A 72,089-nucleotide genomic window follows, 5' to 3' on the forward strand; every position below is an offset into this window, starting at 1 on the left:
CAGTCTCAAGATCCCGTATGAATCCGTATCCTTTGGCGATGTTCGTATACACGAGCCGCCCCAAAGATCTCGTAGCCGCCATACCAGCCTCTCCCTTTGCATGGAGCAGGTTCCATATCTCCTGCTCCCGGGCCTTCTTCTTTTTAATAACCTCCGCAACCCAAATGGAGGGTACAATGCAGGCTCTGGAGTCCAGTGGGCGGGGCTCCGCCAAAGAAGGGAGCGGGGCAGAGGCGGCCGATGATGTCAGTGGCCCTGCAGCTGCTGGGGCCGGGTGGCAGGTGGAAGCAGCCGTGTTCTCAGAGGATTGGGCCACGGGGCCTTTCAAACAGGCCGCAGTCGGTTCCAGCGCTGGCATAACCGCGGCCGCAGGACAGGCCGCACCTGAAGTTTCAGCCGGAACCAGGGTAGCGGCCGACTTTGAAGATGAGGTCACTAGTGACAGAGGGGATGCAACGGTGTCTTCAATGGCCAGATTCCGCACCGGCGACACCGGGCGCGGCGGTTCAGGACCAGGAGTGGAGGCCCTGCTCAGTTCTGCATAGATGGTAGGGCCCTCCTTAGCCGGGCTCCCGGAAACACAGGTTGCCGCGTGCTGCGGCTGAATGGTAGGGGCCGCTTGCGGAGTCACTGTCAGGGCCGGGGGAACTCTCACCTTCCCCGACGCCGTCACGTCATCACGCAGCTCTTCCCGCAGTCTCCGCTCTTCACCCTGCCATCAGGCGGGGCTAGCCTCCAGGTTCAAGGGCTCCGCAGGGAGGCTCTATGCTGATAACTTCGGTGGTCGCTCCCGCTGATTCCGCACAGGCTCCGCTTCTCCACTCAACATCCATCTGCCTGCCTGTGGCTCTAAAAGGGACGTTTTCTGGCGAAGCTCGACCTCCCGCCGCCATCGCCACTCCAGGCGCCCGATGCCTCGACACCCACAGCGTCTCATACCATCCGTTGGGCAGCAGTCGAATGGCGCCAAGCAGCCGCAGCCAAGCTTTCCCTCAGTGCCACTCCCTCTGCTGGGTGGAGCGCTGGCAGGCCTCTCCACCCATCTGCCATGATCCAGTGCATGGGAGCGTCGGCCACCGGGTACATACCGCTTCTCCATGGGGTACGCTGGAGGGGGTCCCAGTCCATTCTGGACAACTGTAAACACCTGGACCTCGCCTCTGCATTGGAGCAACACTGCCATTCTGCCCAGTACCTGGCACCGCCCTGGATCCTCTGCCAGCAACGCGGGTCCTTCACAGCGTTCCCGATTTGTAATCCCCAAGTGAGTCATTTGTATTCCACAGGTGCTTATAATCCACACAGAGCAGTCTGAATCATTTTCCATCCCTTGGGGCAGGCCTGCCGCAGAAGATGACGTATTAGCGGTGGCGATCCTGCCGACTACGCCAAGTGTAGGGTTGCTGGGCCGAGCTGGGGGGTGGTCCCTCTGGGTACCGCGCAGCAACATATAGACACAAGATAAGGCAGATTTCGGGTTCAACAGGTCCAAGTTTATTCTCTCACCGTCCACTGACGGCTCTCACAGTACACCACAATTTCTCCTTCGCGGCCATCCATATCCAGGGCCGCTTCACGCACACTGTACTTTACACCGGGGACGTACATGTGCGCACCGTCCCCTCTTCACTTCTTAGATGCTCCTGTCAGATCCGTCACTGTGGCCGCCTTAGGCCCGTAAACCAACAGTACTTTTGCTGATCAGTCGTCTATCTCAATACGGTATGCTTTTCCTCTGTGCCTCCTCTATACTGCGGTACTTTTGTGTCAGGACCACCCCCCTGACTTTCTCTCTCCTCAGTCCCCCTGGTTTGGTTCTATCACAGTGCACAAACTGTCGTAGTCCTCCTGTCACTTGAGCTCCCCCTGGGGACTGGAACTTTCTGGAACCCTCCTGTCAAATTTATAACTTTCCCAGTTCCCTCTGACTCCACCCCCCATGACCAACGGTTTCTTAAGCCCTAAGCTGATGTCAAGTCCTATGCTCATACTCCTCCCTGCCCTCTAATGGTCAACCCAAGGTACTGCACGTCCACTACACTTTATTAGCTGTTTCCCTACTGTAATAACTGACACCTGTCTAAACTGTGTAAACCTTCCTTTCTCTATTTTGACAAGTCCGTCCGTCCGTCAGGTCACCTTCCCTACACTTACTCTGACCATTTTATAGCCATTTTATAGCTCTGAGGTTCGGGTTCAGGATCAAGTTTGGGTCAAATTCGCAACCTGACCCGAACTTTAAAAAAAAGTCCACCCACACCAGCTGAACACAGAAATCCAAAGCTTCGCTCATCCCTAGTTGGAAATTGTTTATTCATTTTACAAAACCTATTACAGATCCCAAAAAAAGTATAATTTTTCACTTCTAAATGAGCACAACTGCTTCTTCATTTTTTAAAAATCTTTACTATTAATGTTCCATAAAATAAAAGGGACAACCTTTGTATGGCTTGTTAAGAAACCATTAATTCTTCTCTATGTAATCAGCAAATTTGTTGCTGATTCCAAAACAGAGACCTTTTTTATGCTCCTTGAGAAAAATCCTTAGATTTTCGGTTTGCCTTTCAACAAACACCAGCAAAGCAGGCAATTGACCCTCCAAAAAAGAGTTAATTTTTTCACCATTTTTACAAATAAAAAGCATTAGTGCAGTGTGTTGTAACAGGTTCTTGGTTACTATATGCTTGCTGAAGTCAACTGGACATTTATAAGGTTGTATTTGCTCAAAAATCTCAAAAGGAATTCAATACAGTCCTGTAGACCCCAGAGCAAATTTGCTGTGTACCATTGTGGAGACACAGCATTGTATCTTAATTACTCAGAAGACTATTGTTAGCAAACCAAGAAGAATAGACTGTTATTGTCAGGACTCTAATGTCAGGATCCTGTCAGCGTCGGCAAACTGACACGCAGAGCAGGGTGACTTACCCACACTATGGGAGAGTGCGGGGTCCAACACTGTAGTGATGGTTCAAGCAGACAGGACCTGCGGCACTGAAAATAGTAAGGAGTGCCAGGACCTACGATCATGTGACTGCAGGGGGCGGGGCTTAGCGTCCTATAGCTGCAGATGATGTAATGTACCTACTGCAGGGAAACTGTAGAAGAGGAAAACGCAGGTCAGACAAGTGAGGGTTCATATACGGAGAGGGCTGTGCGGTACCAGGGGACGAGCAGAGAATAGTCAAGTCACAGGCAGAGGGTCATACACAGAGAGGTAGCACAAGAGGGACAGGCAGAACTCGTAACAGGGACAGAACCGGATCAAAACCAAACAAGCAACAAGTTATCAGGCACAAGGCACACGTACGCACAAGGTCAACTCAGCCGAGGGCAGGAGTATAACTGACACCGGACCTAGGTCCAGTGAGCATTAAATAGCCGCCCTCTGCCAGAGAGAGGCAGAAACAATTAACCCCTGTCTGACCAGGACGGGCCAAAGACAAACCCCATCCTGGATCATGACAGTTATACAGTATGTATGTTGGCTTTTGAGTTTATGTGTTGATCAAGAAAACATTCTTTTGTTTGAGTAAGCCAGTAATAATGACTTGTATTGTGACTAGTGATGTTTACTGATAAGCTAGTTAATCATTCTCTATGCCAAGTAGTTTGTTGCTGTTTATAACAGAGGAGGAAAATCTATGCAAATAGATTACATAATCAAACAATGCGACTTGGTCGTCACCATTCTTCCCCTTATCTGTGATGCTGGATTGAAGGACAATTGTTAAACCTAAAAAGAGGTGATATGCCTCTCTGACTGACAGACACTGACACAGAGAAACAGAGCGAGATAGCCAGAGGTTCTGCAAATAACACAAAACCGTTTCGCAGAGCTATAAAGTGGTGGTGCAACAAGTAGGATCCTAGTCCGTAATCATCCTAGTCCGTAATCATATGAATATGGAAACTTGGCACACACAGTATGTATGATTTCCAGTGAAAAAATGATTTTTAATATACAGTACATACAGTATAGACGTTTCGGTCACATTGACCTTCATCACAGTACTATGTATTGTACTGCTGTCATTTACATAATGCTCAAAAGAGGGAGAGCCAAAAGGTAAGTGGTCCCCCCGGGAGTAGGGACAAAAGGCAAAGCTTTGCAGAGTCAGTCCGGTCAGTATGCAGCATGTAGGGCAATGACACGGCATCCACCGCGGGTCAGAGGACAATACATAGTACTGTGATGAAGGTCAATGTGACCGAAACGTCTATACTGTATGCACTGTATATTAAAAATCATTTTTTCTCTGGAAATCATACATACTGTGTGTGCCAAGTTTCTACATTCAGAGATTCTGCAAAGACAGCCATACATCAAAATGACCATAGACAGGATAGCTGCCAATACATCATGGCTCCATCAAGAGGGACATGGATATATCATTCTACAGGAAACAATCTAGAGGTTCTCGCCCCTGGTTGGAAGAGTACAGATCTGCTCCATTGACCATCACTGAACCATGGATACATTTGGAAAAAGCCAGGATTGGGACTCACCAGTTGCCTAGCTCCATGGGGATGTTAGAATCCAGGTTGTGACCCTCGGGTCACCTGGCCTTATACCTGAATGAACTGTCATCTTCCTACGCTTATCGTTACCTCTTCTCTGTACATGCCACAGGTGGAGTAGCCCGAAGAGTCAGTGGAAGGGTGAGACTCTCTAATGTGCACCATCTTGGGGTATTTTTCTGGGACTGTTCTATGTGTCATTGCCACACTGTTTTACACTCACCCCTATGTTGTCTGAGTAGCGTTATGCCCACGTTAAAGGGAAAGCGGGCGTTAAGCGGGACGTTCTACTTGTCCATGTGGTACTGGCTAGCGGACTTGGGCCCCCACTGACCTCCCATGTCTTCAACTTTTTAGCCCTTTTTTGAACATTATTACTTTTCATTTGTTTACAGCTTGTTGAGCACCGCTGCTCGATGGCACATCATGTGCAGTGATTGCAAACTTTTTTTTTCTCAAGTTAATTTGTCTAATTTATTATTTGTGAAAAAAATATGTATTTCTTTATTATTTGTTTTTTAAAGGATCCTTAAATATCAGTGTCCTCCTGATATTACCGCATTGTTTCATGCCCAAAATTATATAACGATTCATTCATTTTTTATTGTATAAACCTCAAAACAGAGCTCATGACACAAAAAGAGGACTTTGAAATCCTCCAAAAATTTTTCAAAAAACACCAGAAAAAAGGCAGAGATGCTTACTTGCCCAGACCTCCAAACAAATTCACCATCAGAGTGCAGTGGACCCGATTAAAGATGGCGACAACACAGGTGCAGCAATACCGATGAAACAACCACTCACAACCTAACAATCCATGGAGGGGGTGGCTGTTTGGTATATTAGTGCAAATACACATGCACCCTGATAGTGCATTTGTTTGGAGGCCTGGGCAGGTAAGCATCTCTGCCATTTTCCTGGTGTTTTTTGAATTTTTTTTGAGGATTTCTAAGTCCTCTTTTTATGTCAGTGAGCTCTGTTTTGATGTTTAGTGATAGGACTTGCAAACATGGGGACCCTTGACGTGGGTTGCAAGCTTCCATATTTTGGCCATAGTATCAACTAATACCTCATATATTAGCATATTAACATAGTTAGCAAGGCTGAAAAAAGACATTTGTCCATCCAGTTCAGCCTATATTCCGTCAGAATATATGTATTTGTATGTAAATTGCAGTCGAGCACAGAAAATTCTGCATAGATGAAGCCTAGATGAACCATTGCATGATGAAGATCTGCTGTCTGGGACCATCACTAGGGGGAGTCGAGGAGCTTGCTGCATACAACCTATACATGGACCTTAATAATCAACCTGCATCCAGTGGGCTCCTGAGCGCCCCTTAGTGTAAGCACAGAGATGTAGCTCTACTTCTCTGCAGAGCATTGGGCAGGGCTCTGACGGGAATGATCACGGGCTAAGAATTTGTAACATATTTAGATAAGGTAAATGTGATCAGCGCTCATGACACGTGAATTTCTCAACTATAGAAATATGACCACTAGGGTTGTCTTCAGAGAGTCGGCTGCTGGAAATATCCGGCTACTAGTATCCACCTCTCGCTGTGGGTGTCACTGACCAGCCATCATGTAATGTCTTAGCATTGAGGAAATAGCAGAACAGACGTTCGTGGCCGGCATCATGTGATGTGACTGGTTGGTGATTTAGATTCATGATTAATTTTTGACAAATTTCGAAACCCTGCATCAGACCCCGCTAACATTCCAAATGCACTGCGACCATAGAACACACAAAACTCTTGGTATCCTCAAGTTTATTCACTCCTACAGATCCAAACTAGAATCAAGGTGTCCTAACATCACGAGGATCTGAATATCGCAAACGATCTACTACAGACTGTGGTCATGGACAAGGACACTACAGTTACAGAGAAGCGGCAAAGACGGGTCTACAGAGGGCGATCCACCAGATGGGTCTACAGAGGGCGATCCACCAGACGGGTCTACAGAGGGCGATCCACCAGACGGGTCTACAGAGGGCGATCCACCAGACGGGTCTACAGAGGGCGATCCACCAGACGGGTCTACAGAGGGCGATCCACCAGAGGGGTCTACAGAGGGCGATCCACCAGACGGGTCTACAGAGGGCGATCCACCAGACGGGTCTACAGAGGGCGATCCACCAGATGGGTCTACAGAGGGCGATCCACCAGACGGGTCTACAGAGGGCGATCCACCAGACGGGTCTACAGAGGGCGATCCACCAGACGGGTCTACAGAGGGCGATCCACCAGACGGGTCTACAGAGGGTGATCCACCAGAGGGGTCTACAGAGGGCGATCCACCAGACGGGTCTACAGAGGGCGATCCACCAGACGGGTCTACAGAGGACGATCCACCAGACGGGTCTACAGAGGGCGATCCACCAGAGGGGTCTACAGAGGGCGATCCACCAGACGGGTCTACAGAGGGCGATCCACCAGACGGGTCTACAGAGGGCGATCCACTAGACATCGCAGGATATACAGATTTGGTCTACGTCCATTGGTCTCTTCTTTCGGTAGCTGCCCGGAGTCTCCGGCCATCTTCACCTTGTCTCTATTAGAAGATCTGATGGAAGACGACACAATGAATGATGAGGATTCAGTTCTGCAAAGTATCATTACAGTTACTATTTTTTATTAATTTTTCATCTAGTTTTTGGGGGACAGATGTCACAAGTGTCAATTCACTGACTTTAATATAATATACAATTTGAAGTGAAGTAGTGCTGAAGATACATGTCGATATATTTAGTTTAGTTTTAGTTTTTCTCTTAAGAATCTCAACAAAAAAATTCAATTAAAAAAATTAAAATAAACATGTCGAGACATGTTTGAATCTGATCAAGAGTGTGAACAGAAGGATTCAGGCCGTGGTGAAAACCAAAGGTGGATTTACAAAATACTGCCAAAATAATAAAAAATGAAAATTTAGATTTTAGGAGCAAAACAGTAACAATGCAGTGACTTAAGAATCTGCATAACTAATCATATGCTAATTAGCTGCAAGTGAAATGTGTGTATGAGATAGACGAGATAATTGTCTATAAATTGGTGTTGGTCTCACGTTCCAAGCAGAAGTGAATGGTGAGATATGGAGCGTGAAAGTCAAAAGTTTGAAACCTTGTTCTCCGTCTGCTCGTCATTGTATACTCTGTCCCCCGCGGGCGTTTCCTGCTGGTGATAGATTCATTTAGATCAGGGGTCTCAAACGCAATTTACCCGGGGGCGGCTGGAGGTAGAATGTGGGGGAGGCTGGGCCGCATCAGGTTTTCCACAAGAAAAGCTCTTACAAAAACATTCCAATGTTATCAAATGTCTTTATTTTTTCATCTTATTTTGTGTTAAAAAATAAAAATAAATTAACAAAATCATAAGAAAAAAATAAATCAATCAGTATTAAAGAAATAAAATGAAAATGATAATAATACAGCAGATATAGGAGACTGAAGAAACCGCCTAGAGTTGAATTCTTATTCTTCAGATGTCCGTATTAACAGTTCTTTAACATTTACCTTTCTGAACATGAATGGAACATTGAACATAAACTGTTTTGAACATGGCTTCTTCAGACCTTTCTCTTCTGGACAGACAATACTCGCCGCCTGTAATTCGCACTTTTTCACAAATTCACCTTCTTTGAATGGCTTTCCGGCTTTAGCAATCATCTCACTAACCCCGTCGCTGGCTTCCACTGCTGCAGCCTTCTCTTTGGCTGCGTTCTTAAAGAGATCTTGTTGCCTCAGTAGATCTCTTTTAAGATTAGCAGCCCGATTGGCTCTTTCATCTCCCTGGTATTTTGCAGACTCCTCAGCATGTCTAGTTATGTAATGACGTTTCCAATTGTATTCTTTGGGCACGGCAACTTTCTCTGTGCACATAAGGCTGGTTTCACATTTGCGTTTTTTTCGCGGTAATTTAGCGCTAAATAGCGCATGCGTTTTTTTTCCCTATACTTTGCATGGGATGCGCTTATGTGCGCATACACATGCGTTTGTACGCATTTTACCGCGCATGCGTTTTTTTGCGGTATGCGCTCGGGCGCACAAAATGCAACTTGTTGCATTTTTTGTGCGTCCGATTTGCCTCAAAAAAACGCATGCGCGCGCAATGCGTTTTTTTACAGCAAGACACCCATTATAAGTCTATGGTGAGCATATGTGCGCATTGGCATGCTTATGTATGCGTTTTTTTGCACATGCGTTTTTTTTTTACCATTAGTTTAGACAATGGAATTTAGGGGTTTGGGTAAAGTTAGGGTTAGTTAAGGGGGTTTAGGGTTAGGGTTAGGGTTAAGTATGGTTTGGTTAAGGGTTAGGGTCAGGGTTAGGGTTAAGTATGGTTTGGTTAAGGGTTAGGGTCAGGGTTAGGGTTAGGGTCAGGGTTAGGGTTAAGTATGGTTTGGTTAAGGGTTAGGGTTAGGGTCAGGGTTAGGGTTAGGGTCAGGGTTAGGGTTAGGGTTAAGTATGGTTTGGTTAAGGGTTAGGGTCAGGGTTAGGGTTAGGGTCAGGGTTAGGGTTAAGTATGGTTTGGTTAAGGGTTAGGGTCAGGGTTAGGGTTAAGTATGGTTTGGTTAAGGGTTAGGTTCAGGGTTAGGGTCAGGGTTAGGGTTAAGTATGGTTTGGTTAAGGGTTAGGGTTAGGGTCAGGGTTAGGGTTAAGTATGGTTTGGTTAAGGGTTAGGGTTAGGGTCAGGGTTAGGGTCAGGGTTAGGGTTGGGGTTAGGGTCAGGGTTAGGGTTAAGTATGGTTTGGTTAAGGGTTAGGGTTAGGGTTAGGGTTAAGTATGGTTTGGTTAAGGGTTAGGGTTAGGGTTAGGGTTAAGTATGGTTTGGTTAAGGGTTAGGGTTAGGGTCAGGGTTAGGGTCAGGGTTAGGGTTAGTAAAGTCATGGTTTGGGTTAGTGTGAGTGGCCACCTAATGTTGGAATAAAACGCAAACGCGGTAAAAACGCACTAAAAACGCATACAAACGCTTAAAAACGCTGCGTTTTTTTCATGCATGCTCATAAAAATGCTTGAAAAAAACGCAGCAGTTGTATGCTTTTGTATGCGTTTTTCAATGCGTTTTTTTGCGGGAAAAACGCGCTGCAAAAAAAAGCAAGTGTGAAACAGGCCTAAGACTCGTCGGATGCCCCTGTGCTCCACAAAGAAACATTGCACTTCCCACTTTTCCTGAAATTGTCTGTGCTCATCACCAACCTCTCTCCTCACTGCTGGTTTTGAAAAAGACATGTTTGGGGCTGTGTAATCGATAATTCCACTGGGTGTCACTGTTTCAGTATTAGCTGTGTTTTCCGCTTTTTGTTCTGTCCCGCTGAGCAGCAAATTCCGCTCCCGCCTCCACTTTGGAGCAATATAGCGCACCGTCCCACCACTCATTCTGAACCGGCGCGGGCCGGTCCCTGCTCGGCTGCTCCTGCTGCATGTGTTGTGAGTGTGACTCACACACCTTGCCTGCTGACAGCAGGCTGCTGTGATTGTCTAGCTATCATCATACCTCCTCCTGCTGCAGCTCCGATGGTCCAGCGTGAACTTCTTCCTGTAAGAGGGCGCGGTCACACGTCACGTGGTACCGCCCATTAAGCTCATGAATATGGGCGCCACGCCTATGAGAGTGGAGTGGCGTCCATATTCATGACCTTAATGAGCGGTACTACCTGTGACTGGGATTTCACATGCGAGACTCGGCCGTGTTTCTCGCATGTGAGATCCCGGCCGAGGTGAGGGCCGCAAACTATTGTCCCGAGGGCCCATGCGGTGAGGGCTGTAAACTATTGTCCCGAGGGCCGCAGTTTGCCCGTGGGCCGCGAGTTTGAGACCCCTGATTTAGATGCTCTGTGATTGTATTGATGTGTGGAGCCAGTCTGTGAGCTTGGAGCTTAGGGTTTTCACTTTGCTGTTTCCTTGCCATACTTTCCACCTCTCTTCTGTTTCACTTTAGCAAGTAGGCTGTATATTTGCTAACAGTAATTGCTTTAATCTTTGTTTGGTATTTCGTTATTTACTTTACTCGCTGTAACATGTTTTTTTTGACCAGCACACTTCTCCTCTTGTAGGTAATTCACAGTCTTCTCTGCCCTCCCTTACTTTAGGAAGAACGTGAAGCAACACGAACCGAATTTAGGGAGTTTCATTCCAAGTTGCCATCTAATAGTTGTTTGGTTAGGTCTGTCTCTGCACCAGCAGGCACCGCTAGAGACTGTGGTGTCAGGATTGCTAGTCTGTACAGAAAACGTAAGGCTATGCTGCATTTTTTTAGTGTCTAACCTATTAATCTTGTTAATATTAAGTTTCTACACCGGCATAACCTAAACGCTGCCTCCTGCTAATATGGACCGTATCAGAAGGTGGTGCTGGATGTTGCGGCGTTCTGAGTAAGGATTTCCACATTTCTGCCATACTAACCCTTCCTTCCGAGGTGGTACCATTTCCACAGCTGCATGGACAACTTCCTCCTCCTCTGTGTTGTGCTTCCACTGAGCCCCCGCTGTCAGGTGAGGACGCCATCAGTAGAACATTTATGCCTTGCTTAAGTTTACAACTCACGTATTGTAAGGGAGCTTCTTTGAGCTGGATTTGGGGTGCTCAGTTGATCGGTGCAGTGTCCAATTGCAGCTGATGTATATGCTAGGGGCTGCCTATGGTGCTTTTGCACCCTGCTCTCTCCTTTGCACCCTGCTTCCTCTGCACTCTGCTCCTTCTTCTGCACCCTTCTCCCTCTTTTTGCACCCTTCTCCCTCTTTTGCACCTTGCTCCTTCTTTTGCTGTGCAGCTGGGGCTTGATGGAGACAAGTCTGCAGACAATGTGGCCATGGAAGCAGATTTAGGTCATGTAGATGGCTCACAGTGTGAAAAACGGCTCCTAGGACACTTTGGAGAAACTGCCAAAAAATTTAATCCATCACAAATCAACGTAATGCCACGCTATTAGTGCACCTGAATGCAGAGGTGTCTGATCACTGTACATTATGTCCCCCCAGGCCATATTCTTGGAGAAGAACTCATGTGAGTTTCCTCATGGAAGCCTCTTCATGGTGTTTCCCATGTGGTCTCCAGATCATTCTTCACCTATCGTTGTGTCCAAGACAAAATTGGGACAAATCCCTGAAGAGGACAGATCTCCAATCCTGCCTCCATTCTTCTAACATCCGTCTGTGCAGTTTCGCGTCTCTACACCTCTACTTGTATTTCCAATTTGTCATCGTTCTCCCAATCACAGGGAGAAACAACGCTGACCACTGCTGACATCTCAATCTACGGGCATTGTGATCTGCCAGAGTGACAACTATGATCTCTTAACTCAAGGGCTTTGGCCTTTTCAGTACGCGACAAGTGGAGATAACCGGCACGTCGATGAGCAGGAGGCATCGCACAGAAGACACATGCTGATAAAAACTGAGAAGATGAAAAGACATCCTACAATTACGCCCGATAATTGCCAAGCATACTTTCGCTATTTATCATTTTTTATGTAATACAGATTTTTGTGTTGGGGTAACAACTGTTTGTTTGTTCGATCCCTCTCATATGATCGATTGTATTACTTACAGGATGGCGGCACTCCAGCTTACAGCCCTTTTTACAGCACTTCATGGGTTCAGGGCACTGGTAGTCCCTGGCGCACAAGGTGTCATCCAGTGTTTTACAATGTATTTCTGGAGAATCGGGTTCACAACTCCCATCTCTATCTGCAAAACATCAATGAAGAGGTAGAAAGTGATAATCAGGTTTATCATCATGCCGTGCCGCCATCATCCGTGCCAATCATCCACCTCTGTCATCCAGCTTAGTAGAGTGGACACAACGTTCTCACACCTTAATCAAATGTTCTTCATAGTCTACAGGAAAACTTAGGGCCCAATTCAATAAGGTGTAAGAGGCCCATAATTCATTACCAGTGTGGTGTGCCTCTGCCGGAGATGTACGGGGACAGGAACACACTACTGGAGAATGTTGGGCCATAGACGAGACGAAATCCTTCATAAATTCACCAATTTAAGCAACGCTAAATGAAAATGCCAAAAAACACAATATTTTTGCACAACTTCTGAGTTTTACAAACATTTTGTGACTTATGAAGGTTTTTTACATTAGAAAAATAGTGGAAATACCATAGTAATGTAGGGTCGGTTTGCAGAGCTGGGCTGGGGGGTGGTCCCTCTTCTTACCGCGCAGAGACGAAACAGAGACAAGATGGAGGCAAGTTCAGGGTGCAACAGGTCCAAGTTTATTCACGCTCACCGTCCGCCTGACGGCCTCAAAAGCACACCGTACTTTCTTCACCTCACGGCCCTCCGTTTCCAGAGCCGCTTCTCACACCGTACTTTACACTTGGAACGTGTCTGTACACACCGTCCCTTCCTCACTCGTCGATGCTCCTGACAGGTCCGTCACTGTGGCCGCCTTAGGCCCGTAAACCAACAGCGCTTCCACTGATCAGTCGTCGTGTCAAATACGGTGTCTCACACCCAGTGCTTCGTCCCTTCTGCGGTTCTTCCTGTCAGGACCACCCCCCTGACGTTCTCTCTCCTCAGTCCCCCTGGTTTAGATTCTCCTCACAGCGCACAGACTGTCGCAGTCCTCCTGTCACTGGAGCTCCCCCTGGGGACTGGAACCTTCAGGAACCCTCCCTCAGTATTTATAGCTCTCCCGGTCCCCTGTCACTGTAACCCCACCCCCCATGACCAACGGTTTCTAAAGCCCTAAGCTGTTGTCAAGTCCTTTGCTCACACTCCTCCCTGCCATCTAATGGCCAACCCAAGGTACTGCACATCCACTACACTTTCCTAGCTGTTTCCCCACTGTAATAACTGACACCTACCTACACTGTGCAAACCTTTCCTTCTCTTTACTGACAAGTCCATCTGTCCGTCAGGTCACCTTCCCTACACTCCTCCTTCCTTTGTCCATTGTCGTCCTCGACAATCGTCATCCCTGCCTTCGTCGTTCTGAAGCTACACCTACACTCTGTTGTCGGACCAGCTGTTGAGCCAAACCCACTATCTGCGGGGGCCGAACCATACTGGGAGCACTATTCTCTGAGCAGCCTACTGCTACTCACCAGCGCGCATGCCACATGACAATGTCTTTCAAATTGGGCTAGGTATACCTATATTCTCTCTATGGCGTGTACCTTCCCCTACTCTCACCTTCCACTATTCGGTACGCCATGATCGAGGTCTCATACCTTCCAGATCATTACCAGCGCCCGCCTTCCTCCTTCAGGGGTGTCCGTGGTGTTGGGGACCTGACCTAGGACGGCTGTTTCTCTCACGTCTTCCAACTCATTTACCCTTCTTTCAATTACATGTCATGGTCGGCGTCTCGGTCTCCCAGACCTCCTCAACTCTTAGATCCCTACCGGATCTCACACTTTCCTTTGGTCCCGCAGACCTTCCCTTACCCGGACCTGTTGCATTTTACTTTGGCATATTATACATTAAACAACTTTATAATAGCACAAGTACCCATTTTTATATTTGTTTTTTCATTTTCCTTTGCTTTTAAAACCAACATACAACAACATAACATTGCAGATCCCCTTTCGTCCTCCACCCTTCCTTGGACCTGGACACTCCTCCGCTTTTCCGTATCCCCGTTCTGTCAGGCAAACATTTACATATACTTCCCATACAAGGAACATAGAAAGAAGAAAGAAAGAGAGAAAAATAGTTGCATCAGATAAACAACAACAAAACATTTTTTTTTTTTTAAACATTACTGTCCTTATAACCTGCACAACGCTGCTGCAAACTCCTGACAGTTCAATCCGCCTTCTAGCAGTCAGTAGTGAGGGACCCCACAGCCGTGGAGTTTTGGGAATTCTGAGGGTGTCCATTCAAGTCCTCTTTACAGGGGTTCGCTTCCTTCGGGCTCCTCTAGCACTGCCACCGCATAATATCCGCGGGGGCAGTATTCCTTATAGTAGGAGACGGAGTCCCCTTCTTTCAGGGCCCGGCCATGACATATGGAGGCTACATTCACATACACTTTTTGGCCAGACTGCTCACGAATAAAACCGTACCCCCTGTCCGTGTTGGTGTACACCAGCCGTCCCCAGGATCTTTCCACTGCCATGCCAGCCTCCCCTTTTGAGTGAAGCAGGCTCCATATCTCCCGCTCCCGGATCTTCTTCTGTTCTATCACCTCCGCAACCCAAACAGAGGGTGTCGCACCAGTCCCAGAGTCCGGTGGGCGGGACCTTGCCGAGAAAGGGCGTGGGACAGAGGCGGCCGATGGTTTCTGCGGCCCAGCAGCTGCTGGGGCCGGGTGGCGGATGGGGACAGCCGGGTCCTTGAGGGCTGGTGTCACAGGGCCTGTCAAACAGGCCGCAGCCGGTTCTAACGCTGGCATAACCGCGGCCTTAGGGTAGGCCGCATCCAAATCTTCCAGCAGAGCCGGAGTGACGGCCGGTTCTGGTGATGGAACTTTTTCTGGCCGAGGGAGCACAGCCGTGTCTTCCGCAAACGAGCTCCGGCCTGATGACTCTGGGCGGGATGGCCCAGGGGCAGGGGCCTCGCTCAACTCCGCAAATACCATAGGGCCCTCTGCAGCCAGACCTTCCGGTACGCTGGAGACTGCTTGCTGTGACAGAATGATAGAGGCCGCTTGTGAAGCCGTCGGCCGAGCCGGGGGAATTCTCACCTTCCCCGGCGCCGCTGTCTCCATCACGTCACCACGCGGCTCCTCCCGCAGTCTCCGCTCTCCAACTCGGTGTTCAGCGGGCCTAGCCTCCAGGCTCAGGAGCTCCATGGGGAAGTTCTCCGCCGGAATCAATGGCGGCCGCTCCTTCTGGCTCCGCACGGGCTCCGCTTCTTGTCCAGGGACCCGAGGATGACGTGTTCTCTCGCCGCCATCGCCACTCCAGGCGGTCGATGCCCCGACACCCGCAGCGTCTCATACCGTCCGGTGGGCAGCAATCAAATGGTGCCAAGCAGCTGCACCCCAGCTTTCCCTTGGGGTCACTCCCTCTGTGGGGTGGGGCGTCGGCAGGCCTTTCCACCCATCTGCCAGGGTCCAGTACATGGGAGCGTCGGCCTCCGGGCACATACTGCTGTCCACGGGGGTACGTTGGAGGGTGTCCCAGTCCATTCAACACGGCTGCAAACACCCGGACCTCTCCCCTGCGCTGTAGTAATGCCGCCATCTTGTGCAGCACCTGATGCCGCCCCGGATCTTCTGTCAGCACCACTGAGTCACCACAGCGCTCCCATTTTGTAATCCACAGGTAAGCCAGTTGTAATCCCCATGTATTTATAATCCAAGCAGCACAGTCCAAGTCCTTCTCCATCCTTTAAGGCAGGCCTGCCGCAGAAGATGATGTATTAGCGGCGGCGATCCTGCCGACTACGCCAAATGTAGGGTCGGTTTGCAGAGATGGGCTGGGGGGTGGTCTCTCTTCTTACCGTGCAGACACGAAACAGAGACAAGATGGAGGCAAGTTCAGGGTGCAACAGGTCCAAGTTTATTCACACTCGCCGTCCGCCTGACGGCCTCAAATGCACACCGTACTTTCTTCACCTCACGGCCCTCCGTTTCCAGAGCCGCTTCTCACACCGTACTTTACACTAAGAACGTGTCTGTACACACCGTCCCTTCCTCACTCGTCGACGCTCCTGACAGGTCCGTCACTGTGGCCGCCTTAGGCCCGTAAACCAACAGCGCTTCCACTGATCAGTCGTCGTGTCAAATACAGTGTCTCACACCCAGTGCTTCGTCCCTTCTGCGGTTCGTCCTGTCAGGATCACCCCCCTGACGTTCTCTCTCCTCAGTCCCCCTGGTTTAGATTCTCCTCACAGCGCACAGACTGTCGCAGTCCTCCTGTCACTGGAGCTCCCCCTGGGGATTGGAACCTTCTGGAACCCTTCCTCAGTATTTATAGCTCTCCCGGTCCCCTGTCACTGTAACCCCGCCCCCCATGACCAACGGTTTCTAAAGCCCTAAGCTGTTGTCAAGTCCTTTGCTCACACTCCTCCCTGCCATCTAATGGTCAACCCAAGGTACTGCACGTCCACTACACTTTCCTAGCTGTTTCCCCACTGTAATAACTGACACCTACCTACACTGTGCAAACCTTTCCTTCTCTTTACTGACAAGTCCGTCCGTCCGTCAGGTCACCTTCCCTACACTAACTCAATTCTTCATTTTTCTTTTTCACAGTCTACAACACCTTGCAGTCTCAGGAACTGGTGATGAGTGGAAATCTCTAATGAAGATAACCCAGATAGCAGCAATCAATGCCAACTGAGAACTTCCAATCACTGCCTATTCCACCTGAAAACTTCAAGTCCAAAATCACAAGTTCAAATTTAAATGAACCTCTGTTCTAAGTTTTTTTCTTAGACTTTTCTCTTTGGAAATGGCACAATCACATGTAGGACAGACATGTTTGGAGACGGACAGAGTGTAGCAGAGTGTATCTTTTGAGAATCCACTGGTACGCAGGAGAACTTCACTGAGCAAGTTATCTTGAGTAAACAGCATGTACTTCTTATGGGTAAACATGAGATAAGAATTCAGAAGCACACAGCCCGTGCTGCTGCCATAATACAGTCAAAAGCGAAAGTAAAAGGTATCAACAACAGAGACCTTCCCTCCCCACAATACAGCAAACATACAGTATAACTTCACACTATCGCCATCTGCTGTCAGGCTAGTGTAAAGTCCACCTTTACATAAACAATAAGTCCATTTTTCTGTTGCATATGCCAGCACCCTTTCTCAACAGTAAGGACTTATTCAGTCAAACCTAACTTTTTTATTAGTCTCTGGTGTTTATCAGCATTCAACACCTTCATGAAGATGTCTGCTGTCATTTCTTCAGTAGGACAATATTCTAACTTCAAGACTCCTTGTTCCTGATGATCTATCAAGAAATGATACTTCACATCAATATGCTTGGTTCTTGGATTGACTCTTTCCATCTGAGCAAGAACAAGACATCCTTAATTGTCCTCTTTCAATTTTGTTGGTTCCAACTGTGGTTGTCCTAAGTCTGTCAACAATTGTCTTAACCACAGAACTTCTTGACTTGCATGTGCTGCAGCAACATACTCTGTGTCAGAGACAGTGCACTACACTCGCTCACTGAGCCTGTGCACATGTCCTGGGTACAGAAATAGTGCTAAAAGATACCTGTGGAGCAGGGCAGCAGAGTTGACAATGCGTGCTTCAAGCTATCGGTGTCAGGGTCCAGTCAGCGCCGGAAATTAAAGATGCACAGGACCTGAAGATGCTGAAGTTAGCAAGCTGGCACAGGACCTAGGTCATGTGACTGCAAGGGGGCGGGGCTTAGCGTCCTGCTTTCAGAGATGACAGGACACCATACAACAAATCAGAGTCAGGCAAAATGGAAGTCACACACAGTCCGGGCAAAGGAGGCACAGGAGGGACAAACAGAATGGTGGTCAGACAAAGCCAAAGGTCATACACAAGAGGGTGACGTGGTACCAAGGGGACAAGCAGAAAAAAGTTGGGTCACAAGCAGAGAGTCATACACGAGAGGTAGCGCAGTACAAGAGGGACAGGCAGAACTCGAAACAGGGACAGAACCGGATCAAAACCAAACAAGCAAGCAAGATATCAAGCACAAGGCACACGTACGCACAAGGTCAACTAACTCAGCCGAGGGCAGGAGTACAACACATTGGACCTAGGTCCAGTGAGCATTAAATAGCCGCCCACTGCCAGAGAGAGGCGGAACAATTAACCCCCAATCTGATCAGGATGGGCCAAAGCGAAACCCAGTCCTGGATCATGACACTCTGCTTCTGTTGAAGACAGTGTCACAATTGACTGTTTCTTACTTGTCCAACTTATTTCTCCACCTGAGAGGAAAAAAATATGTCCACTGGTAGATCTTCTGTCAGCTGGATCTCCAGCCCAATCTGCATCAACGTATCCTGTTAAAATGCAATTATCACTTGTGTGTAGTTTGAGCTTAACGTTGCTGGTTCCTTTCAAATAATGCATTACTCTCTTTTCAGCATTCCAGTCCGCATTATTTGGTTTTGACATCTTTCTACTCAGGATTCCTACTGCTGCTGCGATGTCTGGCCTTGTAACAGTCGCTAGATACAGTAGCTTTCCTATTGCTGTTCTGTACTCTTCATTATTTGGTAACACATTTTTCTCACTATTCATCTCTTTAAGATAATTAGTTTCCATTGGAGACTTTACTGTTTTTGCATCCTTCAGTCCAAATTTTTCTGTTATGTCTTGAATCATGTGATTTTGATTCAGTAGGAAACTTCCGTTTTCTTCTCTTTCTGTCTGTATTCCTAGGTACTATTTCACATTTCCCAAGTCTTTGATTTTGAAATGTTGCTTCAGGGTTTTTAGAATATTTTCTTTATCCCTTTCTTGTTCAAAACAAATCAAAATGTCGTCTACATATATGAGTACATAAATCCATCTATTTACCAGCCTTTTTGTGTACAAGCATGGATCAGCTTTGCTTCTTTTAAAATTTTCATTTGTAAGCACTTCATTTGTAAACAGCTTTAGCTGCTTGCTTTAAACCATATATGCTTTTCTGTAATTTACAATCTTTGTTTGGGTTTTCATCTTTGAATCCTGGAGGTTGTTCCATGTAAATGTCTTTTGTTAAATCTCCAAAAATGCTGTCTTTACATCCAGATGTATCAGTTCCATCTGTTTCATTGCTGCAACTGCAAGTAAAGTTCTTATTGTAGTATGCTTGACAACTGAAGCAAATGTCTCATCATAGTCTTCTCCATATTTTTGAGAATACCCTTTAGCTACTAGTCTTGCTCGGTATCTTTCAGGCATGCCATCTGTTTGGTATTTTACTTTAAAAATCCATTTACATCCTATGGCTTTTCTTCCTTCTGGTAAATCTGTAAGTGTCCATGTATTTGAGTCATGCATGGATTTCATTTCTATTTCTGTTGCTTTTATCTATTTATTAGCTTCTTCTTTAGGGAGTTCAGATATGTTTTCCCAAGAGGTAGGTTCATAAATTTTACTTGTGCTTGTCTTGTATAAGAGACGTTTTGGTGGTTTTCCTTTGTTTTCTCTCATTGAACGTCTTGGTTCTGTGTCTGTTTGTAGTTGTATTTCTTCATTTTCAGTATTCTGTTCTTCATCAATTTCAACTACTTTCTCATCAGATACCTCTTCAGTTATGGTACTGCTGTTTTTCTCATTTTTTGTGTCAATTGAAGTCATAGTGTCTTCATTTAGCTCCTCAATGAATGTCACACTGTTACTCACCGTGACTCTGTCTGTTTTGAGATCTAGGATTCTGTATCCCTTGCATTTTTCACTATATCCAACAAATATTCCCTCCATGGATCTGTTTTGAAGTTTGGAACATTTTTCTGTTGGAATGAATATAAAAACTTTACATCCAAAAACTTTTAAATGATTGAAACTTGGTTTCATACCTTGCCCCAGTTCATATGGAGTTTTCTTTAGTTTTCTGGAAAAACGTCTGTTCTGTAGATATGTAGCTGTCATTGCTGCCTCACTCCAATATTTCTCTGGTAGATTGGAATCTGTCAGCATACATCTCCTCATTTCTGTCAGAGTTCTGTTTTTCCTTTCTGCTACTCCATTTTGTTCAGGTGTGTATGGAACAGTCTTTTGATGTTCTATACCATTTTGTCTCAAGTAGTTTTTTATTTTGTGACCTGTAAATTCACCTCCATTATCACTTCTGATGACAGTTGGCATCCATTGAAATTTGTTACTCGACCTTGTTACGTAGTCTACAAGTTTATCAAAAACTTCACTTTTGTTCTTAATTAAGTATGTGACTGTTTATCTTGAGTAGTCATCTATGAAAGTCACCATGTATCTATTTCCTCCTGATGTAGTCACTTGCATGGGTCCACATACATCAGTATGCACCAAATCAAGTGGTCTTTTGCTTTTCATCTCACTTTCTTTTGGAATAGATATTCTTGAGGCTTTAGATTTTATACAACATTCACATCTTACGGTAATTGAGCAATCTGATATCTTTAGATCTTTTGTCAATTCTTTTCTTTGTAGTTCCCTTATACTGTCAGGGTGTCTGTGTCCTAGACGTCTATGCCACACGTGAATACAGTTCTTGTGATCATGTGTACATACCTTCATCTGTTCCTTTGGTGTGTCAAGATGATATAATTGTTCATCTCCCTTGACATTGGTTATCACCTTGTTTCTTGCTAGAATTGCACACTCATTGTCTTTGAATTTTACAGTGAGTCTATTGCCTGTTAAATGCTTCACAAATAACAATCCGCCTTCCAATTTTGGAATATACAACACATCCTGTACAAGTATCTTTGATTCTTGTTCAAACTTGTTTGAACAGTTTAGCATACCTTGGCCTATACCTTCTGCGGTTATTTTGCTTCCATCTGCAAGATAAATGGCTTCTTTCTTATCTAAATCAAGATCAGTGAAGAAATTCTTGTCACTTGTCATATGACTCGTTGCTCCTGAATCAATAAACCAACCAAGTGATGATTTATTGTCTGTTACTTTAAATATGCCATTCCAATTATTCTCACATGAATCGGAAATTGTGTTTTTCACTTTCTGTGTATGCTCTTTATGTTGTAATTTTTGTTGTTCTGCTTTCCATATGGTACAGTCTCTCTTTAAATGACCTTTCTTCTTACATCTGAAACATTCTTTTGTCTCTTTATTATAGGGTTTTTTAAATTCTGTAGCTTTAAGAGCGTTTCCACTGTCCTTTTCAGTAGAAGAATCATTTGTTTGTTCTTTTCTTCTCTGATATTCATCTATTAGTCTTGTTTTCACAAAATCTAATGCAATGTCTTTTTCAGGTCTTGTCTCTAGGGCATTTATTATGGCAGAATTCGAATCTGCTAAACTGCACAATAATATTGCTGCTACATGATTTTCTTTAATGTCTTCACCCATAGACCTTAGCTCTCATATTACTTCCATCATTGAGAATATGTGCTTCTGCATATCGTCGTTTGCACTCAATCTCATACTGTAAAGCTTTCTTAATAGAAATAACTTGTGATTTAAACTGGGTCGTTCATGTAGCTTTTTCAATGTCTCCCACATTCCTTTTGCTGTATCCTCATTCCTTATGTGTATTAATTGAGCATCATCCACTAATAAGCTAATGGTGGCTCTAGCGTCTCTATTCTTTCTATCCCATGTTTGATTATCTTCATCAGGTCTATCTGCAATGATTACCTCCCATAAATCATCTTTACATAACAACATCTCTACTTTGAATTTTCATAACTGATAATTTTCACTGTTCAGCTTAGCTACTGTGAGTTTCAGCTCAGTGCTGGACATCATTTTTATATAATCTTACTTGTTTTAAGAAGATATTCTTCTTCCTTTTTGATAGTTCCTGTATATCCTGTGTGTGGTGATTCTCTGTAATTATCTCCAATGTGCGACCCTCCAGTTCCTGGGTCATAAATTCCTTTGTCCCTCTGTATCTGGATTTTTTCTTTTCAGCCTCCGTTCACTGGGTTTTATCTCCTTGTGTTAACAGAGATTATCTGCTTCTCTGGATTTATTGTTTGGAGTTATCTTCTGGGTGTCTCTGTCCTGGGTGTCTGGGTGTCTCTGTTCTATGACTATCTCCTGGGCTGGGTGTCTGGGGACATAACCTGTAGCAGAGTGTATCTTTTGAGAATCCACTGGTACACAGGAGTACTTCACTGAGGAAGTTATCTTGAGTAAACAGCATTTACTTCTTATCGGCAAACATGAGATAAGAATTCAGAAGCACACAGCCCGTGCTGCTGGCATAATACAGTCAAAAGCAAACGTAAAAGGTAACAACAACAGAGAACTTCCCTCCCCACAATACAACAAACATATAACTTCACACTATCGCCATCTGCTGTCAGGCTAGTGTAAAGTCCTCCTTTACATAAAACAATAAGTCCATTTTTCTGTTGCATATGCCAACACAGAGGACAGACATTGCTGTAGACGTCTAGACATTTATGCTGTGTATGAAAATCTGGAGACATGTCTACAATCCTCTGCATCAATCTCAGGATCCTAGAAGAGTCTCACTAATGGATGCTCGAGGTATGAAGGGTCTCAGTGCCCAGACAAGGTGACCTTTACTCCTGAGATCTGACATCCAATAAATACTTCCAAACACATTCCTATATATTATATTATGTACGATGATCAAATCATTTGTTCCACGGTGAATTTGAGCTTTATCAACACTGGAATAAATGCAAAGCTTTACACAACGCTCCTCTCCGCATTCCCCCGTACAATGCCAATGGAAAGAAGGACACAGGCAAATACTAGATGGTAGAGGTCTCTTCTCGATGAACCGCAGTTCTGAAAAAAGTTATCTCCATATGTCACTGTGGGCACAGTTACCTGTGATAATTCTCTTACCAGGCTCTGTGCATTCTGGTGCGCACCCCACGGTGCAACACTTCTTATTTCCACCGCAGTCTTTGTCTGTCTCACACTCTCCTGGGGATAATATTAAGCACCATGCTGTTGGAATTGGGCAATGTCCAGGCTTCCCTGCTGGAGGAACATCAGAAAGTCAGAATTAGGGTATGTTCCCGTGGTCAGTAATCGGTACTGCTTTGGACACGGCACATGTCCGCTGCCGACTTTTGAACACAGATGATTCCGCATGTGTTCATTGAACCATGAGGAATCACTGCGTCCAATACACATTACGAAGCTTACATCGAGGTTCTGTAAGAACGGTGGATTCTAGTGAAGCCCTCACCCCATTATTCACACATTTGATCGTCTTAGCTGAGGACTTCACCACTTGCTTCAAGAAAGGGATCGATACCAACATTGATCACTTTATCCCACGATCCCCAACACCCTTCTATATAACTAGAAAGATGTGTCCACGTAATCTGCTCCTCCACCAATACAGATCAATAATCTACACCCGACTCTCCTAATCCCACCTCACTACAGATGATCACAACGTTTGACATTCTAATTTGCCGGCTTTATCACATTTTTTCCTAGAAATTAAATTAGTTATTCCAGGCAGATCCCAGTATAACATCCCAGTAACACAGGGCAGATCTCAAGAACATCATCCTATTAATAACCTCCCATTTACACCAGGCAGATCCCAGTAATAATACACCAGTAATACCAGACAGATCCCAGTAATACCAGGTAGATCCCAGTAATAATATCCCAGTAATACCAGGCAGAACCCAGTAATAACATCCCAGTAATACCAGACAGATTCCAGTAATACCAGGCAGATCCCAGTAATACCAGACAGATTCCAGTAATACCATCCCAGTATTACCAGGCAGATCCCAGTAATACCAGGCAGATCCCAGTAATAATATCCCAGTAATACCAGACAGATCCCAGTAATACCATCCCAGTAATACCAGACAGATTCCAGTAATACCAGGCAGATCCCAGTAATAATATCCCAGTAATACCAGACAGATCCCAGTAATAATATACCAGTAATACCAGACAGATCCCAGTAATACCAGGTAGATCCCAGTAATACCAGACAGATTCCAGTAATACTATGCAGATTCCAGTAATACCAGATCCCAGTAATACCAGGCAGAACCCAGTAATAATATCCCAGTAATACCAGACAGATCCAAGTAATACTAGGTAGATCCCAGTAATACCAGACAGATTCCAGTAATACTAGGTAGATCCCAGTAATACCAGGCAGATTCCAGTAATACCAGGCAGATCCCAGTAATACCAGGCAGAACCCAGTAATAATATCCCAGTAATACCAGACAGATCCCAGTAATACCAGACAGATCCCAGTACTACCAGGCAGATCCCAGTAATAATATCCCAGTAATACCAGACAGATCCCAGTAATACCAGGTAGATCCCAGTAATACCAGACAGATTCCAGTAATAACATCCCAGTAATACCGGGCAGATCACAGTAATACCAGACAGATTCCAGTAATAACATCCCAGTAATACCAGGCAGATCCCAGTAATACCAGGCAGATCCCAGTAATACCATCCCAGTATTACCAGGCAGATCCCAGTAATACCAGGCAGATCCCAGTAATACCAGGCAGATCCCAGTAATAATATCCCAGTAATACCAGGCAGATTCCAGTAATAGCATCCCAGTAATACCAGACAGATCCCAGTAATACCAGGCAGATCCCAGTAATACCAGGCAGAACCCAGTAATAATATCCCAGTAATACCAGACAGATCCCAGTAATACCAGGCAGATCCCAGTAATAATATCCCAGTAATACCAGACAGATCCCAGTACTACCAGGCAGATCCCAGTAATAATATCCCAGTAATACCAGGTAGATCCCAGTAATATTAGGTAGATCCCAGTAATACCAGACAGATTCCAGTAATACTAGGTAGATCCCAGTAATACCAGGCAGATCCCAGTAATACCAGGCAGATCCCAGTAATAATATCCCAGTAATACCAGGCAGATTCCAGTAATAGCATCCCAGTAATACCAGACAGATCCCAGTAATACCAGGCAGATCCCAGTAATACCAGGCAGATCCCAGTAATACCAGGCAGATCCCAGTAATACCAGGCAGATCCCAGTAATAACATCCCAGTAACACCAGGCACATCCCAGTAATACCAGGCAGATCCCAGTAATAACATCCCAGTAATACCAGGCAGATCCCAGTAATAACAGCCCAGTAATACCAGGCAGATCCCAGTAATACCAGGCAGATCCCAGTAATACCAGGCAGATCCCAGTAAAAACAGCCCAGTAATACCAGGCAGATCCCAGTAATACCAGGCAGATCCCAGTAATAACATCCCAGTAACATCAGGCAGATCCCAGCCATACCAGGCAGATCCCAGTAAAACCAAGCAGATTCCACTAATACCAGGCAAATTCCATTAATACCAAACAGATCCCAGTAATACCAGGCAGATCCCAGTAATAACATCCCAGTAATACCAGGCAGATTCCCATAATACCAGGCAGATCCCAGACCTAAATAGATCTAATATTGAATTAATACTGCAAGAATTGTGAAAAAATAACAATGTTTAACAACGTGCAGAGTTTGTGAGTCAGCGGATCCGTGCACAGCAGAAGTCAGCGGATCCGTGCACAGCAGAAATCAGTGGATCCGTGCGCAGCAGAAGTCAGCGGATCCGTGTGCAGCAGAAATCAGTGGATCCGTGCACAGCAGAAATCAGCGGATCCATGTGCAGCAGAAGTCAGTGGATCCATGCACAGCAGAAATCAGCGGATCCGTGTCCAGCAGAAGTCAGCGAATCTGTGCACAGCAGAAATCAGCGGATCCGTGCACAGCAGAAATCAACGGATCCGTGCACAGCAGAAGTCAGCGGATCCGTGCACAGCAGAAATCAGCGGATCCGTGCACAGCAGAAATCAGCGGATCCGTGCACAGCAGAAATCAACGGATCCGTGCACAGCAGAAGTCAGCGGATCCGTGCACAGCAGAAGTCAGCGGATCCGTGCACAGCAGAAATCAGCAGATCCGTGCGCAGCAGAAGTCAGCGAATCTGTGCACAGCAGAAATCAGCAGATCCGGGCACAGCAGAAGTCAGCAGATCCGGGCACAGCAGAAGTCAGCAGATCCGGGCACAGCAGAAGTCAGCAGATCCATGTGCAGCAGATGTCAGCAGATCCGTGTGCGACAGAAGTCAGCGGATCCGAGCGCAGCACAAGTCAGCGGATCTGTGCGCAGCAGAAGTCAGCGGATCTGTGCGCAGCAGAAGTAAGCGGATCCACATGCAGCAGAAGTCAGCGGATCCGTGTGCAGCAGAAGTCAGCGGATCCGTGTGCAGCAGAAGTCAGCGGATCTGTGTGCAGCAGAAGTCAGCGGATCCATGTGCAGCAGAAGTCAGAGGCGGATCCGTGTGCAGCAGAAGTCAGCGGATCCATGTGCAGCAGAAGTCAGCGGATCCATGTGCAGCAGAAGTCAGCGGATCCGTGCACAGCAGATGTCAGCGGATCCATGTGCAGCAGAAGTCAACTGATCTGTCATGATCTCAGTGCGGGTTTGACTCGCACACGTGGGGTTAATGTCTGGAACCTGTGCTGATGACTGGCATTTCTGGGGTTTGTGATCCCGGTGCAGGCTTACCTGCACACCTGGGGCTATGATTGTGGCCTCTCCCTGGTTCTGGGGGAGGCTTCTTATAGCCTCAGGACGCTCCCATCCCTGCAAGTTATACTCTTGCCCTTGGCATTGTGTGGTGACCCCTGAGTGTGTTAGTGCTGTGTTCTGGTTGCTTGATTCTCTGTGTATGACTCGGTCTGTTCCCTGGATATCGCTTTGGATTCTGCCTGGTACCTTATATGTCTGTTTGGTTTTGATCTCTGCTTGGCCCTGATTATCCGCTCTGTCTCCTCCCTGGTACTGTACTGTGATCCTGTGTATGACCTTTGGCTTTGTCTGACCTCCCGTCTGTTTATCCCTCCTGTACCTCGCTGGTCTGTACCGTGCATAACCTCTGCTTTGCCATAATCTGAGTTCTCTGGCTTCTCTGACACTATTAGTTGAAGCACGCTTTGTCACCTCTGCTGCCCTGCTCCCCAGGTAACTCTTAGCACTGCTTCTGTACTCAGGACACATGCACTGGCTCTATGAGCAGGTGTAGTGCGGTGTCTCTGACATTATAACTGACCATTTCAGTTTTTTTTTTTCCTCTGAAGGAAAAAAAAAAAAAGTGTGTGTTATCCTCATGGATCCCATACAAGCCTTGGCTGATCAGGTCAAGCACCTGACCCAAATGTTCAATAAGCTCAATGTGGAACAACGCACGATGGCCCAGACCCAGCAACAGTTGGTGGTTACTGTGCAGGGGGCTGTCGATGTAGGGGCTTCTGGTTCTGGGGGTAGGGATGTGTCATTAGCGTCCCCCGAATCTCCGGTCAAATTGCCAGACCTTTTCTCAGGGGATAAAAAGGAGTTCAGGTCTTTCAGAGAAGGATGCAAGCTTTTTTTTCTCTAAGGCCCCGCTCCTCCGGGGATGAGTTCCAGAGGGTTGGGGTCATTATTTCCCTACTTCGGGGGGCTCCGCAAGCATGGGCTTTCTCTCTGTCTTCCTCTGCTCCTGAATGTATGTCAGTGAACGCATTCTTTGAGGCCCTCGGGCACATTTATGATGAACCTGACCGAGTGCGATTGGCAGAGGACATGGTGATGAGTGTCTGTCAGGGGAAACACTCAGCTGAGTGGTTTTGTTCTGAGTTCCACCGCTGGGCGGCAGAGGTCTCCTGGAGCGATGCCGCACTCCGAGGACTCTTTCGCAGAGGCTTGTCCGACCGGCTGCAGGATGCCTTGGCGTTACATCCCCCACCTAACTCTCGAGCACGCCATGACCCAGGCCATCCGGATGGACCGCAGGCTGCGGGCCAGAGGGGTGATGCAGGTGGATACTCCATTATTCCCCAGTGGAAAAGAGACTGCCCCTGAGCCCATGGATGTAGGCGCCCCTTCCCTGAAGGATACGGAGAGGAAACGCCGGAAGGACAAGCAGTTATGCTTTTACTGCGGTAAAACGGGACATTGGAAAAGGGAGTGCCCGAATTGCCCGTCTTCAAACCCGGTCGGCGGGAAACAACTAGGTCTGGGTAGTCAAAGGGGAGGCTGCTCAGACCCTCAGGTACCATTTTCCTCGTTTTCTAAAGTAGTACTGCCTGTGGAACTGTTTGTGGATGGTAGTTCTTTTTCCTCTACAGCCTTCGTGGACTGCGGATCATCTATTAATCTTATTGACTCCCAATTGGTCACACACTGCAAGATAGGGACAGTTCGGCTCAAGGTTCCGATCAAGGTGATGGCCATTGACTCATCTTCCCTCACTAAGGAGGGAATTCGCTTTATGTCTGATGTGTTTTCGCTCAGAGTGGGCGCTACTCATGTGGAAAACATAAGTTGTTTTGTTCTGGACAATCTACCTGCAGAGTTGGTGTTGGGCATGCCCTGGTTACAACGCCATAACCCAGTTATTAACTGGAAAACGGGGGAGATTGTTCAATGGGGGTTTAATGATTTTGTGTTATGTGATAAATCCGCACTGCTGGTTGAACCTGTTAAATCTGTGTCTGTATCATCTGTCGAGCTGGAAGGTATTCCGGAATGCCTGAAGGACTTCGAATATGTATTCTCCGAAAGCGAGGCCGAGACGTTACCGCCACATAGACCCTTTGACTGCGCTATTGAGCTGGTCCCGGGGGCTAAATTACCCAAAGCCCGTCTGTTTAATTTGTCCGGTCCTGAGCGCTTGGCTATGAAGGAGTACATTACTGAAAGTCTGCGCAAAGGACACATACGTCCTTCAGTCTCACCTGTGGCGGCAGGTTTCTTTTTTGTAAAGAAAAAAGATGGCGGGTTACGTCCCTGTCTCGACTTCCGGGAGCTTAATCAAATTACTGTACGGAATACGTACCCCCTTCCGTTGATTCCCGATTTATGTAACCAACTATCAGGGGCAAAGTGGTTTTCTAAACTGGACCTTCGGGGGGCATATAATTTAATAAGGGTCCGGGAGGGGGATGAATGGAAAACCACCTTCCTCACGACCGAGGGACTATTTGAAAATGTAGTCATGCCGTTTGGTCTTACCAACGCCCCTGCCATATTTCAGAATTTCATCAACGTGGTATTCTCGGATCTCATTGGTCGTTTTCTCGTTATCTACTTAGATGATCTTTTGACATATTCCCCCGACAAGTATTCTCATTTGGAACATGTACGAACTGTGCTCCAAAGGCTTAGAGAAAATCATTTGTATGCTAAATTGGAGATATGTGTATTCTGTGTACAAGAGTTGTCCTTTTTGGGGTTAATTGTATCCGGTGAGGGTTTTCGCATGGACCCCAAGAAGGTGCAGGCCATTGCGGATTGGGTGCAATCCCGATATCTTAAGGGTCTTCAGCGCTTCTTGGGGTTTGCCAATTATTACCGCAAATTTATCCGGGGGTTTTCGCAAGTAGTCAAACCTCTCACGGATCTAACATGAAAAGGTGCGGATGTGAGAAATTGGTCCTCGCTCGCAAAAGAGGCCTTTGCAACGCTGAAAAAATGTTTTATGTCTGCTCCTGTTGTGCAGCCAGATCCGTCCAAACCATTCGTCGTGGAAGTGGACGCCTCTGAGGTGGGGGTGGGGGTGGTGTTGTCCCAAGGGCCTGCCACTCTAACCAACCTCAGGCCATGCGCTTTCTTTTCCAAGAAGTTCTCTGCTGCGGAAAGAAATTACGACGTAGGCAATAGAGAGCTTCTTGCGGTCAAATTGGCGTTTGAAGAATGGAGGCACTTTTTGGAGGGGGCCAGTCACCCGGTTACGGTGATCACGGATCACAAAAATTTGTCGTACATTGAGTCTGCTAAAAGACTAACGCCCAGACAGGCCCGTTGGTCAATTTTTTTCCCGTTTTCAGTTTACGATTACATTTCGTCCAGGGTCTAAGACTGTCAAGGCTGACGCCTTATCACGCAGTTTTCAGCCGGTGTCGCCCCCTGAGCCACCGTCCTCCATTCTTCACCCTGGGGTTGTGATAGCAGAGGTCTCATCTGAATTGGAACGGGAGATTCAGGGAGCCCAGTCGCTGGCCCCGGCGGCCAAGCCGGAGGGGAAGTTGTTTGTCCCAGAGCAACTTCGCCTGAAACTCTTGCAGGAGTTCCATGAATCCAAGCTGAGTGCTCACCCTGGTATTTCGGCCACACGTCTGGCGGTGGCTAGGATCTTTTGGTGGCCTACCCTTGGTTCGGACATAAAAAAATTAATTGCTGGTTGTGTGGTCTGCGCTCATTCTAAAAGCTCTCATAGCTGGCCGGCAGGGGAGCTGATACCCTTGGCAGTGCCCGAAAGGCCATGGACTCACTTATCCATGGATTTTATTACCAATCTCCCTCCATCTAAGGGTAATACAGTGGTATGGGTAGTGGTGGACAGGTTTTCTAAGCAGGCTCATTTCGTACCCCTGTCCGCACTACCGTCAGCTGAGACGTTGTCCAGGTTGTTTGTGCAGCATGTGATCCGGTTGCATGGGGTACCCCTGAATGTGGTGTCTGATCGTGGTGTGCAGTTTGTGGCTAAGTTTTGGCGTGCTTTCTGCAAAAAATTAGGTATGTCTCTGTCCTTTTCGTCTGCATACCATCCTGAGAGCAATGGGCAGACGGAGCGCACTAACCAGTCCCTGGAACAGATCCTCAGGTGTCTAACCTCTGCTAGACAGAATGACTGGTGCGATGCACTGCCGTTGGCTGAATTTGCCTTCAATAGTCGGGTGAGTCATTCCACGGGTATGACTCCTTTTTTGATCAATTATGGGTTCAGTCCTCATTTCGGTGAGTTTTCTCGTCTGGATTCGGGGTGTCCCGGGGCTGAGGACTCTGTTCAGCGGTTAAAAGATACATGGGCAGAAGTCCAGCGGCGTATATCTAGGTCTCAAGGCAGGTATAAGTTTTTTGCGGACAGGAAACGAACACCTGGTCCAATGTTTCGGGTGGGAGAGAAAGTTTGGCTCTCCACGCGAAACATTAAGTTAAAGATTCCGTCAGCCAAGTTAGGACCCAAATTCATTGGCCCGTACAAGATTGTGGAAAAAATCAATCCAGTGGCGTATAGGCTGTGCCTTCCACCCTCTTTCAAGATCCCTAACATCTTCCACAAATCTCTACTGAAACCTTTTGAAGCAGTCCGGCGAGACTCCGAGCCTGCTGCTCCTCCTGTTTTGGTCGAGGGGCAGGTGGAGTACGAGGTTGGTCATATCGTAGATTCCAGGTTGGTACGGCGGTCGGTACAGTACCTGGTTCATTGGTAGGGGTATGGACCGGAGGACAGGTCCTGGGTACCGGCCCGGTTGATGCATGCTGATCGCCTGGTGTGGGCTTTCCATGCTAAGTACCCGGGCAAGCCTGGGGGTCCAGAGGCCCCCCGTTGAGAGGGGGGTACTGTCATGATCTCAGTGTGGGTTTGACTCGCACACGTGGGGTTAATGTATGGAACCAGTACTGATGACTGGCATTTCCGGGGTTAAAGGTTGTGATCCCGATGCAGGCTTACCTGCACACCTGGGGCTATGATTGTGGCCTCTCCCTGGTTCTGGGGGAGGCTTCTTATAGCCTCAGGACGTTCCCATCCCTGTCAGTTATACTCTTGCCCTTGGCATTGTGTGGTGACCCCTGAGTGTGTTAGTGCTGTGTTCTGGTTGCTTGATTCTCTGTGTATGACTCGGTCTGTTCCCTGGATATCGCTTTGGATTCTGCCTGGTACCTCCTATGTCTGTATGGTTTTGATCTCTGCTTGGCCCTGATTATCCGCTCTGTCTCCTCCCTGGTGCTGTACTGATATCTTGTGTATGACCTTTGGCTTTGTCTGACCTCCCGTCTGTTTATCCCTCCTGTACCTCGTTTAGCACTGCTTCTGTACTCAGGACACGTGCACTGGCTCTATGAGCAAGTGTGGTGCGGTGTCTCTGACATGATCCATGTTCAGCAGAAGTCAGCGGATCCATGTGCAGCAGAAGTCAGCGGCAGATCCATGTGGAGCAGATGTTAGCGGATCCATGTGCAGCAGAAGTTAGCGGATCCGTGCGCAGCAGAAGTCAGCGGATCCGTGCACAGCAGAAGTCAGCTGATCCACGTGCAGCAGAAGTCAGCGGATCCATGTGCAGCAGAAGTCAGCGGATCCGTGCACAGCAGAAGTCAGCTTATCCATGTGCAGCAGAAGTCAGCGGATCCGTGCACAGCAGAAGTCAACTGATCCATGTTCAGCAGAAGTCAGCGTATCCATGTGCAGCAGAAGTCAGCGGCGGATCCATGTGCAGCAGAAGTCAGCGGCGGATCCATGTGGAGCAGATGTTAGCTTATCCATGTGCAGCAGAAGTCAGCGGATCCGTGTGCAGCAGAAGTCAGCGGATCCGTGCGCAGCAGAAGTCAGCGGATCCGTGCGCAGCAGAGGTCAGCGGATCCGTGCGCAGCAGAAGTCAGCGGATCCGTGCGCAGCAGAAGTTAGCGGATCCATGTGCAGCAGAAGTTAGCGGATCCATGTGCAGCAGAAGTTAGCGGATCCATGTGCAGCAGAAGTCAGCGGATCTGTGCTCTGATCAGTGGCTTCAGAGGGTCGTCTCCTGCTCTTCTAGGCGCATCATCAATAGGAACAGTAACAACCATGCTCTCTGTCCATGTCCTCCGTCCAAGCCATCCATCTACGCCCTCTGTCCATGACCTCCATCCATGCCATCTGTCCATGCCCTCTGCCCTTCACGACGAATCATCTCCTTACGTCTCGCAGATGTTCTGAGTTATTGCAGGTCGTAGTGTGACCACAGCACCTATCATCTCTGTCCTGTCTCCACCTGCAACCTCCTGAGTTAAACTACGGCCTTCGTGTAGCTTGTAATTCAGTGAAAGGTGTAGGATGCAGCATGCGCTCCCTTCACCCAGCTGTGGGAGACGCCTCTCAGCTGACCACCTCTGTGGTACCATATGGAGAACCTCTCTCTACCACCTGCTGGACACCACAGTACGGCTTCCTTGTTGTCCTCCATTCTACACACCTGGCTAGAAACGTCTCTACTTTTTGTAGCTCAACTTCAGTCTGGTACCAAGTCTTCTGCAGACTGTCTCTCTCTTCAGGTTGTCTCTATCTCTGCAGGTTGTTACTAGAGATGAGCGAACATCCTTGGCTCCCTCCTTATTCAGCAATCTATAGCGCTTACTGAAGAAGATGCAGCGGGAACCCGGATACCTGGAGCGCTCCCGAAAATCAGCTGTTCGGTGCACACACCACTCACAGTAGACACATACCACACATCACTCACAGTAGACACATACCGCACACACCGCTCACAGTAGACACATACCGCACACACCGCTCACAGTAGACACATACCGCATACACCGCTCACAGTAGATACATACCACACATCACTCACAGTAGACACATACCGCACACACCGCTCACAGTAGACACATACCACACACCGCTCACAGTAGACACATACCGCACATCGCACACAGTAGACACATACCGCACACACCGCTCACAGTAGACACATACCGCACACACCGCTCACAGTAGACACATACCGCACACACCGCTCACAGTAGACACATACCGCATACACCGCTCACAGTAGACACATACCGCACACACCGCTCACAGTAGACACATACCGCACACACCGCTCACAGTAGATACATACCACACACACCGCTCACAGTAGATACATACCACACACCGCTCACAGTAGATACATACCACACACCGCTCACAGTAGACACATACCACACACACCGCTCACAGTAGATACATACCACACACCGCTCACAGTAGACACATACCGCACACACCGCTCACAGTAGACACATACCACACACCGCTCACAGTAGACACATACCGCACACACCGCTCACAGTAGACACATACCGCACACACCGCTCACAGTAGACACATACCGGACACACCGCTCACAGTAGACACATAACGCACACACCGCTCACAGTAGACACATACCACACACACCGCTCACAGTAGACACATACCGCACACACTGCTCACAGTAGACACATACCACACACAGTAGACACATACCGCACACACCGCTCACAGTAGACACATACCGCACACACCACTCACAGTAGACACATACCACACACACCGCTCACAGTAGACACATACCGCACACACTGCTCACAGTAGACACATACCACACACAGTAGACACATACCGCACACACCGCTCACAGTAGACACATACCGCACACACCGCTCACAGTAGACACATACCACACACACCGCTCACAGTAGACACATACCGCACACACTGCTCACAGTAGACACATACCGCACACACCACTCACAGTAGACACATACCACACACACCGCTCACAGTAGACACATACCGCACACACTGCTCACAGTAGACACATACCACACACACCGCTCACAGTAGACACATACCGCACACACTGCTCACAGTAGACACATACCACACACAGTAGACACATACCGCACACACCGCTCACAGTAGACACATACCGCACACACCGCTCACAGTAGACACATACCACACACACCGCTCACAGTAGACACATACCGCACACACCGCTCACAGTAGACACATACCGCACACAGCGCTCATAGTAGATACATACCGAACACACCGCTCACAGTAGATACATACCGCACACACCGCTCACAGTAGATACATACCGCACACACCACTCACAGTAGACACATACCACACACACCGCTCACAGTAGACACATACCGCACACACCACTCACAGTAGACACATACCGCACACACCACTCACAGTAGATACATACCGCACACACCGCTCACAGTAGATACATACCGCACACACCGCTCACAGTAGACACATACCGCACACACCGCTCACAGTAGACACATACCGCACACACCGCTCACAGTAGACACTTACCGCACACACCGCTCACAGTAGACACTTACCGCACACACCGCTCACAGTAGACACATACCGCACACACCGCTCACAGTAGACACATACCGCACACACCGCTCACAGTAGACACATACCGCACACACCGCTCACAGTAGACACTTACCGCACACACCGTTCACAGTAGACACATACCGCACACACCGCTCACAGTAGACACATACCGCACACACCGCTCACAGTAGACACATACCGCACACACCGCTCACAGTAGACACATACCGCACACACCGCTCACAGTAGACACATACCGCACACGCCGCTCACAGTAGACACATACCGCACACGCCGCTCACAGTAGACACATACCGCACACGCCGCTCACAGTAGACACATACCGCACACGCCGCTCACAGTAGACACATACCGCACACGCCGCTCACAGTAGATACATACCGCACACGCCGCTCACAGTAGACACATACCGCACATGCCGCTCACAGTAGACACATACCGCACACGCCGCTCACAGTAGACACATACCGCACACAGTAGACACATACCACACACACCGCTCACAGTAGACACATACCACACACACCGCTCACAGTACACACACCTCATAGAATTATACAACGTTAGGGTATGTTTCCACGGTCCGGAAACCCTGCGCTTTGGACGGAGCGGAAAGCCCAAAGCGCTACCCCGTTCTATGCGCGGTGATTCCGCAAGTGTTGATTGAACACATGTGGAATCACCGCATCGTATCCATAGACTGGGCTATTTATCTTGTGGAGACTGAGCGTCTCCGCAAGATAAATAGACATGCTGCAGTCTAAAGACGTGCTGCATGTCCGGTTTCGTGGGTATGTCACCCGCGTTTTACTACGCATAGTGGAGATGGGTGTAACGGGGTCTTCCAATCTCGGATACCTCTTTCAGTACCACCCCGTGTTTCCGGAGGTCCACTCTGCTTTGGCTGGAGTCTGAATGAAGGATGCTGGCTGGAATTCCTTGGTTACATGGGAGCATATAAAAGATCACTGCTTCTCCACGTATTTCCAGTCTGACAACAGTTTACTCACAGGACACAGAATATATCACACAGATACAGAGGGCAGACCAATAGAAAAGCGGCAGGCCAGACATACATTACAATAGCCACAGGTGGCCGGAGCCTGCCGATCTTTACTGTGGGAATTACAAAGGGGGGAGAGGGGGCGGACAAAAGGGGAATATCGTGTCCCCTCTGCCCAGGGGCGCAGCCTGTGGGCTGATGCATTAGGGACATGCATCTCCCATGGAACCTATTATACATACATATAACTGCACAACATATTCTGGGTGCTAAGTGGTTCCGTAACACATAACACGGCTCCCCTTTTCAGCGACGCGATCGGCATACACAGTCTGATCCTTAACGGATCGGTTTGGGGATGACACTGAAGTTTATGGGGTTGGTACAAGTTCCGTTTGTCGACTTAGTCCATCGGCGTTACCATTTTGCTTGCCGGGTCTGTGGTGGATGGTGAAGTCCAGAGGTTGTAGGGCTAAACTCCACCGCAGCAATCTGGCGTTGTCTCCGGAGACTCGATTAAGCCAGACTAGGGGATTATGGTCCGTTAGGAGGGAAAACTGTCATCCATACAAATATGGTTGCAACTTTGTGAGTGCCCATACTACCGCCAGGCACTCCTTCTCGATGGCTGCATAGCTTACTTCACGGGGCAGTAGTTTCCGACTCAGGTAAGCTACCGGGTGTTCTTGGCCGTCCGGCCCGACTTGGCTCAGCACTGCCCCCAATCCAAACATAGACGCGTCTGTGTGAACAAGGAAACGTGTAGTTGGATCGGGTGCGGCCAATACAGGGGTATTGGTGAGGGCATCCTTTAGTTGGCGGCAGGCTTCCTCACACTTCGGGGTCCAGGTTACCTGGCGGGGTTGGTTCTTACGGGTCAGATCAGTGAGGGGCTTGGCTACGCTGCTGTAATTGGGAACGAATTTCCTGTAATACCCCGCTGTCCCTAGAAACGCCATGACCTGGGTTTTAGTGTGTGGGGTGGGCCATTCGGCTATGGCCTCAATCTTGGCTGGTTTTGGTCGCTGTTTCCCACTCAATGCCCTAAACACTGAACCTCTGCTTTGCCCACGTGACACTTGTTTGGGTTCAGGGTGATTCCGGCCTGGTGGATCCTGTCCAATACTGTCTGTAGGTGATTTAGATGCTCTTCCCATGTCGCACTGTAGATGGCGATGTCGTCCAGGTAGGCACAAGCATAGTCCTGGAGACCATCCAGAAGCCGGTCAGCCAGCCTTTGGAAGGTCGCCGGAGCATTCTTCATCCTGAATGGCACAACTCGAAACTGGAATATGCCGAACGGGGTGACAAATGCCGACTTGGGAATAGCGTCAGGACTAATGTGAATCTGCCAGTAGCCTTTGCATAGAATGATGGTGGTCAAATACTTTGCCCCCGCCAGCCGGTCTAACAACTCATCCACACGCGGCATGGGATATGCATCCGTCACTGTTTTCTCATTGAGCTTACGATAGTCTACACAAAACCGTGTAGTCCCATCCTTCTTGGGCACTAACACTACGGGGGATGCCCAGGGACTATCTGACTCTTCAGTGACCCCTAAACGCAACATCTCTTGTATCTCTTGTCGCATCCCCTCTCGTACAGACTCAGGGACGCGGAAGGGGTTGTGTCACAGGGGGGTCTGAGCCTGGGTCTCAACCTTGTGTTGTGCCATGCGAGTGTACCCTGGTCTCCCCGAAAACATCCTCTGCCGCTGCCTCAACAACTCCTCCGCCTGCTGTCTCTCCCGGGGGACCTAGGTCTTCACCCAAGTGTACCTGGTCCCATGTTTTAGACTGAGTCCTTTCCCCGAAGACATCCGGCAAGGGAAGTCCGGCTAAATCCTCTGCTTCAGGTGCACAGATGGCCACTACCTCTTCAGGGCGCTCCCGGTAGGGCTGGGGTCGTCACAATCGTCGACATTATAGGTTGTGTCGGCTATTTTCCCCACTACCTGGTAGAGCCCCTGCCATGCAGCTTGGAACTTGTTCTGCTTAGTGGGCTCTAACACCAGGACCTTCTGTCCTATTTCCAAGGTGCGCTCTCTGGCCCTCCAATCGTACCATACGCGCTGGTGCCGCTGGGTCACCTGCATATTCTCACGTACAGCCTGGGTCAGCTCCTGTAGGTGGTCCCGGAATTCCAGCGCATAGGGTACAATATGTACCCCTTCTATGAGGCCCTCCCCTTCCCAGTGTTCTAGCACTAAGTCTAGGGGTCCCCTTACCCGTCTCCCGTATACCAGCTCGAACGGGGAGAACCCCGTGGATTCTTGGGGCACCTCCCGATAGGCAAACAGGAGGTGTGGCAAGAATTTCTCCCAGTCCCTGTAGGTCCTGGTAAAAGTCCCAATGAGATGTTTTAATGTCCCGTTAAAGCGTTCACACAACCTATTGGTTTGCAGGTGGTACGGGGCGCTTCTAATGGACTTTACGCCGCACAGCTTCCACAGTTGGTTGGTCACCTCTGCTGTAAACTGGGTACCCTGGTCCGAGATAATCTCCCGGGGAAATCCAACCCGTGAGAAAACCTGGAGCAGGGCGGCCGCCACCGTCTCTGCCAGTATGTTAGGTAATGCAACCGCCTCTGGATACCGTGTGGCATAATCTACCACTGTCAATATATACCTTTTCCCTGACGGACTGGGTTTGGCTAACGGCCCTATCAGATCGAACGCTACTCGGCTAAATGGTTCCTCCACAATGGGGAGGGGGCGTAACTTGGCCTTGCATCGATCCCCCCCCTCTTGCCAATGCGCTGGCAAATGTCACAGGTCTGGCAGTACTGACAAACATCATAGGTTACCTCCGGCCAAAAGAAGTTTTGTGTCAGATGATGCCTGGTGTGACTGACGCCGAAGTGCCCGGCCAAGGGTATATCATGAGAGATTCGCAGTAACTCCTGCCTATACTTCTTGGGAACTACCAGCTGTCATTTCATATTGGAGCTCGTCCCTGTGTGGTGCTGCTCTGTGATCCGGTAGAGGAGTCCCTGCTTCCATACAAACTGTTCCCCTTCCAGTACCCCTCTCCCCTCCTGTGCCTTCCCACAATATCCCTCCAATGAAGGATCCTCAAGTAACTCCCTCTTAAATTCATCTGGGGTGGCCCAAGAAATGTGTCTGGCTATGGGAATACAGGTAGGGCTGGAATGTCTTACCTGGGCCTCCTCTGAGTGTGATTCCGCCTTCGCAGCTCGAGCTTGTCTCTGGGTGGTCACAGGATATGTCTCAGCCAGAGGGGCAACCGAGAATGCAGACAACATGGGCCCCAAGTCATTTCCCAGCAAGACGTCTGCAGGCAAATCCTCCATCAAGCCGACCTCAACAAGGCCATCCCCGACTCCCCAGTTCAGGTGAATCCTAGCAGTGGGCAGTCGATGTATAGCTCCCCCTGCTACACGGACTGCCACTGTCCGGTCCGTCTTCTCTTGGTCCCGGACGAGATGAGGCTTCACAAGGGTCAAAGTTGCCCCAGAATCTCTTAGTCCCTGCATATGTTTCCCATTAACCCACACGACCTGTCGATGCTGTTGTCGATTATCTGCCCGGGCTGCCTGCACGGGGTCTACTTCATGCAGCACTTCCTCCATCTGTTCCACCCCTTGGTTAGTCGTAGCCCCCAGTGCCGGGTCAGCTTCGCCTTGGTAGCAGTGTACAGCAGCCCGGCTGGAGGTAGCTGTTCCCGCCTTTGGCCACTGGGTATGCTGAGTCCGGTTGGGACATCGTCTTTGCAGGTGGCCCAGCTGACGGCAGGTGTGGCATCGCGCCCCAGGGAGACTGTGGTAGGCCGGGTTTGTAGCTGGTCCCCCTACAATCTTCGGTAGTTCGGGGCCCTCCAGGTCCATGGGCGGGCCCCTAGTAACCATCTTTGATCCGGACAACTGAGGCCTCCTGGCATCATGATGTTCATCGGCCAGACGAGCAGCTTCCTCCAGAGTCGTTGGCCGCCTGTCCCGAAGCCATTCCTGTGTCTCGGGGGTTAGTCCATTAAAGAATCATTCTAACAAGAAGAGCTGGAGGACATCCCCCTTAGTGGTTGCTTGGCTTCTTTGTACCCACTGTAGCAGTGACCGCCGTAATTTACAGGCCCATTCAGCGTGGGTATCGGTTACGCTTTTTATAAGTACGCAGAACTTTTGGCGGTATGCCTCTGGTGTCAGCGCATACCGGGCCAAGATCACTTCTTTGATCCGCTCATAGTCCATACAGTCCTCATCAGGTACTGTGCGATAGGCGTCCGCTGCCCGGCCTGTCAGCTTGCTGGCCAGAATCTGAACCCGTTCCTCCGGCTTTAATTGATGAAGGGCACACTGCCGCTCAAAGTCCTGCAGAAAGCCTTCAATGTCTTCCTCTGCCTCCCCCAACTGTCGGAAGGTATTATACTGGATCTTTTTGTGGCTTACTGTTGAAGGTACCTGGTCGAAGGCCAGAGCTCCCCCTGCTAGCTGACTCTCCTCTCTCCGCTCTGCCATCTCCATCTTGGCCAGCTCCACTTTGGTCCACTCTGCCATCTCCATGTTGGCTAGTTCTATCCTGGTCCGCTCGGCCATCTTTTCCTTTAGATCAGTACGCACATCAGCCATCACCTCTCGTATGATCTCTACTGCAGGGTTTGGGCCATAGAACGCCAGTCTGTTCTTTACCTCCCTCTGGAATTCAGTCTCCTCCACGTTCACATTGGGGGGCACGGCACTATCGTGTTCCATGATGGCTGCTATCAAATCCGCTTTTGTTTTGTTGCTGGCGATCAACCCTCGGGCTTCCACCAGATCTTTTAATGTAGTCCACTTAAACTTCTGGTAGTTGTTTTCCATTCATTCCTTTCCTCCTGTAGAAGGGGTATCATATCCCGCTGGCTGCTACCAGTATAACGGGGTCTTCCAATCTCGGATACCTCTTTCAGTACCACCCCGTGTTTCCGGAGGTCCACTCTGCTTTGGCTGGAGTCTGAATGAAGGACGCTGCATGGAATTCCTCGGTTACATGGGCGCATATAAAAGATCACTGCTTCTCCACGTATTTCCAGTCTGACAACACTTTACTCACAGGACACAGAATATATCACACAGATACAGAGGGCAGACCAATAGAAAAGCGGCAGGCCAGACATACATTACAATAGCTGCAGGTGGCCGGAGCCTGGCGATATTTACTGTGGGAATTACAAAGGGGGGGAGGGGGCGGACAAAAGGGGAATATCGTGTCCCCTCTGCCCAGGGCGCAGCCTGTGGGCTGATGCATTAGGGACATGCATCTCCCATGGAACCTATTATACATACATATAACTGCACAACATATTCTGGGTGCTGGGTGGTTCCATAACACGTAACAATGGGATTTCATAAAATCCCCTCCACTATGCTTTAAAATCTGGACGCTGCGGAATAAACGCTGTGGCTGTACGCAGCTTTCATTCCGCAGCAAATCATGATATAATCCGGCCCGTGGAAACATATCCTTAGAGTTGGAAGGGACCTCACGGGTCACCACTCTCTTTTCTCTCTAGTGTACTTGTTCCCACCACACTATTATCGTTCAGTGTGGTCTCCCGACCTGTCTCTCCCTAGACTAGCATCTGTTAGGGTTCTTTAGTGGAAGACCCAAAAGTGGACCCTCTGGATCGTGGCTCCAGAGCCCCCGAGGGCGAGCGGATCAGGTGATATCACCCCCATACAGGGAGTGTTAGGGGCAGGCCCAAGGGAGATGAAACCAGAACAGCCGGAGCCAAAGGGGCAAGTCAGGGCAGAGCAAGGATGGTATGAAGGAGGACGGGGAGGCTGAACAGGAGGAGATGCATTGGAAGGGAAGGTGCAGGGACACTGGCAGAACCAGAGAGACCAGGGTTCCTGGGGCTTGAGCTGCAGGAAGAAAGGGAAACAAAGTAAAGGAGACGCTAAGGGGCAAGGTCGGAGGTAACTACACACTACAGAAGACACTGGAACACAAAGGGGCACGGAAGAGACACAGGGAAGGCAGGCAGGCAGACCTGACAGGCAAGACAGAGGCACAGGACCGCAAGGCACAGTTTGGGCACAGAGCAGACAGATTAGGCTGAAAAGGTAAGGGGCCTGAGGAAAGGGTGGGCGCCAGGCGCAAGAACGCCAGCGCTAACCGCCAGGATAATCAGGCGTCTTACCTGTGCAGACGCCGTGTAGAAATACCCGGTGGGTGCCGCCATGTTGGAGGCGTAGCCACCGGGTGAGAGGTGGAAGGAATGCCACTGCGCAGGCGCAAAGTACGGACGTGCCGAGACCTCAAGTGAGGAGCGGGGGAGACGCGCAGGAGAGCGGGACGCGCCGGCGAGTGGAAGCGGTGGGTGTAACAGCGTGTCCCTATCCAAACTGCTCTGTCCACTCTACAAGTCACTTTCCTCTTCAGCCCCCTTTGTTCTATCTGCACCCATTTATCCCCTTTCATGTTTTTTTTGTATCTCACAGACCTCTCTGTTTCCTCCATGATTCTTCTGGCTTCTACACTTCTCCTCTGCAGACTTCTTTTTTTTTCTCCCAGACCTCTTTGTTTTTTTCAAACAGCCAAAGTCTCTGTTTCCTCCCGAATAATTCTGTCCCTTCCAGACTGTGTTATTCCCTTCAGACAGTCTGTACCATTTAGTCTCCTCTCTCTCATCCAGACTGTACCTGTCAGACTCTTCTGTCCCTTTGATACCATTCTCTCTTTCACACTTCTTTTTCTTCTCTGTCCCCTACATACCTCTATCATCTTCACATTGTCTGTCTTCTCCAGACTTCTTGCCCCATTCTGGTTTCCTGACCTCACCTGCACACTCATCAGTCCAATTCCCATCCTCTATTCCCCTTTAGACTCTGCTGCATCTTTACTGATCTATTTGTAAACCTTTATGTCCATCTTCCCCCTTCCAGACTCATCTGTCCCTTTTGGCCTCCTTTATCTTCTCTAGACAGTTTTTCTCCCTAAATGGTCCACTGTCACCTCCAGATACCTCTGACTTCTTCAGATCTATCTGTCCACCTTCAGTTTCCTCTGTCCTCTCCAGACCTCTGTGTCCTCCAAATTTCTCTACCACATACTCCTCAACACTCAGGACTTTGCTATCTCCTCCAGCTTAAATGCTCCTTCAAGACACCTCTGTCCTCCTCTCCAAAACACTTGGCTCTCTCCCAATAGCTCTGTCCTCCTCCAGACTCCTATTTACTCTAAAATCTCTTGCCCTCTACAGTCCTATCAGCCCGCTTCAGTTACCTTACCATTGTCCCCTCCAGATCTTAATACCCCATGTAGATGCCTTTTTCCCTCTAGCACTGTGTCCCCCTCCAGAGTTTTTTGTCTCTTCTAAACTTTTTTGTTTTTAACCCTTAATCCTCTTAAGAGTTCTTTTCTCTTCAGATACTTCTGTCCCTTCTGAATTGTCAGTATATTTAAATGTCAACTACAATGTTCTTCATTCATTCATGTTTATCACTTACCATTATCACCGCTTGGTTTTGGTGGTGAAACTGCAGAGGTAGGGTAATCTGAGCAGCACAGGAAGAGTAGAAGCAGGAAAGAAATCTTTACTGGAGCCATGTCTTCTGGTCCTGGAGATATGAGCAATTCGGCTCCAGTGCTACTTATTTTATACAGATGATGGGGGAAGGAAAAAGATGTTCAACAGGTTCCTAATTTTATGTTTGAGTAATGATTTATGAAGGAGGATACACAAATGTGGTAATCAGGACATACAGGTGCCAGGACATGTGACTTCTGAATACCCAGTATCTTCATATCTGAGGCATGAGAGCAGAACTCCAGCTACAGGTGAGACTTCTGCCAAGAGGAAATCTTATTAAATGTTTCTGGAAAATTTAGAAGAACAAACAATAAACTGGGAGAAGGTCTCTGGACTGGGACATGGATTCTGGAATGGAAAAAGGACTCTGGATTGGGACAAGGGCTCTGGAATGGTAGAAGACCTCTGAATGAGTGTAACGAATGGAAGCGGAGGCAAAGATGGTGAAGTTCACATTCGTTTTTATTTTTAAAGTGGAACCTCGGGACCACGGTCCGAGGGGCTCCGAAGGGGGCGTGACTAGTGAGCCCCGGGCACCCGTAGTAAAGCCCCTCAGACAGGGCCAGAATGGAATACCTAGAGGACACAGGTGCTACCTCCAGTTAGACCCCGAACACGGGGCAGCTGTCACAGCGGGACCAAAAGGGATAACAGTAGTTACAGCAGAGTCCGTAATGAGACGGGTCCTGGATCCAGTTAGTTGGTAAGGAGTCGGTTCCAGTGACCTTCACACAGTCCTCGGACATGAATGGCTGTTGGAGGAACGGGATGGCTTTCGCCCAGATGGTTGCAGATATAACCAGGAAGCACAAGATACTGATTTGCTGTGGAGACAGATAGCATTAGAGAATGCACAGAGACTGCAGACGCAGCGCAGACAGGTTAACATGAGAACTGGATGTAGCAATGATTGATACTCGTTGCTCTCCCTATGGAGGAGAGGCCAGAAATAGCAGCCAGTGTGCTGCCATTGGTTAATTGCGCTTTTTGAACAATGCACGCTGTCCCTTTAAGAAGGCAGGAGAGCGGGCGGGCGTGCCCTAATAGCCTTAGCTACAGATCTCCCCACAGGATGCCAGGAGGTGGAGGTAGGAGGGAGACCTGAATGCTGAGCAGCAGCATGAGATCCAGAGGAGGCCGGCTGCTGCCTAAGGACAGCATGTGAGACTCGAGGTGAGTGCCCAGAACGGAGGGCAGCGGCAGACCTGGACGCAGCGTCAGGACGGGGACCAGGTGTAACAGTGGCAGACCTGGGCGCCGCGCCAGGACAGGGACCGGGTGTAACAATATCCCCCTCTTTACACCCCCTCTTCAAGTTGTGGGCCGCCCCGTCCCAGGGCTGTGGGGTACTTGGCACCGGGCCAGTGTCAGGGGGATGTGTCACAGCAGCAATGACCCGGTCCGTGACCCTGGGCGCCCAATGAATTGGCGGGAGATGTAGTAGTATTACAGTTTATAGGAATAGTTTGTGACGCCACCTGTGGTGCTTGGCAAGTGTGATGTTAAGCCAGCGCTGCGTGCAGATCCACTGGGACTGATGGTGAATGCAGCAAAGATGGTAAAGCTCCCCACAGGCGGAGCTGTAGTCCCAGGGCAGTGTAGAAGATGTAATGGCAGGGAGGCGTAGATGGTGTAGGTACAGGTACTCAGGTGTAGCGGTACGGAATAACTGGAGGACACCAGGGAGTGCGGTTCCAAAGCTTTACTCACTGTTTGCAGTTCACACACATGCCTGCCTCCGCATTGTGTTCTCCAGGTCAGGGCTCCAGCCAACCTCCAGGCCAGATAGGATTCTCCTTTCCACACTCTGCCAACATGTACCTTCCTGAACGACTCCTCCAATGCGCCTTTAGGTGCGAAGCACTCCAGTACTTAGTTACCCTGGAATGCCTCTCTCTAGGTGTTCCTAGTCTCTACTTGTATGACAGACAGCTGTAGCCTGCTTTGGGGAACTCTAGCTCCAGAGTCCCGTCTCACTATTAAGGTGCTGTTGTGTCCCAAGTTCATGATGGGAGCAAGGCGTTAGCGGCTCACTGCTCCACCGGTGTCTGTTGCTGGACATAAAGATCCGATCAACCTCGGGGACCGGGCCCCGGCCTTTGCGCTCTGGACTGGAAGGGTTATCTATCTTTCTTCAACCCGCTTCCCACCATCCTTCTATTCTCCTTCATTCCGATCTGTTCTATCTTTCTTATGGAAGGTTAGGTTATCAATCTTATCAGTCTCTTTCTCTGTCTTTCCCGTGCTAGCAGCCCAGATCACTGGGACCTGCTGCAGCACGTCCTTCAGACATCCATCTTCTTCTCTCTCTCTCACCAACTAACTAATCCTCACTCTTCCCACTCTTTTGTATCATCTTACTCCACCCGCCTCCCAGCACATCTCGTGTTACGAAGTAGGGTTCCAAGAGGGGTGCTCTGCTACCCCCAGCCTGAAGCTGTTAGATGGCCCCACTGAACTATCCTGTGTGTGGAATGCAGGTGTGGACTGTAGTCAGGATTTACCACCTTACCTGGATGGTGGGGCACTACACCTTAGGAGAAGGTGCAGTACCTCTGTGGCGACTGAAGGCTCAGGGGCGCCACACCTGCGTAGAACCGTTTAAGGAGAAGAGGAGCCTGGATGTTCTCCCTAGGCTCCCAAGATCTCTCCTCAGGACAAAACACTTCCAGTCCACCAGGTAGTAGGTCTTACTCCTTACTTTTTTTACTGCCAGGATATGTTTTACCTCAAAAACATCATCCTCCGAGACAGGGTCAGGAGTGGTACCCGGATCCTTAAAGTAGGGGCTCAAAACTACTGGTTTGAGGAGAGAAACATGAAAGGCGTTAGGCACACGTAGGGAAGTAGGCAACTTCAGCTTGTATGAGACTGAATTGATTTGTCTCAAGATCTCAAATGGTCCGATGAACCGGGGGACCAAATTTGTAGGATGGCATCTTTAAACGGATATACTTCGAAGAGAGCCATACATTGTCTCTGGGACGAAAGCTAGGCGCATCCAAACGTCTCTTGTCTGCATGCCTTTTCATACGCTGGGAGGCTTTTTCCAGAGCTGTTTTGGTGTCCCTCCAGACCTTAGAAAAATCTTCGGAGAAAGTATCGGCAGCCGGAACGCCAGATGATCCGGAGATGTGAAGAGGTATTCCGGGTTGCAGTCCGAAGACAATCTGAAAGGGAGACTTTCCAGAAGATTCACTTACTTGGTTGTTGTAGGAAAATTCGGCTCAGGACAGTAAGTCTACCCAGTCGTCATGATGCGCGTTGACAAAGTGACGTAGGAATCCAGCCAGGATTTGATTTGTCCTCTCCACTTGTCCATTGGACTGGGGATGGCATGCTGAGGAAAAATCCAGTTCAATTCTTACCAGTTTGCAAACTGCTCTCCAGAATCTTGAGGTGAACTGGACTCCTCTGTCGGAAACGATGTGGAGAGGGAAACCATGGAGACGGAAGATGTGCCGGATGAACAGATCCGCCAACTGAGGAGCAGTTGTAAGACCGGGTAGCGGTATGAAGTGAGCCATTTTAGAGAAGCAGTCCACCACTACCCACACCACAGAACAGCCAGATGAGGTCGGAAGATCTGTGATGAAGTCCATCGCGATGTATTGCCAGGGAGCGGATGGAATTGGAAGAGGCTGAAGCCTACCTGCGGGTAGATGCTTGGCCGTCTTGTTACGGGCACAGGAAGGGCAGGCTGTGACCTACTCCTGAATGTCCTTAGCCATAGCAGGCCACCAATAGTACTGGGAGATGAGTTGCAGTCTTTCTGTGACCGGCGTGACCAGCCAACTTGGATGAGTGACCCCACCAAAGGACAGGAGTACGTTCAGAAGCTGACACGAAAGTTTTCCCAGGGGGAAGCTGGGTAAGATCAGCAGAAGCGACAGCAACTAACCTTGAGGGTTCAATGATGTGCTGCGGTTCTTCTTCCTGATCAGGAGGTAGAAAAGCTCTGGAAAGTGAGTCTGCTTTGACATTTTTGTCAGCTGGGCGAAAATGACGAACAAAATTAAAGCAAGCAAAAAACAAAGCCCAGCGAGCTTGACAAGGATTCAGCCTTTACACAGTTTGGAGGTATGCAAGGTTTTTGTGATCGGTGTATATGACTACCTGATGAAGAGCTCCTTCTAGAAGATGCCTCCACTCCTGCAGAGCCAACTTGATAGCCAACAATTCCAGATGTCCAATGGAATAATTCCTCTCTGCGGGAGAAAAAACCTTGGAAAAAAAAACACAGGAGTGCATTCGCCCAGTGGATGATTTCTGGGTTAGTACGGCTCCCGCACCTACTGAAGAGGCATCGACCTCAAGAAAAAATTGTTCATTAGAGTTAGGACGATGAAGAACAGGTGCGACAGCAAAGGCCTTTTTGAGAGAAATGAAAGCCTCCTCCGCATCAGGAGGACAATCCTTGGGATTTGTACCTTTCCGGGTCAGAGCCGAGATGGGCGCCACTCGGGTGGAGAAGTTCGGAATGAATTGTCTGTAGTAGTTGGCGAAGCCCAGAAATCGCTGTATGGCCTTCAGCCCAGACGGACGAGGCCACTTGAGTACAGCCGATAACTTCTCTGGATCCATTTTTAATCATGTGGAGGAAACTATGTAACCGAGGAAAGGCAAAGAGGATTGTTCAAAGAGGCACTTTTCAAACTTGGCATACAGTCTATTCTCCCTGAGCCTCTGTAAGACTAGGCGTACTTGCCTCCGGTGCGAAACTAAGTCAGTGGAAAAAATCAGAATGTCGTCCAGGTAGACAACAACACAGGTGTAAAGCAGATCCCTGAAAATGTCATTGACGAACTCTTGGAAAACAGTGGGTGCATTGCTTAGATCAAAAGGCATTACCAGGTACTCCTAGTGACCATCACGGGTGTTGAAGGCTGTTTTCCATTCATCTCCATCCCTGATTTGGATCAAGTTGTAGGCACCTCTGAGATCCAGCTTGGTGAAGATCTTGGCCCCTCGGAGACGGTCAAACAGTTCTAAAATTAGAGGCAAAGGGTACCTGTTTTTTTACCATGATCTGGTTCAGTCCCCAGTTGTTGATACAGGGCTGCAAGGATCGGTCCTTTTTCTTTACGAAGAAGAAGCCTGCTCCTGCCGGTGAAGATGATTTTCGGATAAACCCTCTGGCCAAATTCTCCTGGATGTAGTCCGACATAGCATGAGTCTCTGCCTGGGAAAGAGGGTAAACTCTCCCACGAGGAGGAGATGTTCCAGGAAGAAGATCTATTGGACAGTCATACGACCTGTGTGGGCTGGAGTTTTTCAGCCTCCTTTTTCCCGAAGACATCCGAGAAGGACCAGTAAGCGGATGGTAATCCAGGCAGGGTAGCAGGTTGGATCGGGGGTGAAACTGGTTCAATCTGGGTTAAGCAACGGTCCGAGCAGGAATCTCCCCAATGTAGAATTTCGCCTGTTCTCCAATTAAGAACTGGTTCGTGTTTCTGAAACCAAGGCAAGCCTAAAAGCAAGGAGTGAGACAATCCAGGGTACACATAAAAACGGATTCTTTCAGAATGCATAAGACCTACCCGGAGTTCCACTGGCTCAGTCTGGAACTGGACGGGTTCGGTCAGTGGCTGGCCATCAACAGTGGTCACCCGCAACGGATAGGGAAGAGCCTGAACTTTTAAGTGGTAACGATCCACAAGCATCTGCTGGATAAAACTCCCGGTGGCTCCGGAATCCAACAGACAGAGTCCAGAAAATTTTATTGCTTTGAAGGTCACGGAGACTGAGATCTGCAATGAAGGAGAGGAATGTTCTCTACCTAGGGTGGCCTCTCCTACTGAGCCTAGGCACAGGAGTTTCCCGACTTCTTTGGACAGGAGCGGATCAGGTGTTCGGAACTACCATGATATAGACAGCTTCCGTCTTTGCGACGCGCCTCCTGGCGGTGGCTGGCCAGACTTACTCGATCTACCTCCATAGCTTCAGGAGAAGAAAATGAGGTAGCCATCTTGGAAGAACTAAAGTCCAGGTGGTAGGACCTTTTGTCTCACTTGATCTCCATGGAACGCTCCTGAAAACGCAGGTCAATCCAGGTTGCCAAGGAAATCAGGTCATCCAGATGGTAGGTCTGTCCTGTCCCGCCAGCTCATCCTTAATTTTTCCAGATATGCCCTCCCAGAAGGTAGCCAGCAAGGCCTCTTTGTTCCAGGACAACTCAGACAAGAGAGTACGGAACTGAACAGCATACTGAGCCACCGTGAGGGTTCCTTGGCATAAGCGAAGCAGGGCAGAATCGGTCGACATGGCCCGGCCAGGTTCATCGAAGGTCCTGTGAAAAGTCTCTAGGAAAGATTGAAGATCATTAACCAGCAGGTCTTCTCTCTCCCATAACGGGTTTAGCCAGGCGAGAGCCTCTCCGGCTAGATGTGACATAATGAAGCCCACTTTGGCACGGTCAGAAGCAAACATGTGCCCCAAGATTTTGAAGTGTAGTGTACACTGATTGAGAAAACCCCGACACTGAGTGGGGTCACCATGAAAGCGGGGAGGAGCCGCCAGGCGAGGGCCCTTGCTTGCCGTGACAGCAGGTACCTGGGTGTCGATAGGTGATTCAGAAGCAGCCGGGTTCAGCAGAGAATCCATGCGGGTGGACAGGTTACGTAGGTAAGACGTGATCTTGCCCTGTTGATTTTTTAAGTGGGTCACCTCATGGCACAGTTCCATAGTCGGAGGCCTCTGGGGTCCAGCAGATTCCATGGCCGGAGCAATCTGTAACGAATGGAAGCGGAGGCAGAGATAGTGAAGTTCACATTCGTTTTTATTTTTAAAGTGGAACCTCGGGACCACGGTCCGGGGGGCTCCGAAGGGGGCGTGACTAGTGAGCCCCAGGTACCTGTAGTAAAGTCCCTCAGACAGGGCCAGAATGGAATACCTAGAGGACACAGGTGCTACCTCCAGTTAGACCCCAAACACGTGGCAGCTGTCCCAGCAGGACCAAAAGGGATAACAGTAGTTACAGCAGAGTCCGTAATGAGCCGGGTCCTGGATCTGGGGAGTTGATAACCAGTCGGTTCCAGTGACCTTCACACAGTCCTCGGACTCGGATGGCTGTTGGCGGAACGGGATGGCTTTCGCCCAGATGGTTGCAGATATAACCAGGAAGCACATAATACTGATATGCTGTGGAGACAGATAGCATTAGAAAATGAACAGAGACTGCAGACGCAGCGCAGAAAGGTTAACATGAGTACCGGATGTTCTGTCCCCACATGAGGCGATTGGAGGTGTAGTTGATTGGGGCTGGGAGAGATTCCTACCTTCCGTTTCCTTGATGCAGAGCAGACAGGACCATTGTTGCTGTTCATGCGTCCGGAGAGATGATACCAGATATTGTGAAGTCCAGACTTGTTTATTGGAGATCTGGACATACAGCGTATGACTGGTAATGCAGTACTTCTCCAGAAATGCAGGTGTAACAATCCAGGTGGTGCAGCAAGATGTGTGCAGCAAGGTGAGCAATTTGTATGTGCAACTAAGTGGTCAAAAAACTGATGCCTTTCACCGCCTGGTAAACGTGTCTCTCACGGGTGAAGATGAAAACTAGACTGGCAGCTAACAGGAAGAGAAGCAGAGACCTTGACGAGGAAGTTGAAGGCATGTACTAAAAATAATTAGCTGCAGTCTGCTATACAGAAAAAGGACAGCAGGTGGCAGCAGACCAAATGCAAAACTGAACACAGCATGGAAAATAACACAATCTATATAAAGCACAAAAATCATAACTTTAGATGAGACAGCACACCCGATGTAGCAATGATTGATACTCGTTGCTCCGGCGCTCTCCCTATGGAGGAGAGGCCAGAAATAGCAGCCAGTGTGCTGCCATTGGTTAATTGCACTTTTTGAACAATGCACGCTGTCCCTTTAAGAAGGCAGGAGAGCGGACGGGCGTGCCCTAATAGCCTTAGCTACAGATCTCCCCACAGGACAGGAGGTGGAGGCAGGAGGGAGACCTGAATGCTGAGCAGCAGCATGAGATCCAGAGGAGGCTGGCTGATGCCTAAGGACAGCATGTGAGGCTCGAGGTGAGTGCCCAGAATGGAGGGCAGCGGCAGACCTGGACGCAGCGCCAGGACGGGGACCAGGTGTAACAATTGGGGCAAGAATTCTGGATTGGGGGATAGGGAGAAGGACTCTGGATTGGGAGAAGCATTTTAGACTTGGACAAGGACTCTGGATTGGGAGAAGGACTCTGGACAGGGAGAAGGACTCTGGATAGGGAGCAGAATCCTTGATTGGGAGAAGGACGCTGTTTTGGGACAAGGACTCTGAATTGAGACAAGGACGCTGGATTGGGATAAGGACTCTGTCCCAAACTTAAGACCTTGTCCCAATCCAGACTCCTTCTCACAGGCCAATGTCTCTGAATTGAGGCAAGGACGCTTGACTGGGACAAGGAATTTGGATTGGGACAAGGACTCTAGATTGGGATACGAACTTTGGACAGGGAGAAGGAGACTTGACTTTGAGATGGACTCTGAACTTGGAGAAGAACTCTGGACTGGGACAATGACTCTGTACTCAGAGGACACTGGACTGGATGAAGCAGTTTGGATTGGGAGAAGGAGTCTACTTAAACAAGGACTCTGGACTGGGACAAGGGCTCTGAACTGGGAGGAATCTAGATTGGGAGAAGGCGTCTAGATTGAGGCAAGGACTCTGGACTTGGACAAGGATTCTGGATTTGGACAAGGGCTCTCAATTGAGACAAGGACTCTGGACTGGGACAATAAGTCTGAACTGGGAGAATGGACTGTGAGAAGAACTCTGGACTGGGAGAAAGATTCTTGATTGGGAGATGTTAAGCGTCGAGTTTCCCCCACTGCACAGGGGGAATCTCAAGCTATGTCCTCTGCGGCCACAGAGATTCCTGCTCAGCATAGATGTCGGTCCTGGCGTCTTGCCAGGCTGATGCTAGGCATCTGGTTGCTCCTTCAGGCTCTGCTATAACACCATGCTTGAGTCAGCAGCAAGCAGATGCTCCTGGGACTAAGTCCTGTCTTTTGCCTACTGAGCATGCCCGTGGGACGACCTATCATTGGAGGTCGGAGGTCACAGGCGCAGGTCCCGTTCCTGCTCGGATTGGTCCACTAGGAAGGTCCTGGAAGGACGCAGCTATAAAAGAGTTGCATGGCCACTCGGCCATGCGCTAGTATAGACTCTTATGGGTTGTTGTGTGTGTGTGTAGATGGATGCATGAGACTTGTGACTAACTCATTATGATCCCCTCCCTTTGGTTATGTACTTTATGGTATAGGGGTTACTGAGTCATAGTCAGCGCCAGTAGTGGCTTAGTCTATGTGCCACAGAGCATCCCTCTCTCCACATGAGCGTTAGTGTCATATAGTGCCATCCAGCACAAGGTACCTTTGCACCACATGAGCAGCAGCGTTCCTTACTGCGGCGCCGTGTGCTAGTTAAGCACTTTCCTCCCTGCACTTGGAGGTTAGTGGCGTCCGCCAGAGCGGTGAAGTGCGCACTCGGTGCAATTAATATTAATCTGTTCTCTTGCTGGCACCGCAGCTGCGGCGCTGAGTGCTAGTGGTCTAGAGGGACTCTAGCCCCATGTCACTGGGGCAGAGTTCTGTGACTGTTAGCTAGTGCTCGCCTAGCCGAGCTCTGTGAGCATAAACAGGCTCCGGCAGTTATTTCAGTGGCTCTGTGAGATAACAGAGTTCACTCCTGTGCACACTGGGTCAGCGGATACCCTGCCGGTGTTCACTTAGTTCTCCTCCATTACCAAGCAGCAGTTTTACCATCTCTGCACGGTGGACTCCGGGCTGCAAACGCACCTTATACCATCTTTATTATTCGGTGCGTTCCGCAAGTCCCTAACGGAAGGACACTGTTTTTGGAGAAGGACTCTGGATTGGGACAAGGACTCTGGATGGGTACAAAACCTCTCGATTGGGACAAGGACTCTGAATTGGGACAAGGGCTCTGGACTGAGAGGAGGAGTCTGGATTGGGACAAGGTCTCTGAATTGAGACAAGGACTCTGGATTGAGACAAGGACTCTGAATTGGGACAAGGACTCTGAATTGGGACAAGGACTCTGAATTGGGACTAGGAGTATGGATTGGGACAGGGACTCTGGACTGGGACAAGGAGTCTGGAATGGAGATGACCTCTGGATTGGGACAAGAACTCTGTACTGGGACAAGAATTCTGGATTGGGAGAAGGACTCTGGATTGGGCGAAGAACTTTAGACTCAGACAAGAACTCTGGATTGGGAGAAGTACTCTGGATTGGGAGAAGAACTCTGGACTGGGACGAGGTTTCTGGACTGGAACAAGGACTCTGAAATGGGAGAAGTCTGGACTAGAAGAAGGAGTTTGGACAGGGAGAAGGAGACTACTGAAACAAGGACTTTGGACTGGGACAAGGACTCTGGCCTGGGACAAGGATTCTGGATTGGAACAAGGGCTCTGGATTGGGTCAAGGAGTCTGGACTGGGAGAAGGATTCTTGATTGGGAGAAGGACACTGTTTTGGGAGGACTCTGGTTTGGGACAAGGACTCTGGACTGGGACATAGTCTCTGAATTGAGACTAGTACTCTGGACTTGGACAATGAATCTGGACCGGGAGAAAGGAATGGGAGAAGAACTATGGACTGGGAGAAGAATTCTTGATTGGGAGAAGTCCACTGTTTTGGGAGGACTCTGAACTGGGACAAGGACTCTGAATTGGGACATGGACTCCGGACTGGGACAAGGAATTTGGATAGGGAGAAGGACTCTGGACTTGGACAAGAATTCCAGATTGGGACAAGGTCTCTGAATTGAGACAAGGACTATGGATTGGAAGAAAGATTTTGCACAGGGAGAATGACTTTTTATTGAGACAAGAATTCTGGACTGGGAGAAAGACTCTGGACTTGGACAAGGACTTTGGCTTGTGAGAAGGACTCTGGACTGGAACAAGGACTCTGGATTGGGAGAATGTTTGATTGAGAGAAGAACTCTGGACTGGTGTGACGTATACTGTGACAACAGGTAGGTTACGTCCAAGAGTGGACCCTCTGGATCGCGGCACTGGAGCTTCCGGGGGTGAGCGCGCCAGGTGGTGCCGACCCCTATACAGGGGTCGTTAGGGGCAGGCCCTCAGAAGACAGATGCCACGACTGCTAGAACCAAGAGGTGTGGCTCAAAGGACTGAGTGAGGGGTGCAGGACTGAGAACGGAATGCAGAAGGGAGTAGGAAGTACAGAGTGGAGAGCAGGACGGAAATATGGAGTATAGGACCAGGCACAGAGAGGGGAGTACAGGACGGAGACACGGAGTACAGGACTGGGCACTGGGGTACAGGACGGAGACACGGAGTACAGGACTGGGCACTGAAGTACAGGACGGAGACACGGAGTACAGGACTGGGGACTGGAGTACAGGACTGAGGAGAGAAAGTGAGAAGGGGGAAACCCCTAAACAATTGGCCAGGATACCGTGGAAAGGCACACGATAATCAGGCGTCTCCACCATGTTGGAGACGCCTGATGTACCCTGTGCTGCCGGCTGATTGGGTTAAGAGACCTGCAGAGAGCGCGCCCGCGGCCTAAGGCGCCCGCACGAAGCAGGCACGCGCCGGACAGAGGGGAACGAGGAGGAGGCGGGCACCCCCCCTTTACGTCTCCCTCTCCTGAGGTTGGACAAAAACCTCCTTAAAAGAAGAGGAGCATTAACATTCTCCTTGGGTTCCCAGGACTTCTCTTCGGGGCCAAAACCCTTCCAATCAATGAGATTGATAGAGGGTACGCCCTCGAACTTTTTTCACGGCAAGAATTTCTTTCACCTCAAAGACGTCATCGGCCCCTACTGGCTGAGGGGAAGGAGGTGGGACTGAGCGGTACCGATTCAGAACAACAGGTTTGAGGAGCGAGACATGGAAGGCGTTAGGGACCCGAAGCGAAGCCGGCAACTTCAATTTATAAGCCACGTTGTTAATGCGTCCCAAAACCTGGAACGGACCGATGTACCGAGGACCCAGTTTGTAAGAAGGTATCTTCAAGCGGACATACTTAGTTGACAGCCAAACTTTGTTGCCAGGTTGGTATGGCGGAAGATCCCTGCGCCTCTTGTCTGCATATCTCTTAATCCGGATACTGGATCTTTTAAGTGCCTCTCTGGTCTCCTTCCAGACTTGAGAAAATTCGGTAGCGATGGCATCTGCTGCGGGAACACCAGAAGGCGTAGAGAGAGGTAGTGGAACACCAGGGTTCTGGCCGGAAACCACGAAGAACGGCGTTTTGGTGGTGGACTCATTAGGATGGTTGTTGTGGGCGAACTCTGCCCAGTGCAGAAGAGACACCCAGTTGTCTTGATGGGCGTTAGAGAAGTGACGCAGGTAGGCTGTTAATACCTGATTGATCCATTCCACTTGCCCATTGGACTGAGGGTGATAAGCAGAGGAGAAGTCCAGAGATATACCCATGAGCTTGCTGAGTGCCCTCCAGAAACGGGAGGTAAACTGGACCCCTCGGTCGGAGACAATTCGTTGAGGGAGTCTGTGAAAGCCTAAAGATCTGGTGTATGAAGACCTTGGCCAGCTCAGATGCCGTAGGTAACCCGGGCAGCGGGATGAAATGGGCCATTTTGGAGAAGCGATCGACCACTACTAAGATGGTAGTACACCCGGAAGAGCGTGGTAGATCGGTAACGAAATCAATACCAATCTGTCGCCAAGGGGCTTCAGGAGGAGGCAGAGGGTGGAGCAGACCGGACGGCAGACTTCTTGGTACCTTGTTCAGAGCACAAGTCGTGCAGGAGGCTATAAAATCGGTCACATCTTGGCGAAGGGATGGCCACCAGTAGTAGCGCGAAAGATCGCTGAGGGTTTTCTTGACCCCGACGTGACCCGCAACCTTGGAGGAATGCCCCCAATCCAGGACTTCCGACCTCTTATTCTGTGGGACGAAGGTCTTGCCTGGCGGAATGGGAGAGAGCGTCACGGGCGCCACGGTGATAACTTTGGCAGGTTCAATGATGTGAGACGAACCCTCCTCAACGTCAGGTGACTGTAGGGACCTGGATAGAGCGTCTGCCTTGATGTTTCTGTCGCCAGGTCGAAAATGAAATTTGAAGTCAAACCGGGAGAAATATAGCGACCACCTGGCTTGCCTGGAGTTGACCCTTTGCGCGGACTGAAGATACGCCAAATTCTTGTGGTCCGTGAAGAATATGAATGGATGAACTGCCCCTTCTAAAAGATACCGCCACTCCTCCAGAGCCATCTTAATGGCCAGTAATTCCCGGTCTCCAATTGCATAATTGCATTCTGCGGGAGAGAATGATTTAGAGAAGTACGCTCAAGGGTTAAGAGACCTGGAGAGCGCGCGCCCGCGGCCTAAGGCGCCCGCAGGAAGCAGGCACACGCCAGACGGAGGAAAAGGAGGAGGAGGCGGGCACAGAGCGGGGAGGCGAGCGCCGGTGAGTATAGGCGGCGGCAGGCCCCGCTGCTGCTGGGGCAGCGGCTACCGCCGCCGACGTGACAGCCGCTTGCACTTTGAGCTCCTGCCTCAGCAATACCCCTCTGATCGGGCCAAGGTAGCTTTCATTGTGTCCCATCTTGAGGGGGAGTCCTTAGTGTGGATAAATCCCCTGTGGGATTCACAACTTCTTGGATACTTTTCACAGGGTATTTGATGAGCCTGGCCGTGTGGCCTCTACCACTGAGGCTCTTTTTAATCTTTGCCAGGGCTCCCTCACCATGGGACAGTATGCTATTCGCTTCCGGACACTGTCCTCTGAACTGGGGTGGAATAATGAGGCTTTGGTTGGGGCCTTTTGGAGGGGACTCTCCGGTAAAATAAAGGACGAGCTTGCCGGCCAAGACACTCCTACCACTCTGGAAGATCTTATATCCCTAGCTATCCGTATAGATTTACGGTTTCAGGAACGCACCTGGGAGTCAGTTAGGGGGAAGAGATCTTTTAGGCTATACCAAGCGCCCATCCCCCGCTCCCCGGCGTCTTCTAGTAATTCCACTCCTGAGCCCATGCAAGTAGTCCGAGTAAGGTTGTCCGAGCAAGAATGCAGGGAGAGAAGGATGCAGGGCCTATGCCTTTATTGTGGTGGGGCTAATCATTTTGTGCGTAGTTGCCCAGTGCGGCCGGGAAACGCCTCCGCCTAGGCCAGGTAAGAGAGGCCTTCCTAGGTGACACCGATTCCTCTCTGCCCCTTACTATTTCAGCTTTAATTGTTTTAGGTCGGGAGCGAAGTTCTGTGGAGGCGTATGTGGACTCAGGTGCGGCTGGTAACTTCATCCGGCTCAAAGAAGTGGACCAGCTCCGAATTCCGGATGTTATGTTAGAGAATCCATGCTCTATCGCCTCTGTGGATGGCAAACCACTACCTGAACCCATCACCATGGTCACTGTCGAGGTGGAGATACAAGTTGGAGCTCTTCACCGAGAAAAAAAATCGCCTTTTATGTTTTGCCCAGTTTGTCCCACACCGTGCTCCTCGGCTTACCCTGGCTTCGTCTACATGAGCCCGTTCTAGATTGGCGGTCCGGGGAGATCCTCCACTGGGGACACTCTTGCCATGAACGCTGCCTGTTGCCTGTATCTCGCCCAAGTCCGCAGCAAGCTCCTATCGATCTTCCTGGGCTTCCTATGGCTTACCACTTGTACGCCGACGTCTTCAGTAAGAAGGAGGCTGAAACTCTACTGCCGCATCGTGCCTACGACTGCCCAATTGAGCTTCTTCCAGGAGCGACTCCCCCCAGGGGAAGAATTTATCCTTTGTCTCCGGCAGAAACCGTGGCCATGTCCGAATATGTCCAGGAGAACTTGGCTCGGGGTTTTATTCGGAAGTCATCTACGCCTGCTGGGGCAGGATTCTTTTTTGTCCGGAAGAAAGACGGGTCCATTCGGCCATGTATTGACTACTGAGGCCTGAACAGCATCACGGTCAAAAATAGGTATCCCCTTCCGCTGATCCAAGAACTCTTTGACCGCTTGAGAGGGGCCCGGATCTTTACCAAATTGGATCTGTGGGGAGCCTATAACTTGATCCGGATCCGCGCCGGGGATGAGTGGAAGACGGCCTTCAATACTCGGGACGGCCATTACGAGTATTTGGTTATGCCTTTTGGTCTCTGTAATGCTCCGGTGGTTTTTCAGGAGTTCGTTAACGAGATCTTTCGAAACCTACTATACTCATGTGTCGTCTTATACCTAGATGACATTCTCATCTTTTCCCCTGACTTATCCACTCACAGAAGGAGTGTTCGGCTGGTTCTGCAACGTCTACGAGAGAACAGACTCTACGATAAACTAGAAAAATGTCTATTCGAGCAAACCTCTTTGCCCTTCCTAGGGTATATCATCACGGACTCCGGAGTAAAGATAGATCCCAAAAAGTTGTTTGCTGTGCTCAAATGGCCATGTCCGGTTGGAGTCAAAGCCATCCAACGGTTCCTGGGTTTCGCGAATTACTACCGACAGTTCATTCCCTTCTTCTCTTCGGTGACTAAGCCCATCTCTGCATTGACCCGAAAAGGAAAACCAAATACCTGGACTCCAGAGGCTGAATAGGCCTTTCTCGCCTTGAAACAGTCCTTTGCTTCCGCTCCGATTTTACATTGGCCGTTAGTCAATAGGCCCTTCATCCTAGAGGTGGATGCCTCTTCTACTGGTGCGGGAGCGGTCCTTTCTCAGCGGACAGCTTCGGGTCAAGTGGTACCTTGTGGGTACTCCTCTAAATCATTCTCTCCCGCAGAATGTAATTATGCAATTGGAGACCGGGAATTACTGCCCATTAAGATGGCTCTGGAGGAGTGGCGGTATCTTTTAGAAGGGGCAGTTCATCCCTTTGTAATCTTCACGGACCACAAGAATTTGGCGTATCTTCAGTCCGCGCAAAGACTCAACTCCAGGCAAGCCAGGTGGTCGCTATATTTCTCCCGGTTTGACATCAAACTTCATTTTCGGCCTGGGGACAGAAACATCAAGGCAGACGCTCTGTCCAGATCTCTACAGTCACCTGAAGTTGAGGAGGGTTCGTCTCACATCATTGACCCTGCCAAAGTTATCACCGTGGCGCCCGTGACGCTCTATCCCATTCGCCAGGCAAAACCTTCGTCCCGCAGAATAAGAGGTCGGAGGTCCTGGATTGGGGGCATTCCTCCAAGGTTGCGGGTCACGTTGGGGTCAAGAAAACCCTCAGCCTCCTTTCGCGCTACTACTGGTGGCCATCCCTTTGCCAAGATGTGACCGATTATATAGCCTCCTGCACGACTTGTGCCCTGAACAAGGTACCAAGAAGTCTGCCGTCCGGGCTGCTTCACCCTCTGCCTCTTCCTGAAGCCCCTTGGCGACAGATTGGTATGGATTTCATCACCGATCTACCATGCTCTTCCGGGTGCACTACCATCATAGTAGTGGTCGATCGCTTCTCCAAGATGGCCCATTTCATTCCACTGCCCAGGTTGCCTACGGCCTCTGAGCTAGCCAAGGTCTTCATACACCAGATCTTTAGGCTTCATGGGGTTCCTCAACGAATTGTCTCCGATCGAGGGGTCCAATTTACCTCCCGTTTCAGGAGGGCACTCAGCAAGCTCATGGGTATATCTCTGGACGTCTCCTCTGCTTATCACCCTCAGTCCAATGGGCAAGTGGAACGGATCAATCAGGTATTAACAGCCTACCTGCGTCACTTCTCTAACGCCCATCAAGACAACTGGGTGTCTCTTCTGCCGTGGGCAGAGTTCGCCCACAACAATCATCCTAATGAGTCCACCACTAAAACGCCGTTCTTTGTGGTTTCCGGCCAGAACCCTGGTGTTCCACTACCTCTCTCTAGGCCCTCTGGTGTTCCCGCAGCAGATGCCCTCGCTACTCAATTTTCTCAAGTCTGGAAGGAGACCAGAGAGGCACTTGAAAGATCCAGTATCTGGATTAAGAGACATGCAGACAAGAGGCGCAGGGATCTTCCGCCATACCAACCTGGCAACAAAGTTTGGCTGTCAACTAAGTATATCCGTTTGAAGATACCTTCTTACAAACTGGGTCCTCGGTACACCGGTCCGTTCGACGTTTTGGGACGCATTAACAAAGTGGCTTATAAATTGAAGTTGCCAGCTTCGCTTCGGGTCCCTAACGCCTTCCATGTCTCGCTCCTCAATCCTGTTGTTCTGAATCGGTTTCACTCAGTCCCACCTCCTTCTCCTCAGCCAGTAAGGGCCGATGACGTCTTTGAGGTGAAAGAAATTCTTGCCGTGAAAAGAGTTCGGGGGCGTACTCTCTACCTCATTGATTGGAAGGGTTTTGGTCCCAAAAAGAGGTCCTGGGAACCCAGGGAGAATGTTAATGCTTCTCTTCTATTAAGGAAATTTTTATCTAACCTCAGGAGACGGAGACGTAAAGGGGGGGTACTGTGACGTCGGCGGCGGTAGCCGCCTTCCCAGCAGCAGCGGGGCCTGCCGCCGCCTATACTCACCGGCGCTCGCCTCCCCGCTCTGTGCCCGCCTCCTCCTCCTTTTCCTCCGTCCGGCGTGTGCCTGCTTCCTGTGGGCGCCTTAGGCCGCTGGCGCGCGCTCTCCAGGTCTCTTAACCCTTGAGCGCCCACCCAGAAGCCTAGGCGTCCAATCAGCCGGCAGCACGGGGTATATCAGGCATCCCCAACATGGTGGAGATGCCTGATTATCGTGTGCCATTCCTACGGTATCCTGGCCCAGTGTTTAGGGGTTTCCCCTTCTCACTCTCTGTCTCTGTCCTGTACTCGGTGTCTCAGTCCAGTACTCCGTGTCTCCGTCCTGTACTCCAGTGCCCCGTCCTGTACTCCATGTCTCCATCCTGCACCCCAGTGCCCAGTCCAGTACTCCGTGTCTCCGTCCTGTACTCCAGTGCCCAGTCCTGTACTCCGTGTCTCTGTCCTGTACTCCAGTGCCCCGTCCTGTACTCCGTGTCTCCGTCCTGCACCCCAGTGCCCAATCCAGTACTCCGTGTCTCTGTCCTGTACTCCAGTGCCCCGTCCTGTACTCCGTGTCTCCGTCCTTCACCCCAGTGCCCCATCCAGTACTCCGTGTTTCCGTCCTGTACTCCAGTGCCCAGTCCTGTACTCCGTGTCTCTGTCCTGTACTCCAGTGCCCTGTCCTGTATTCCGTGTCTCCGTCCTGCACCCCAGTGCCCAGTCCTATACTCCGTGTTTCCGTCCTGCTCCCACTCTGTGCTCCCTTCTCCCTTCTTCATTCCGTGCTCAGTCCTGCACCCCTCACTCAGTCTTTTGAGCCGCCCCTCTTGGGTCTAGCAGTCACGGCATCTGTCTTCCGAGGGCCTGCCCCTAATGGCCCCTGTATAGGGGTCAGTACCACCTGGCGCGCTTGCCCCTGGGAGCTCCAGTGCCGCGATCCAGAGGGTCCACTCTCGAACGTTGCCTACCCGTGGTCAGTATACGTCACAGTGGCACTGGTTTAAAAAACCCCGACACAACTTGGGCTCGCCACTAAACATGGGAGGTTTACCCAAGCGTGGTGGCGGATGAGATAGGGGTCCCGAGGTAGGGCTGAAGCGGCAGCAGAGGACTGTAGGGACTGGAGTCGGTTGTCCACGGACGCCATGTAGCTCAGAATATGGGACTGAGCGTCACGCTGCTGCGCGAGCTCCTGCTGGAGTCCCGCTAGTAACGGGGCGTTCCCCGGATCGGTAGTTTGTAAGGCGGAAAGGCGGGTGTCCATGGATTTCCTAAAGGACATTATTCTAGTTTGATTTTCACGCAAAAAGAGCAATTCTTTCTGGGTGGCCGCCGTGGCGCTAGCAGGGTCCATGGCCTGATTATACTGTGATGTATACTGTGACGACAGGTAGGTTACGTCCGAGAGTGGACCCTCTGGATCACGGCACTGGAGCTCCCGGGGGTGAGCGTGCCAGGTGGTGCCGACCCCTAAACAGGGGCCGTTAGGGGCAGGCCCTCGGAAGACAGATGCTGCGACTGCTAGAACCAAGAGGGGCGGCTGAAAGGACTGAGTGAGGGGTGCAGGACTGAGAACGGAATGCAGAAGGGAGTAGGAAGTACAGAGTGGTGTGCAGGATGGAAAAAAAGAGTATAGGACCAGGCACAGAGAGGGGAGTACGGGACGGAGACACGGAGTAAAGGACTGGGCACTGGGGTACAGGACGGAGACACGGAGTACAGGACTGGGCACTGGAGTACAGGACGGAGACACTGAGTACAGGTCTGGGCACTGGAGTACAGGACGGAGACACGGAGTACAGAACTGGGGACTGGAGTACAGGACTGAGGGTAGAGAGTGAGAAGGGGGAAACCCCTAAACTCTTGGCCAGGATACCGTGGAAAGGCACACGATAATCAGGTGTCTCCACCATGTTGGAGACGCCTGATATACCCCGTGCTGCTGGCTGATTGGGCGCTCAGGCTTCTGGGCGGGAACTGCAGGGTTAAGAGTCCTGCAGAGCGCGCGCCCGCGGCCTAAGGTGCCCGCACGAAGCAGGCACGCGCTGGACAGAGGGGAATGAGGAGGAGGCAGGCAAAGTGCGGCGTGGCGAGCGCCGGTGAGTATAGGCCGCAGCGGGCCTCGCCGCTGCTGGGCCGGCGGGGGCTACCACTGCCAATGTGACAACTTGAACAAGGACTCTTGACTGGAAGAATGACTGCACAGAGAGAAGGTCTCTGTATTGTGACAATGACTCTGTACTGGTAGAAAGACTCTGGACTTGGAGAAGGACTTTGGATTGGGACAAGGTCTCCGGATTGGGACAAGGACTCTGGATTGGGACAAAGACTCTGGAATGGGACAATAATTGTGGACTGGGACAAAGATTCTGGACTGGGACAAGGACTCTACTGGGAAAAGAATTCTGGATTGGGAGAAGGACTCTAGATTGGGTGGATGGACTTTGGACTGGGAGAAGGATTTTGGAACGGGAGACGGACTTTGCATTGGTAGAAGGACTCTGGACAGGGACAGGGACTCTGGATTAGGAGAATGTTAGATTGGGAGAAGAACTCTGGACTTGGACAAGGTCTCTGGACTGGAAGAATGACTCTGGACAGGGAGAAGAAGACAAACCAATTAATTATAGAGGCCTGATAAATCAATTAGAAAACCTTTCACCAAAAAAGACCTAAAATATAACTTTTATTAATACTTTCATAAAAAAGTTATTAAAACATAAACATACAATGTTTATGACCGGGTCAGACCGGGGTGCCTGATAGATTAAAAAGCCAGGTCATGATATCACAAATAGAAAATAATCTAGGGGAACAGATCCACAATACTCCATCTCCCTACTTGACAGCGGAGGCTGGCAGCCTAGGGGGAAGCGTTGTGGAGCCGCCGCTCAGCGTTGGCTAACCTTGTCGGACCCTGTAAGGAAGTCCCTTACGAAGCCATCACTGGCACCCACAAAGTGCTTACGTGCTTTATCCAGGTGTAGAATCTACTGTAGATGTAGTGTATAGATAACAAAGGTATTTCTAGTGATTGGTATAGAATTTTAGTCAAATGACCATATATTAATATATACCATATCTGTAATCACATCTTGGGGTGATGACAAATACTTCATGTATAGACCACCTGCCAATAGAATACACTCCAAATCAAATGTTAGAGCAAACTATGTCTCAATGACACATAAGAAGCATTTTTTACATATGTATAAGATTAGGGACATCTTATCCCTTAATGAATAACCTCTCAAAAATAGTACACCCCAAGTCCAATATCAGAGCACACTATGTCTCAATGACACATTAGAGAGATTTCTTATTCTACCATTGTGTAATTCTCACTGAGCTTTACAGACTGGTTCAACAACATGTAAAAACATTGCGGAATAATAAAACTCAACTTCTAGATGAATGCGTCCCATCCCATGGTAATAATCCACAATGTTTTTACATGTTGTTGAACCAGTCTGTAAAGCTCAGTGAGAATTACACAATGGTAGAATAAGAAATCTCTCTAATGTGTCATTGAGACATAGTGTGCTCTGATATTGGACTTGGGGTGTACTATTTTTGAGAGGTTATTCATTAAGGGATAAGATGTCCCTAATCTTATACATATGTAAAAAATGCTTCTTATGTGTCATTGAGACATAGTTTGCTCTAACATTTGATTTGGAGTGTATTCTCTTGGCAGGTGGTCTATACATGAAGTATTTGTCATCACCCCAAGATGTGATTACAGATATGGTATATATTAATATATGGTCATTTGACTAAAATTCTATACCAATCACTAGAAATACCTTTGTTATCTTTACACTACATCTACAGTAGATTCTACACTTGGATGAAGCACGTAAGCACTTTATGGGTAACGGTGATGGCTTCGTAAGGGACTTCCTTACAGGGTCCGACAAGGTTAGCCGAAGTTGAATGGGGGAACAACAACGCTTCCCCCTAGGCTGCCAACCTCCACTGTCAGGTAGGGAGATGGAGTATTGTGGATCTGTTCCCCCAGATTAATTTCTATTTGTGATATCATGACCTGGTTTTTGAATCTATCAGGCACCCCGGTCTGACCTACTCACCATTTTATGTTTAAGTTTTCATAACTTTTTTATGAAAGTATTAATAAAAGTTATATTTTAGGTCTGGTTTTTGGTGGAAGGTTTTCTTACAGGGAGAAGAACTCTTTATTGTGACGAGGACTCTGGACTAGGAGAAAGACTTTGGATTGGGAGAAGAATGATAAATTTGGAGATGAACTCTGGAATGGGACAAGGACTCTGCATTTGAAGGACTCTGGACTCTCGTGTGGAGCCCATTTTATATTGTGTCCCAGCATTAGCCATCACATGACTGTGCACGGATCTTCTACAAATGCTGGATTTACCAACAAATTTGTTCTTGGTGAATTCATTTAATCATTAGTGTTCCTAGTCCTGTGATAGTCTTTACAGTTTAAAAACTGCATCATGGGAAATAAATATCATTTAAAACCTGTCCTACACTTGAAGTATATATGTAAATTTAGGCAACTGTTTAGGTTAAGCTTTTGTGTGTTTCCATTAGGAATAAGGTTGTTTCTGACCATTATTAGATGTCTGCATTTTCCCCAGTTTTCCTCTCTGCAGGCTCTATCTCTTATTTTCAGTTGTCTCAGAGCTAGTGGGCAGAGACTTGCTGCTATTATGTCTCTCATACACAGCACACATAGACATGATAGATTCCTGCTCTCTTGTCTTAATGTTTGGATAAAGAAGCAGCATGTATGACATTATATAGCTGTACTAAGCTGTGTAGCTGTGAATTCAGCATTTAGGTGATCTATCGGGCTTACTAGAAGCACCAGAATAGAGAATCTTGTACAGCAATATTGAGCAATGTGACTGTGAATCCAGCATTGAGGTCATATAAAACAATTAAAACAGCACTGAATAATGATTTCAGCAGGAGAAGGGAGAAGTGCCTCAGAAATGGAGAAAGAAGCATATTTCTTTGATTGAAGCCACAGAAAGAGATAAGCGAATATTTCAATGATCGATTCGGATTACGTTCGCTGAATTTGCAGTATTCGCCGATTAAATCCTCAAATATTCGCTGAACATAACAAAATGCCATTCACATCAATGGGAGGCAAAAACAGACGCATGCACAACCCCTCAGAAAGGCCCCAAATGCTGCCAGAACACATCAAATGAGGGACAGACACCAGGAAAGTGGCCTCAATTCACCAAGGGTACAAATTGTAGCATGGAACTACAGCAATCAGCCAGGCATGAGGTCTCGGGGTCTGGGACAGCATTTACAGCTTTCCAATGAACGTCACAGTAAGACGAGGTGGGTGAGGGATCGGTGCACGGACCTTTTTTCTGGGAGCCCTGATACCACATGCAACACCTCTACCTGCTTTCATGCTGAGCCATACTCAGGTGCCACAAATATCAGTTTTCTAGACTACCTTTGTCAGAAAAATTTAATGATAGTAATACGGGAAGTTGAGTACAAGGAAGTGAAGGCCTGACGGTCTCGGAGGCCTACTGCTACAGGCAACACGCATGAAGGAGACCCAACCAGAAGTCTACACATTTACAAAAATTAGTGGCAGACACCAGCTAAGTGGCATTAATTGCAATAAAGTAGAATTAGTATAGCGGGACTGACACCTCTTCCAGTACAGCCAACCCAGCAGATGGGGACTGTAAAGGGCATGGTGGTGGAATCACTGTTCCATATCCCTCTGAAAGCCTGGAAGGGGAGTAACAAGGAGCCTACCAAATCCCTACTCAGACAAGTGGCAGCAGGCAAAAACTGCGAACCAAGGAGGTACTAAGAGGTGGCACCAGGTGTTACTCCATAGCTGACCTACAGAATGTGGCAGCTGACTCCCTACAGCGGGTAAGCTGCTAAGGCCCAAAGGAGGGATGAAAAATGCAGGCACTGTAGGGACTCTGGAACCACGAGTGCAGATGGTACTGGCTGAGGAACAGAAAAGTACTGGCAGGTGAGGTCTGGACCAGGTGTTAGACAGATTGGTGCTAGCATGTGCAGTCTGGACAGGCTGATGGACAGAATAACACAGACAGGTACGAACAGACGGGCACAGACAGGTAAGAGCAGACAGGTACAGGGTAGACAAGCAGACAGACAGACCTGTGGAACCTGACAACTAGCAAGCATGCAAGGCAAACTAATAACGTAGCTCAGGCACCTTCATATTAGAGTCAAAGAAGGTGTCTCCTAGTTATAGATTGGGAATACGTTAGCTCGATGCGTGCGGTCCCTTTAGGAGGGAGCGTGCAAGTGCACCCTCTAAGCATAGTTCCCGGTCCTACAACTGAACCTTGGTGGACACCGACACATAGGGGGCGAGATGAGGAGGTGGTGTGTGAGTGGGAGACACTGAGTGTCCTCTGTTAGGTACGAGGAGATCCTACAAAGGGCCAAGTTTGTAATGTCAACAGATCACAACGTCTGTAGTAGGAGGGAATGGTCCATTGTGTCAAAGACAGATGCCAGGTCCAGGAGAAGGCGGAGAACAAACTCGCTTTGCTTTCATTTGGTGGTTAGTAGTTCATTGGTGACTTTAGTCAGGGCAGTTCCTGTGGAATTGTGCTGTCTGAAGTCAGATTGTACGCAGTCAAAGAGGGAGCAAGAGGCGAGATGGGAGGACAGTTTAAATTGGTCAAGTAGTTTGGTGGCATAGGGGAGAAATGATATGGGGTGATAGGTAGAAACATAGGATGGGTCAAGGGTGGGTTTTTTGAGGATCGGTGTGATCGAGGTATGTTTCAATCAGGATGGAAGACACCAGTTGTTAGTGACAGGTTGAAGAGCGCTCATCCACATCGACGGAGGTCGCACTCACATATGCGCTGCTGCACACAGATCCCAGGACAACATCCAAGCATCTTGTCTCATTGAGGTGTCATTACACAAGGCAGAATATAGAACCGTTCTCTGAACCAGTTCTAATGAAGGTCCAATCTGGGACCGAAAACATTTAACATACCGTATATACTCGAATATAAGCCCAGAGTTTCAGCCCATTTTTGGGAGCTGAAAGTCCCCCTCTCGGCTTATATTCGAGTCATATACACCAGGGGGTCGGAGTGGGAGGGGGGGCGGGGGTGTCAGGTCATTCTTACCCGTCCTGACGCTGTCTCTTGAGCCCCCCAGCTTCTCCATGCTTTCTCTTCCTGCCTTCAGCGGTCACGTGGTACCGCTCATTAAAACTCATGAATATGTGCATATTCATGAGTTTTAATGAGCGGTATCATATGACCACTGAAGGCAGGAAGAGAAAGCATGGAGAAGCTGGGGGCTCAAGAGACAGCGTCAGGACGGGTAAGTATAGCGATACACACCTGTCCTGCGTCCATGGCTGCTCACCGCTATCTGCCACGTCATCGGTCAGTGACTTCAGACAGCAGAGGGCGCGGTGACGTGGTTAGTGCGCGCCGCGCCCCCTGCAGTCTGAATGTCACTGACCGATGACGTGGCAGATAGCGGTGAGCAGCCATGGATGCAGGACAGGTGAGTACCTGACACCCAGCGACGGAGAGGTGAGTATGTCATTTTTTTTATTTTTACATGCAGCAGCAGCAGTGGCAGCACATGGGGGAATAATCTAAGGAGCTTCTTATGGGGGCAGCACATGGGGGAATAATCTAAGGAGCTTCTTATGGGGGAATAATCTAAGGAGCTTCTTATGGGGTCAGCATATGGGGGAATAATCTATGGAGCTTCTTATGGGGGCAGCATATGGGGGAATAATCTAAGGAGCTTCTTATGGGGGCAGCATATGGGGGAATAATCTAAGGAGCTTTTTATGGGGGCAGCATATGGGGGAATAATCTATGGAGCTTCTTATGGGGTCAGCACATGGGGGAATAATCTAAGGAGCTTCTTTTGGGGTCAGCATATGGGGGAATAATCTAAGGAGCTTTTTATGGGGGCAGCATATGGGGGAATAATCTAAGGAGCTTCTTATGGGGTCAGCATATGGGGGAATAATCTATGGAGCTTTTTATGGGGGCAGCATATGGGGGAATAATCTAAGGAGCTTCTTATGGGGTCAGCATATGGGGGAATAATCTATGGAGCTTCTTATGGGGGCAGCATATGGGGGAATAATCTAAGGAGCTTCTTATGGGGTCAGCATATGGGGGAATAATCTATGGAGCTTTTTATGGGGACAGCATATGGGGGAATAATCTAAGGAGCTTCTTATGGGGTCAGCATATGGGGGAATAATCTATGGAGCTTCTTATGGGGGCAGCATATGGGGGAATAATCTAAGGAGCTTCTTATGGGGGCAGCATATGGGGGAATAATCTATGGAGCTTTTTATGGGGGCAGCATATGGGGGAATAATCTAAGGAGCTTCTTATGGGGTCAGCATATGGGGGAATAATCTATGGAGCTTTTTATGGGGACAGCATATGGGGGAATAATCTAAGGAGCTTCTTATGGGGTCAGCATATGGGGGAATAATCTATGGAGCTTCTTATGGGGGCAGCATATGGGGGAATAATCTAAGGAGCTTCTTATGGGGGCAGCATATGGGGGAATAATCTAAGGAGCTTTTTATGGGGGCAGCATATGGGGGAATAATCTAAGGAGCTTCTTATGGGTCAGCATATGGGGGAATAATCTTTGGAGCTTTTTATGGGGGCAGCATATGGGGGAATAATCTAAGGAGCTTCTTATGGGGTCAGCATATGGGGGAATTATCTATGGAGCTTTTATGGGAGCAGCATATGGGGGAATAATCTATGGAGCTTCTTATGGGGGCAGCATATGGGGGAATAATCTATGGAGCTTTTTATGGGGGCAGCATATGGGGGAATAATCTATGGAGCTTCTTATGGGGGCAGTATATGGGGAAATAATCTATGGAGCTTCTTATGGGGGCAGTATATGGGGGAATAATCTATGGAGCTTCTTATGGGGGCAGCATATGGGGGAATAATCTATGGAGCTTCTTATGGGGGGCAGCATATGGGGGAATAATCTATGGAGCATTTCCCACCCTAGGCTTATACTCGAGTCAATAAGTTTTCCCAGTTTTTTGTGGCAAAATTAGGGGGGTCGGTTTATACTCGAGTATATACGGTAATTGTCACCCGGATGTTAAATGAATCTTTTACTGCAAAAAATTTTTTTTGAGTGCCACGTTTTCTATCTGTGGGACATTATTGTGTCACGCTCACAGGCGGCGAGGCAATGTATTCGGCTGAGATGAGAGGAGAGGGAGGTGGAAATGGTGGAAGCAGGAAAGAATTAAAAGTACTGAATAGTGTCATGATACCAGTGCTGGGTGACCGGCACTTCTGGGGTTAAAGTTCTGACCTCAGTGCAGACTCTCACCTGCACACCTGGGACCTATTATGGTGGCCTCTCCCTGGTTCTGGGAGAGGCTTCTTATAGCCTCAGGAAGCTCCCATCCACCGTCAGTTATACTCTTGCTCTTGGCATTGTGTGGTGACCCCTGAGTGTGTTTGTGCTGTGTTCTGGTTACTTGATTCTCTGTGTATGACTCGGTCTGTTCTCTGGATTTTGCTTTGGATTCTGCTTGGTACCTTCTACGTCTGTTTGGTTTTGATCTCTGCTTGGCTCTGACTGTCTGTTCTGTCTCATCCCTGGTACTGTACTGATATCTTGTGTATGACCTTTGGCTTTGTCTGACCTCCCGTCTGTTTATCCCTCCTGTACCTCGCTTGCCTGTATTGTGCATGACCTCTGCTTTGCCCGACTCTGAGTTCTCTAGCTTCTCTGAAAGCAGGACACTAAGCCCTGCCCCCTTGCAGTCACATGACTGTTCACATGACCATAGGTCCTATGCCGGCTTGCTGAATTTCAGCATCCACAGGTCCTGTGCATCGGTACTTTCTGGCTGTACCTGACCCCGGTACCCCTACAGTGCGGGTGAGTCCCTGCTCAGCGGAGGCTGCACGCCGGCGCTGACAGGATCCTGACACTCAGGACACGCGCACTGGCTCAGTGAGCAAGTGCAGTGCGGTGTTCCTGACAATTAGCTGTTTAGCGTTGTGAGACAGGTATGATATGAGGGATGAGAAGTTGTTTTCTTTTGCTGCAGTCAGAATTTGCGCAGCATTTTTACAACTTCATTACTGGACGGGCAACGCCACTCCCTTTCATTGGCAGCAGTACATCGGTACACTTTGTAGATAAGGGACAGAAAGAACATGTGCTCCAGTAGATGGCAAGCGCTGCATCAAGTGGCCACTGCTCCTCTTCCTCCACCTTAACATAAAACACAGTACATTCCCCAGTGTTGGCACCCCAATTAACCTTTTTTTTCCACCCTGTGGGGAACTACAGATGGGCCATTCTGCAGAGCTGTTCACATATTCTATTCCATGGGTTTCAGAGGTCTGCTCCAAACATTCATGGATCAAGAGGAGGAAATCATTTGCATCGATGGACAAATTTTTTCTGACTTAGATCTATGGCCAGACAAAGTTTGGTCTGAGAATAAAGCAAACCCTCTTCAACAGACGTTAACCCTGTTGGGTGAAGGTGATCCATTTGTGACGAGACTCAGATATTTGAGGTGCCCGTGAACTGTACTGTGCTGTCAAGGCAGGAAGAGGAGGATGGTGACTCTCAGGGTGAGGAGTGGGAGAACAGAAAGGATTACGATGACGTAGTGTCATGTGGATCGGACTGGGCTAATCGGCCTGGGTCTGGCGGGCAGGCACGGTCCAGATCGAGGAGGAGGTAGTTGGTGCAGGGTGCCGCAGGAGCTCCGCACCCCCTGGTGATGAGGCCAGGGGCGAGAGCCAGCGGAGCGGCACTGAAGATTCAGAGGACAGCGGCGATCAGCAGCAGGATGGGGAGCAGCAGGATTCGGGACGTTCGGCTGGTGGGGACACAGCACCTGCGCAGCCATGTGAGTATGAGTCCATGTCTTGTCTGTCGCCCACAGGGGCTATAGCACGAGGGGTCGGGGCGAGTCAGGGGTTAGGATTGGACAAAAGGGGGATGGGTGGAGCAACTGGGGCAGAGGCACCAGGCCTGTGGGATGTGTTGATGATTTTGTCCCAAATTTTAAAGAGAATGGAGGGGAGGCCGTGAGCGGGTCTGGGACGTCACCCGTGGGGGCATGGCTCCTGGGGGTGGGGGTCGGGCCACC

At 49.2% G+C, this 72,089-nt stretch overlaps 1 protein-coding gene across 3 annotated transcripts; it reads right to left on the minus strand.

The window, feature by feature from the left end:
- Positions 1-6,276: 6,276 nt before the first annotated feature.
- Positions 6,277-43,569, minus strand: LOC141065368 (antileukoproteinase-like). 3 transcript variants are annotated; one of them, XM_073557813.1, is made up of 4 exons: positions 43,413-43,569; positions 22,895-23,032; positions 12,068-12,207; positions 6,277-7,089 (listed from the first exon to the last, which is right to left on the minus strand). In XM_073557813.1, the coding sequence occupies exons 1-4, from the start codon at positions 43,510-43,512 to the stop codon at positions 7,081-7,083; spliced, it is 387 nt and encodes a 128-aa protein (XP_073413914.1). In that variant the 5' UTR covers positions 43,513-43,569; the 3' UTR covers positions 6,277-7,080. The 3 variants fall into 3 exon arrangements, with proteins under 3 accessions (XP_073413914.1, XP_073413912.1, XP_073413913.1); XM_073557811.1 differs by having other exon boundaries at positions 22,877-23,032; XM_073557812.1 differs by having other exon boundaries at positions 22,877-23,029; positions 43,413-43,555.
- Positions 43,570-72,089: the final 28,520 nt, after the last annotated feature.

The sequence above is a fragment of the Dendrobates tinctorius genome, unplaced genomic scaffold (genome assembly GCF_039654945.1).
Source record: "Dendrobates tinctorius isolate UK_male_01 unplaced genomic scaffold, ASM3965494v1 ptg000251l, whole genome shotgun sequence".
NCBI lineage: Eukaryota > Metazoa > Chordata > Amphibia > Anura > Dendrobatidae > Dendrobates > Dendrobates tinctorius.

Bases quoted from the DNA above. Each gene is read 5' to 3' on its own strand.
- LOC141065368 (XM_073557811.1), bottom strand. From the start codon at position 43,512: ATGGCTCCAGTAAAGATTTCTTTCCTGCTTCTACTCTTCCTGTGCTGC. The intron at 23,033-43,412 runs GTAAGTGATAAA...ATGTTCCTCCAG, and splicing joins AAAACCAAGCGGTGATAATG to CAGGGAAGCCTGGACATTGC. The intron at 12,208-22,876 runs GTAACTGTGCCC...GATGTTTTGCAG, and splicing joins TGGTAAGAGAATTATCACAG to ATAGAGATGGGAGTTGTGAA.